At 38.5% G+C, this 60,243-nt stretch overlaps 2 protein-coding genes across 2 annotated transcripts; one reads left to right on the top strand and one right to left on the bottom strand.

The window, feature by feature from the left end:
• Window positions 1-705: 705 nt before the first annotated feature.
• Window positions 706-27,881, top strand: LOC117300936. Its single transcript, XM_033784801.1, has 23 exons — window positions 706-796; window positions 2,005-2,352; window positions 3,746-3,897; window positions 5,880-5,969; window positions 6,756-6,948; window positions 7,594-7,735; window positions 7,948-8,038; window positions 8,490-8,651; window positions 9,225-9,326; window positions 9,569-9,701; window positions 10,634-10,730; window positions 12,317-12,409; window positions 13,151-13,269; window positions 13,584-13,791; window positions 14,784-15,670; window positions 16,240-16,383; window positions 16,674-16,802; window positions 17,158-17,317; window positions 18,050-18,140; window positions 18,747-18,878; window positions 20,239-22,053; window positions 22,893-23,000; window positions 25,189-27,881. Exons 2-23 carry the CDS (start codon window positions 2,091-2,093, stop codon window positions 25,327-25,329), a joined length of 5,451 nt encoding a protein of 1,816 aa, XP_033640692.1. The 5' UTR covers window positions 706-796; window positions 2,005-2,090; the 3' UTR covers window positions 25,330-27,881.
• Window positions 27,882-29,296: 1,415 nt separating this feature from the next.
• On the bottom strand, window positions 29,297-55,042 carry LOC117300873 (protein DVR-1 homolog). Its single transcript, XM_033784726.1, has 6 exons — window positions 53,675-55,042; window positions 33,608-33,803; window positions 32,835-32,986; window positions 31,728-31,943; window positions 30,812-30,888; window positions 29,297-30,554 (listed from the first exon to the last, which is right to left on the bottom strand). Exons 1-6 carry the CDS (start codon window positions 54,096-54,098, stop codon window positions 30,294-30,296), a joined length of 1,326 nt encoding a protein of 441 aa, XP_033640617.1. The 5' UTR covers window positions 54,099-55,042; the 3' UTR covers window positions 29,297-30,293.
• Window positions 55,043-60,243: the final 5,201 nt, after the last annotated feature.

Genomic DNA, 60,243 nt, shown 5'->3' on the forward strand with positions numbered 1-60,243 from the left:
TATGGCATAATAGGTCATGTTGCCTAAAGTGGGAAAAAATAATGATAGGCCTGCTTTAAGTTTGACTGGTCCTTGAGTGTTTTAACTGGCATCTGGCCAGAATGCCAACTGTCCTGTAGGGAGAACGCTGCAGTCACATCTAACGGTAACACACAAATCACCAAACATGCTTTTCATCATTTACACATTGCAGATAAACTCTACCTGCAGTCACCCGTGATGGACATATCTACCAGTAGATAAAGAGGATTTCCACAAAACAGCAACAGATCTAAAGTGTCACCGATCCAAATTTCCTGGAAGAGAAGAAAAAGGCAACAACACGACAAGATTGTAACATTCGGACAACCACAAGATTTTAACGAGATGGAGTCCTCTTCATCAAGACCCAAGAGGAAGACAAGGGCTCCCTCTAAGTTTGACGAACAGCCTTGCAAAAAGAGCAGAGACATTTCTCCTGAAAATCACATAGACGAAACAGTGTCCGATAAGCAAAGCCCAGTTTTGTGCGGAGACCAAACTCCTTTAGACCGAGTATCCCACGAGGCAGAAAGGGACAACCCCGAAACTGATGAAGTCTTAGCGCCTGATGCCAATGACCACTTGGAAGACATTGCTGAGGATAATGAGGGAGGAGATCAAGGAAATAACGGAAGTGGTGGGAGGGGCAGGGCAAGGGGTAGGGGATTAAGAGGGGGGCAAGAAACTGAGCCAAGACGAGGGAGAAGATTGAGACAAATCTCAAGAAAGATACCCGTTGATGAAGACGCTACTCTGGAGGATGAGGAAGAACAAGGTATCGGGGTTTGCTCTTATACTTGTAAGGAACACGTTGCCTTAGATCGGTCGAGTTGGTCTATAAAAAGCATTTGTAACCGTTTGTTATAAAATGCATAAATGATTAGAAAGATATTTTAAAAGTAGAATATAATGATCCACACAAGTATCACTCGAAATTGCGTGGTTTTCCTTTCACCTCGTCGACAAATACGGTCGGCCATTTATGGGAGTCAAATTTTTGACTCCAATAAATGGCCAACCGTGTTAGTTTTAGTTCGCAAAGTAAAAGAAAGACCATGCAATGTCGAGGCAACTGTGTGTGAATCATTGTGTTCTACTTTTAAAACATCTTTTGAACCATACATGCATTTTACAACAAATGGTTACAAACACTTTTCAAAGACCAACTCGACCAATCTAAGGCAACGTGTTCCTTTAAAGCCTTTTCTGATTGACCAGCGGGACCAGGGTTCAATTGCATAAATCCTGCAACTACAAAAGCTTTCTAAGTACAGACAAATCTTGTTTAGCACATAACCAGTGGTCGATTTCATAAAGATAGTCTGAACTTTGGACATAGTCTTACAGGAGTTATTAAAAACTTCAGGCTGACGCATAGATATGACGAATGTTTGAGATATGACTAGTCTTAACTCTTTGTGAAATCCACCCAGGGCCCAATTTCATAGCCTGTAAGCACAAAAGGTTGCTAAGCATAGACAAATCTTATTAAGCAGCAGACAGTTTCATAAAAGCCTGTCGTAAGCACAAAAGCCTGCTAGGCACAGACAAATCGTGTTTAGAATAGCAATTGTCCAACGATTTGCCTCTGGCCTGGGGTGCTATTTGAGAGTGCGACATCTAGCGGTCTAGTCTATCGCCCTGGTCTAAACCCTAATGCCCTTTCATTGTGGAAACAAGGCTTATTATCTCAAAAGGGCACTTCCTTTAGACAATGTTAGAAACCCAGAATGTTTTTGATTCCAAGTTCTGAGCTGTAAAGGCAATACCAAGCCAACCGTTGGCATGTATGCTTCGATTTTGAAATGGCAAGGGCACCAAAGCATTTTTCTCCTTGGTAGAACACCCTACGAGGAAATTGGAAATGTGTTCTGTCAGAGCATTTCAAGGGCACCAAGGTAATGACCAGGGTGCATGGTGGCAATTGCCTTCATTGCCTCCATGAAGTGACCAGTTTCATATTGGACATATTGTGTTTTTCAGCCAGCAGTTATTCTGAGGATTCATCTGGAAGCGACGTGGAGTACACAGACACACAGCGAGGCAGTACAGGTCCAAGAGGAGGACAAATGAAGACTGCAGGGCGGGGCCGAGGACGTGGGAGGGGTCGAGGGCGTGGTAGGGGCCGGGGACGTGGCAGGGGTCGGGGACGTGGTAGAGGAAGAGGTCGAGGCAGAGGTCAAGCCTTAGAAAACTCAGGTGAAGATAAGACGGTGGTTCCAAGCAGACAGTCAGGAAGACGGAGGAAACAAGTAGAGGCAGAGGTGGAGGAGAAGTCAGACGAAGAGGAGACTGAGTCTCAAGTCAAGCCTCAAACAGCAAACAATTTTAGTAAGTCATTCAATTATAGCATGACTAAGAAGTTGTTTTTATATGTTTTGTTTTACAATAATGTATAGGCCAATAATGTATAGGCCAATCAATGCCTGGCGTTCAGCCAATGCCTGGCGTTCAGCCATCCACGAGGGAGTCACCACCTTGGAAGAGAGATACCTTTAAAGGCACTGTACACGTTTGGTGATTGTCAAAGACCAGCGTTCTCACTTGGTGTATCCCATCATAAGCATAAAAAACTAACCTGTGAACATTTGAGCTCAGTTGGTCATCAAAGTTGAGAGAAAATGATGAAAGAAAAACACCCTTGTTGGACGAATTTGTGTGCTTTCAGATAGGAATAATTTAAGACTTCTAGCTAGAAGTCTTTTATTATTTTAGTGAGAAATTACCTCTTTCTCAAAAACTACATTACTTCAGAGGAAGTTGTTTCCCACAATGTTTTATACTATCAACAGCTCTCCATTGCTTGTTACCAAGTCAGTTTTTATGCTAACAAATACTTTGAGTTATTACCAATAGTGTCCAGTGCCTTGAAGTGCTACCACTACCTTCCTTGTGTTATTTTTGTATTAAAGACACTGGACACTATTGGTACAATTGTCAAAGACAATGTATTTGTTTTGAGTAATTACCAAACGTGTACCTTCCCTTTAAAGTAACTGGACACCTTTGGTAACAAGTAATAGAGAGCTGTTGGTAGTATAAAACATTGTGAGAAACGACTCCCTCTGAAGTGATTTTTTTAGAAAGACGTAATTTCTCACTTAAATGATTAAATGATTAATGGAAGGTACACGTTTGGTAATTACTTAAAACAAATATTTGCTTAAAATCTGACTTGGTACTGAGCCTTGGAGAGCTGTTGATAGTATAATACATTGTGAGAAACGGCTCCCTCTGAAGTAGCATAGATTTCGAGAAACAGGTAATTACTCACCTAAATAATAAAAGACTTCTAGCACACAAATTCGTCCAACAAGGGTGTTTTTAATCTCATCATTTGCAACTTCGATGACCAATTGAGCTCAAATTTCACAGGCTTGTTATTTTATGGTTATGATGGGCTAACCAAGTGAGAAGACTGGTCTTTGACAATTACCAAACGTGTACCTTCCCTTTAAGGCCTGAAGCTATTTATTAGGCATCTGAAAGCGCACACATTTTGTGCAACACGGGTGTTTTTCCTTTCACTATTCTCTTGTAACTTCGATGACTAATTAAGTCAAAAATTTCACAGATTTGTTATTTTATGCATATGTTTGGACACACCAAGTGATAACACTGGTCTTTGACAATTACAAGAGGTTTCCAGTGCCTTTAATTGGTGACTCCATGTAATTTTCAACAAAATCGTACGTCTAGTTAATATTATTCTATTTAATAACAGGTGAAGCAGACAACAATGAGTTCAAAGTTCAGATTTCATTGTGGGAGGTTCAGTTCCGAGAAAGTGGCTTTGCCAAGTGCTCCTTGTGTTACTGCAGACGACGCTCTATGGAGTCTATGCTGGGACACTTTAAGAAATGCTCTCTCAAAACGGTCAGTCAAGTTTATCTGAATTCTGTCTTAAGCTTGGGCGATAATGATTTATTTTATTCACGATATATCGCCGACAATATATCGCGATATACGATATAATCGCGATTAATTAAAATTGACATCATCAGTCTTCAAACTCCCAGTGAAAGTTGTAGAAGAGACAGTCATAGCATAAGAGAGGTGTTCTAATGACCTGTTCTTCTGGTTTAACTCCAAACCTATGGGGTGCAAGATGTCTCAGCTAAGAAATACATCGCGATATTGCGATACTTAATCGATATCGCGATGTATCGCGATACACCGCGATATATCGCAATATATCGATATTTCGATTAAAACTAAATCGATCCGATATCGAAATCGTTTCCAAATTAGTATCGCGATATTCGATAATATCGTGATATCGCCCAAGCTTATTCTGTCTCTTTGTGCATTATTTACTTTTTGCATTTTCCGTGTGCTTTCTGCCTCTCACTCTATCTCTCTCTCTCTCTATCCACTTGACTGCTTTTGTTACACTTTTTATACCTGTTTATGTTTGTTGTGTTGTCATTTAGCCTTCGAAAAAGACTTTGCTAGGATCGCATGGTTTAGTATTGGCCATGCAATGTAGGATTTTATCGCACCTCTATTTGCTAGGGTTGATTTGTCAGGCCACTAACTGTTTTTCGAATTCAAGATACAATATAGATTATAGATACATTTATATAATATTAATGGCTTCTTACATAGCCCGCATTAACATCCGTCACTAAGTGCCGCTCCTGGTGCTGTAACATATATGTATGTTTCCTGCAAGGTAAGCTTGGGCGATATCACGATATTATCGAATATCGCGATATTAATTTGGACGGATTTGGTTTTTAAAATCGAAATATCGATATATCGCGATATATCGCGATATATCGCGATGATCGCGAGATATCGATATATCGATTAAATATTGCGATGTATTTGCTAGCTGAGACATCTTGCACCCCATAGGTTTGGAGTAAAACCAGAAGAATAGGTCATTAGAACACCTCTCTTATGCTAGGACTGTCTCTTCTACAACTTTCACTTGGAGTTTTAAGACTGATGATGTCAAATTTCATTAATCGCGATTATATCGAATATCGTGATATAGTGTCGGCGATATATCGTGAATAAAATAAATCGATATCGCCCAAGCTTACTGCAAGGTATGTGGGACTATGTTTGAATTACGAGACCTACACCGTTTACACTGCACCATGTAATGGTTAACAATGTGCTGTGGCACAATATGCTACCAATCAAACCAGATACTTGTTACAGACCCCTTGCATTGGCAGCCATTTTGATGAGACATGCAAACATTATTGGCTGAGAGTCATGTGCACCGCGTACATGCATGCACTGTTCCATTGTTTGTCATCATGTGACCTGCTTAACTTTAATTTTGTTAAACAAATTGTGTGTTTGTGTATAGATTTAACCTGTTTATTGTGAATCCTGTTTTTCTTAAAGACACTGGATACTATTGGTAATTGTCAAAGACTAGTCTTCACAGTTGGTGTATCTGAAACATATGCATAAAATAACAAACCTGATTTGAGCTCAATCGGTCGTCGAAGTTGCGAGATAATAGTGAAAGAAAAAACACCCTCTTCACACGAAGTTGTGCGCTTTCAGATGCTTGGTTTCGAGACCTCAAATTCTAAATCTGAGGTCCCGAAATCAAATTTGTGGAAAATTGCTTCTTTCTCGAAAACTACATTACTTCAGAGGGAGCCGTTTCTCACAATGTTTTATACTATCAACCTCTCCCCATTACTCGTTACCAAGAAAGGTTTTATGCTAATAATTATTTTTAGTAATTACCAATAGTGTCCACTGCCTTTAACTCTGTAAAAACTTTGTAAATTTGTTTTTTATTCACATTAGATAAACCATTAATATGTTATGTGAGTCACAGTGGACTTTCCTGACCTTTGTTCCTGGTATGTGTTTTTACGTTTCAGCCTTCCAGTTATATCTGCCGTCATTGTCAGAAAGAAGTGCAATCCTCAGCTGGCCTAAAATATCACCTGATGACCACACATCATGACGTGGTATGTACATGTATGAAAATCAGTGAGGCCTTAATCCTATGCAGTAATGCCTTTATGTCTTTTGTTTCTGCTGGCAAATTAAATTTTGAAAAGCATCGTTATCAAACAAAATGTTCTGCTCAGCAAAAACGAGCAAGAAGGATTTTGCTGCCTCTACCTACCGGGCAATCTCTGTGGTCTAGTTGATATTACACTGCTCTCGAATTACAAAGGCTTGAATCCCACCTGAGTAATATGCTTGTGATTGTTTTCCACAGAGCTGAAAAAAAGTACTGAGTATACAGTGCTAACCCACATAGGTGCAGGGTTGTAGCTAGACCAATTTTAGTGGTGGGCAATAAATAAAATGTTGTTGGAAGTCTACCGAGGGCAAGGGGATCAACAAAACAATTCATGTTTAATTATGGGCCATTATTACTGAAGTGGGGCCAGGTTCCCAAACTGTTTGTGTTATGGGGCCATGCAATAAGTTGAATGGCCTTTTGATTGTGTTCTTTCTCTGTGACATTTGATTCTCCTCATCATTAGCTGTTGTCTCAGATCAATGCAAAGTGGACAATATTTTATATCTGTGCTGGGTGGCACCTTAGAGTAGAGTAAGGACAGGTGGCATAATGTATTTTCTCAGAGTGCTGGGCAAACATTGTGAGTCCTGGGAAGGCTCGCCCAGCACCGCCCACCGTGGCTACAACATTACATAGGTGTATGGGTATAACCACAATCAAGACTCTCACCCATGTTGTATTAAAAAAAAGATTCTACGATTTCCTCCGATCTATGTCACAGCTCAGTTCAGACAACAGTGCCTCCGATTCTAAAGAGCTGAATAAAGCTGAGCTTAGGATGATACTGAAGAGGATGGGTAAGATAACATGTCTGATCCAAGGATGCTCCAAGAGCTTCACAACCTATCAAGGCTTTCTCTATCATCAGAAGACATGCGGTAAAGAAGCGGAACAATTCATCTGTGAAATATGTGGTATGTCAGTTTGCGTGCTTCATATTCCAGGGGTAGAAATTGCCACTAATCCGCTAGCCCGGGACTACCATATTTACAGCGGGGCTACTCATTATTCCAGTTTGATAGCCCGGTGGGCTAGTAAGAAACTATTGCAAAAATCAATACCACAAAACAGCAGTGAACTGTGCTCATGGTGTATTGGTGACTCAAGACGTAATGTGTTTTTCGAGCTACCAAAGTTTCATCAGGGCTGATAAAACCCCTGTAATTCATTATAATTATTCAGTGCCCAATTAAGGCACTGGACACTATTGGTAGTTACTCAAAATAATTGGTAGCATAAAAACTTACTTGGTAATGAACAATGGAGAGCTATTGATGGTATAAAACATTGTGAGAAATGATATATTTTTTTGAGAAAGAAGGTAGTTTCTCACTCAGATAACAAGCGACTTCAGCTGAAGCATTTTACTTATGCAACTAAAAGCACACGAATTTGTGCAACAAGGGTGTTTTTTCAACTTCAATGACCAATTGAGCCCAAATTGTCACAATTTTGTTATTTTATACATTGGATACACCAAGTGAGAATACTGGTCTATGACAATTACTAAAGGCGTGCCTTTAATTTTTGTATTATTGAATGTGTTTGTGTGAATACAGCCAAGGTGTACCACAGTAAAGGAGGGTTAATTTATCACATGAAAGCCAGCCATGGCCCCCCTCCTGAGGAAGTCACTCCACCCGACAAGCCAGTTGAGACTGACCTGGGCTCCGAAAGGGGCAAACGAAAAGCAGCCCAGAGGTAAATATTAATGTGTCATGGCTTATTAAGAGCAATACATTGTTATGACTGGTGCCCCACTCAATTTTTGCTTAGCAAAGAAATTTGTCAAGCAGCATCTTTTTGCTTAACAGCTTTATGAAATAAGGCCCTGATCACATGAACATACATTCACATTCACTAGTGTCAAATTGTTACTTAGTGTATTTTTGAAACATTTTATTTATGTGTAGAGCAATAAACAACCTGCAAAACATGAAGAAGGAATTGGAGGACGATGAGAGCACCAACCAGGCAGCCAGGCACCTCACCGACAAAATGAAGGTAACAGACCGATCCATTAAGCTCCCCCATTGCGTTTTGACCAATCACAACCCAGTTCGCAACAAAAAGTCTGACAAGCTAAAGTCTGACATGAGTGCGCTAATGCTTGTGCAGAATGGCATTTGAGAGGCCCACGTGTTCTTTCTCACATGTGCACCATGTGCGGAGCCTAATGGATCGGTCTATTAAAGGCACTAGACACCTGTTGGTATGAGTCAAAGACCAGTAATCTCACTTGGTGTATCGCAACATATGCATACATAAAAAATATAACATAGAAAATACAGATTTTGACTTGATTGGTCAACAACGTTGCAAGAGAAAAAAGAAAGGAAAAACCCTTAGTGCACACATTTGTGTGCTTTTAGATGCTTATTAAAAGGCTTCAGGCCAGAAGAAACACCATGCAGAGTTGGAACCTGTGACATTCTTATTCTTGGCCCTCATACAGACCCTGTACAGGACTCCATCCAAGATGCCAACGAGTAAGGAGACTGCGAAATGCAGCCTTGCCATAGAGAATGGGGAAGAGGTTGAATGCACCTGGGAAGGATGTGACCAAAAGTTCCTGAGTTGGCCTTTATTCAAGTCCCATTACACCACGTGTTGCAAGGTAATGTTAAAGGGTATTGGGAAGGGAGAATATACCGCAGAATAGATAGCAGAATATTTAGTAGAGTACACTGCAGAATAACCAGCAGAATATAAAGCAGACTCTACTGCATGTGCTGCACAGTATATTGCACGGCCCATATCAGTTAACCAAAAGTTCCTGAGTTGGTCTTTATTCAAGTCCCATTACAGCACGTGTTGCAAGGTAATGTGCAAAGGTTTGGGGAGAAGGGAGAATCTGCAGACTAAACTAAACTGCAGAGTATACTGCAGAATATATATCAGAACATTTCCAGGAAAGGAAGAAGAAAAAATACCCAGCTGGCCAGGATCATCAATTTAGTTATAAATTTATTTTTTAAAGTCATTGAGAACTACTGATGTTGGAGACCTTTGATCTTAAATGTCTGGTTCGCTTGAGTCATTACCGCGTTCGTCAGTTGAAGATTATTATTATGAATCCACCCAATATTTAAAAATCAAAATTTGGGGTAAGTGTGTGGGTCAAACCGATTACAAAAATGAAATATTGAATATTTTTTTTGAGCTTTCTTTATTTTATTCTGTGCACCAGAATCCAGACGCTGATAGTGGGCAGTTTCTATGCTTGGTGTGCGGTAAAATGTTGGCACTATGGAAGTCAATGCGAGTTCATATCATCGAAAAACACAAGGAGGTAGGTATCAAATCGGAACACAATTTTGTTTTCGTGTTGAACACTTACTGGAACCCTGTCTTCATCTGCAAGGACTTGAAGGGGACTCAATTAGGCCTGCTAACTTTCATTGAAAACTTTGTGAAACTTTACAAACACTATATTTCTAGTTGTTTTTATATTTCATATCATTTTTTCAGTCAGGCTTTCTATCGCGATATAAAAATCTGTGTGACCATAAAAGCCTCTTTTGATTTTGGCAGAAAATAAAAGAAGTAGCAAGTGACGTTGAGTTTGATGAGAGTGAGGATGATGATGATGACGATACAGATTATGAGGAAGATTCTGACGATAAGGAAGGAGACAGACGCAGGAGAACCTATGGACCTTATCTAGGTACAAAAGATAAATCACAAATTGTTATTATATATTTTTTTATATATGGCTTCTGACGGGTTTGATAATTCAGTTGGTAGAGCACTGGCAGGTTAATCTGGAGGTCATTGGTTCATGTCCCACTGCAATCAAATCAATAATTCATGGATACCGCCATCTTGAATCGTTGAATGGGATACTGCACTTACTGCCGCCACTCGTATTCTAACTCATATTTTTCCCAATGTATAGTTTTCCATGGCATGTCATGGCCGAGCGGTTAAATAAACTGGGCTCAAGCTCTGGGCCCAATTTCATAAAAATGTGCTTAGCACAACATTTTTTTGGGATAAAAACAGACTTACCAACCAAATTTCCAGGTGATTTTCAGGATAAGCAAACAACAGCTGTTTTTATGAAGGAAGAAATTTCATGCTAAGCAAATTTGTGTGCTTAGCAGCTCTGTAATTTTGGCCCTGGTGTTTCTCAATAGCAGAGTGTCCAGTTCCAGTTCTTTTTTTTTCGTGTTCTTTGGCAAGACATTATACCACTAATGCTTTGTAATTAATAATAATATAATAATAATAATAATAAGACTTATAATGCGCACATATCCACCCTGCTGGAATATGGGACAAAACCTAGTTACGCTTTATATATATATAAAGCTTTCCTGAACTTTTGAGTGCCGTTTGTTTGTTTGTTTGTTTGTTTTGAAAAACATCACCAATCCCGGTCAACTCCCGGCTCATCCTGTAGTTAAATGTATACTTCTACAGATATTATATTGATAATGGCCTTGGAAGTCTATACATCCTTTTACCTTCATTTGTACAAGAGCCAGATGTCATTCATATGCATAAAAAGCCACCAACCACTTAAATATAGTTTACAAATAAAGCAAAAATTGATAATACTTTTTTAGAACTAACTTTTTCATTTTCTTCATAAAGGAGACAGGGCATCAGGAAGAATCGAAAGGTGTCAACAGGAAATCAAACGTAACATCTCATTGCGTATCGCTCACTTCATGAAATTAGCTTACAATGAGTAAGTACAAAATAACTACCTGTTAGTTTCCCATACTACAAGACGCTAGGATTAAAGACACTGGACACTATTGGTAATTGTCAAAGACCAGACTTCTCACTTGGTATTTTATGCATATGTTGAGATACAGCATGTGAGAAGACTGGTTTTTGACATTTACCAATAGTGTCCAGTGTCTTTAACATTAATGGTGTGTTATTATTATTATCAAGTACCAAGTAGGTTTTGAAACTTTGAATGATGGAAGTATAACTAAGAGAGGTTTGCGGTAACACCAAGTGGATATCTCTTTTTTGAGTAGTTTGAAAAAAAAATTTTTTTTATGCAAGTCGCCAGACACACTAGGTCCGAAGGCCATTTCAAGGTGTGGGCTACAGTTATTTTTTTCCAGGGCCTGTTGCCACCTACTGCTAGGGCTGAAATCACAAGCCTCAAAAGAGTCGTTAACCACTGGTTCTTCTCAAAACCAACTCAAAAAGAGATATCCACATGGTGTTACCGCAAACCTCTCTCAGAGTAAGTTCTGATATTGGAATTGAGGCATGGCAGGTGAGGTAACAAGGTATATTTGGTTTGCGTTAATATCATGTGTGTATCTACTTGCTGGATAGATTACGTTCTTTTGAGAACTTATCTTGCTATCTTTCTTATCTTGCGTGTCATGACCTAGCGGTTAAGAGCACTGGACTCAAGCTCTGGTGTTTCTGATCACCAGACTGTGGGTTCAAGTCCCAATTGTGACTCCCGTGTCCTTAAGCAAGACACTTAACCATCATGCTGATTCCTTCAGATGGGACGTAAAACTGTTAGTCCTGTGTGTTGTGTAATGCATATAAAAGAACCCAGTGCACTTATTGTAAAGAGAAGGGGTTCGTCCTGGTGTTCCTGGTTTGATTGGCAACATATTGCACCACAGCACCTTGTAAACCATTACATGGTGCTATGTTAAAGGAGTAGGTCTCATACTTTAAATGTAGTGCCAGGAAAATACTGTACGTTGAAGCACCTTGAGCTTCACTGAGTGACGGATACGCGCGCTATAAGGCCACATAAAAAAAAATTTTGATCGTCCTTTTTTTTTTGCGGATGGGGGAGGGAGTTTTTTTTTTTTTTTTTTTTCATTTCATTTTTTTCTTATAAAGTTTTGTTGACATGCCAAATATGAAATCAAGAATAAAGAAATCATCACAATCACTATAAAACTCAGGGTTTGTGTGTTTTTGATGTTTTCAATAGTTTTTTCAAACAAATTTAACCCCTAAATGACATTTTCTGTAAACTTTTTCAAACAACTAAGCACAGTGTAGCCCAATTAAATATTTGAAGAATAAATTGTTCTTGCTTTGCCAACATAAATAAAAACCTTCTTTAAACATCTTTTCAAACCTGTATATTTCGAAAAAAATATCAGCTGAAAAATCTGGGCAGTAAAAGTATAAAGAGATATCCAGACATGGGGAAAAAAAAAGAAAAAAAAAAAAATGGGGTCAGGGGGTTTTGAACGGTCGTGCGGGGACGATCAACAATTTTGTTTTATGTGGCCTAATAAGAAGCCACTGTTATTATTATTCTGTTTCTCTTTATAGGAGAAGAAGAAGGTTTGGTTTGTTGGACGGTCAGACTCATGTTAGTCGAGAGATTTCCATTGATTGGTCATCCTGGAACCAGCTTACCCAAAGGTAGGATAAAACAATGTATTCTCAATTTATAATGGTTACCATGTAATAAAGCAGGGCTTATTTTAAATAGTAGTTGCAAATATGAAATACAAAACCTGTGAAAACAGTCTGTTGTGGGAGTCAGGAGAAAATACAGCGCATTTACAGGCAACTACATTGTAGCTCCAAGAAGAACAAACATTTGTATTAATGGTTTATTTTAATCTGAATAAAAAACAACCAAAAGGTTGACAACATTCAAATTTACAAAGTTTTTACAGAATTAAGAAAAATGGAGTTAATGAAATAAACATCCACATTATTATTTAAATATAATTTACTCGGGACAGAAAGATGATGTTAGAAAAATGTCTGTTGTAAAACCAAAGTGTTCCTTTTTGCATGCAATGCAGTTGGTTGCCTCCAAGTTTCTTGTAAAATTTACCAGAAACATAGCTCTGCATACCTGTAGCAAAAAAAAAAAAACGCTCCGGTTTGAAAAGTGCTATAAAAGAACTAAGTATTGTTAATATAGCATTTCTTTGTTTTCTTCGGTTGTTTGCCTGTAGTTGTGCTTGTCCCTTGTCTTTATGTTTTTGTTGTGTTAACAAGGGTCCCCATTTAGTGGGCCTGTGTGCCTGTTCAGGGTCTCCCTTTTGCACCAATGTCATTTTTTTATTTATATTTTGTGCAATGAAGGTAATATAAAAAATTTTAAAATGTAAAAATATTATTGATCATCGCTGTTTTTTTTTCTCCTAGTGAATCAAAGCAATATTTACCAGAGGTTGGAGACTCGATCAGATTCACAGTAGGCTCAGGCCGGACTAGAAGAGAACCGTCATCCTTAGCATTGTTTGAAGTACTTCCCTCTCAGCCAGGTAAACAACAAAATCATAAACATAAACAAAGAAAAAAACATAAACATAAAAATAAACATATTACATAATATAAAGTCATGAAGACGAGCAGTTTATACTGATCGAAATGTCGGGACCTCCTCAGCTCTTTTCAGAGTCGAGACTGCGACAAAAGATATTTGATACATGATTTTTTGACTAGTTATGCCTATATTGCCTTTTAAAAGCACCTTTTTATGAAAATTATTTCTCAAAGCTATAATGATGGTGTAGTCAACTACCAAACTTGTCAATTTTGTATTTGCCTAAGATGCAATATTTAATGTTTAAACCAGGGTGCAAATCCAGCCTGAATTTCTACGTCGGTGGTCCAGTATGGAGTTTAGCATGGTGCCCTCGCCCACCCAGCCAGAGCATTGTAACTGAATATGCTGCTATTGGTTGCCATAGATCATTTGATGAGTGTCATTTAATCAGTAGGCTTTATACTCAACCTGGAGCCATCCAGCTCTGGGCGTTTGAGCATCTGCAACAACTCAGCAAGTAAGTCACTATTTTTACCTCTTGTACTCTAAGGCCAAGTAAAAAAAGAAACATGTTTAGCGTCCCCGCCCGCTTCCTTTTTACAGGCCGCCTCCTTTTTTATTTTATTTTTTATTTTATTATATTATGCACACTTGAAAAACAAAACAAATTATGATTTTTTTATTTTATTTGAAGAAGGGTTATTTGAAATGATCTCAGCAAAAACAATCTGAATGTCTTGTCTGAATACCTTGACCAAAATGTTTCATAAATGTTTTGTGTGTTTCAGCAGTAGAAAAAAACAATGGATTTGACATTTTAACAAAGAATGGCGGCCATCTTGAAAAAAAAGAAAGAAAAAAAAGCCCCTTCCTTCTTCCTTTTTTTGAGAAACCCAGACGCTAAACATGTTTCTTTTTTTAACTCGGCCTTATCATAGGCCGTTTCCAAAATTGCAACTCTGGCTACAGCTCGGCTAGATCACAGTGTTGAAGAATAGGCAGACAAGCGTGATCTAGCCATAGCTGTAGCCGAAGTCACCGTTTCGGACACGGCCTTAGCTTCTGAGAAAGTCTGGTATACCCGTCTTATTAGAGTATCTACTGAGAGAATCTAAGGTGATTGCCTCCATGCCTCCAAGTCATTGCCTTGGTGCCCTTGAAATGCTCCAGTAGAAATTTACAATTTCCTCATAGGGTGCCCTTTACCAAGGAGAAATGCCTTGATGCCCTTGCTCTTTCAAACAAAAACTAAGCACACCAGCCTGCTACTCCACTGATATTCCACAGTCTACTGACATGCCCCACTACACAGGGCACTCACACACAATGGGCGACCCCTCACAACACATGTACCTCTGAGCCCTCCTTTTTTTGCAACATGTCATCACCAAATGTTGATTCATTTTATTTCCTTGTGTTGTGCTGTCTGTTGTTGAAGAATAAACTATACAGATATTATCTTAATTGGAGATTTTTTTTAATGATGGAGTATATTTCCTGTAATTGTAGGCAGGCACCTAGTTGCCGACTCGTCTGCTGTCTGGCACATGAATACGGCTGCATTTGGGATATGAAGTGGTGTCCGTCTGGTTGCTGGCAAAATGAAACATCGACAAGTTACGGCTCTGAGGACGTACACGACCTGACAGAAACCAACAGTCGGCGTCAAACAGCACCAGACAGCAGTAAAAAAGACAAGACATCGGTAGATACCACTAGCAATCAGGGAACAACAGTAGATACTGGCAATCAGCAGGAAACAGCAGTAGACTCTAGCAAGCAGCAGGAGGCAGCTGCAGATAGTAGCAAGCAGCAGGAAACAACAGTTGATGCTAGCAAGCAGCAGGAAACAGCACTGAACTCTAGCAAGCATAAAGAAATAGCAGTGGACACCAACAGCAAGCAGGGAACAGTAGTAGACACTAGCAAGCAGCAGAAAACAGTAGTAGACTCTAGCAAGCAGCAGGAAACGGTAGTGGACTCTAGCAAGCATCACAAACCAGCAGTAGACCCCAACAGCAAGCAGGGAACAGCAGCATACTGTAGCAAGCAGCAGGAAACAGCAGTAGACACTATCAAGCAGCAGGAAACAGCAGTAGATGCCAACATGAAACAACAATCAGCAGCAGATAGCAACATGCAGCAACAAACATCTCCAAACAGCAGCAGGCAGCAACAGGCCACTGGGGCTAGGAATACCCAGCATCATGCCAACACTAACAGGCAGCAGCAAGACACTTGTAGGCTGCAGCAAGACACCAACAGGCAGCAGCAAGACAGCAACAGGATAGGTGTATTAGCCTTAGCTTGTTCAGACGGCACTGTGCGTATTCTCAACATACCATCCGCTGAGCACATACAACAGCTGAGGAATGGAGCTGAATCTGTCCCTCCAAGTAAGTCAACTCAGAATTATATCAGACAGAACTATTTCTTTTGGGGGCAAATCTGCTGTGTATAAGCCCTAATGCCTGGCTTCATAATTCGTGCGAATGCAAATGCCATGCAAATTTTGACTTCACAAATTCGAAGAGTTGAGATAAGCGAAAACAGAGCTGCGGAAAAAAAAAAAATTGCGTCGCATTCGCATTTGCAGGAAATACGAACCAGGCTTATAAATCCAAGTCTTTGTTTACTAGGGTCCTCCCCAACTCACATATGGTTTATTGTCACATGAGCAAATGTTTGTTCCTGCTCTGTTTGTGCCATTTTTGTCTGGTAACCTCATTCTGGTTAGCATAATTTTGTTGTGCTTAGCTACTTTTAGCGCTTAAGCAGCTCTATGAAATTGGGCCCTGGGCGGTAGGTACTTTCACAAAGTGGATTGAGGGTACTTCTCATTATTAACTTTGCTGTCGCAGAGTGAGTTGTTAATTAGTCTTCAGAACGTTTCAACTATCTTGCTCTAGTCATCGTCATCCAATGCAGTCATTAATCTCGTTGTTTGGATTCATTCTCACTGCAGGTGTATTCAGCTTAAAGCCATCCCTGACATTATGGACTGGACTGGACCCATCTGGGAAGGTGTCTGCATCATTTGGTCAGTGTTGGTGTGTTGAATGGGTGCCAGACAATGGGCACACCAAGATAGCTGCTGGCTTCGCAAATGGTAAATGTATTTCATTTTTGTTGATTTGTTGTCAGAGGTTTGTTAGGTTCAAGATGGTTATAAATAAATGGGTACATGCAGGGGTAGAGGTTGATATTGTGTTACGGTTGCCCAGGTTGTATACTCCCCAGGGATCTGAGAAAGATTAAAGGGATGTTATTGGCCCAATGACTAGGGCACTAATGTAAAGCGCATTGATACGGTTATTGTGAAATGTGCTATGTAAGAACTAGTTATTATTACTACACTGATGAGACTGTTCATTGCTAATGTTTTGTTAAATTGAACAGGTTGTGTAGGGCTATGGGATGTGAGCTGCCGATCATCCTTACTGAGGGTTCAACCCAGTAACTTGTTACCCTTCTTAGTCGTTGATTGTCATAGTTCTAGAGTCTCAAAACTCTCATGGTGTCCATTTGGTAAGTTAAACCCTTTCTTTTCATCATAAACATCTCTAAATTACAGGCATGATATTCTTCCTACTTGAATCTGATTTCCAGAAGAAAAAAACTGGAAAATTTGATTAAAGACACTGGACACTATTGGTTACTGTCAAAGACCAGTCTTCTCACTTGGTGTATCTCAACATATGCATAAAATAACAAACCTGTGAAAATTTGAACTCAATTTTTTTTCTTCGAAGTTCCGAGATAATAATATATTAAAAAAACACCCTTGTCACACAGAGTTGTGTGCTTTCAGATGCTTGATCTCGAGACCTCTGATTAAGGTCTATAAAGAGTCACTTATAGTATTTTGTATTATTTATTTCAGATTCCAACTACCTGGTAACAGTCTCTCCAGATAGACAAGCCAAGTTCTGGGACCTACGAGACCCCAATGAACCAGTGGTCTCCTATGGGCATGGACTGTGTACAGATTGTACTTGGTTAGATTACTCATGTGGACTTGCAGTAACCACTGATGTTATGAGGTAAGATGAGTGGGTCTAGTTCACTGGACCCAAGCTCTGGTGTTGTCAGCAGCAGAGTGCGGGTGCGAATCCCGGTCATGACTATTGTGCCATTGAGCAAGGCACTGGACACGTTTGGTAATTGTCAAAGACCAGTATTCTCACTTAGTGTATCCAAACATATATGCTTAAAATAACAAATCTGTGAAAATTTTGACTCGATTGGTCCTCAAAGTTAAGAAAATACCCTTGTTGCTCTTTCTCAAAAACTACCATACTTCAGAGGTGGCCGTTTCTCACATTGTTTTATACTGTCAACAGCTCTCCGTTGCTCAGTACCAGGTAAGTTTTTATGCTAACAATTACTTTGAGTAATTACCAATAGTGTCCAGTGTCTTGAAGTGCTACCACTACCTTCCTTGTAATATATGTAGCTATCTGACCATTTTTGTATTAATGTGCGAAGGCTGTAAAACTACTGGGGCCAATTTCATGGCTCTGCTTTCGTAAGCGAAGAATCAGCGCTTATGGAAGCAGGAAATTCAGCGCTTACGTCAAGTGTATTTCAAGGGTTAGCTGGGAATTTTGGCATGTGCTTGTGCGCACTCCAAGCTACTAGGTATTCTACGCTTACACAGCTAGCGCAGAAATTCAGCGCTTGTTGCTCAAGCGGAGAATGATGATTGTAAGCGCAGTATTTGGTGGTAAGCAAGGAATTAAATTGGGCCATGTATGTATTGTTGTGTTTTACAGTCGATCACTCAACAGAGGAACTTGTTTCTGCACAAGATCAACTGCAGACAATATCAAGATCGTCTTCTCCAACTCAGTTTGCACAGATTGGGTAAGTGGAATTCTTGTACACTTTCTGGGCCAAAAAGAACAATAGGACTTAATGATAGCACTTAATCACTAACTAACAGTGGACAAAACTGCATGAGTTTTTGTAGCAACAGCTACTTCATCAGATGCAATGAAAGGACAAACTTAGACTAACACGGCTATCCTTATTATAGTGCCAATCTATTGTATATACTCAAATAGTGGCATATATTATATACATGTATCACCAATCCATAGTCTCGAGTGGGCATTATAACTCATTGAGTTTGGGGTGTACAAAGGCAATACAAAACAGCAACATATACATTTTGTTTGGTGAGAAAACCTTTTTTTTTTTTTTTTTTTTTTTTTTTTTACTCAAAATGACCCTGTTGGTTATAAACTGCTGGTTATAGACCCCATCTACTATAAGTTATCACACAAGTGCGAGTGGAATACGAAAAAATATAGCGCTTCTGCTAGAACACACAAGACGCAGGTAGTGATATTAGCCGTGCAGTATAGGTTTTTATCACCACTCCATTCTGCACATCTGAGTGGAGGATTAGCGCGTACTTGAAGATAAACTCTTTTATTATCTTAGTAATAATAATGATGTTTTTTACAGTGTGTGAATTCTTCAGATTGGTTACACTCTCTGCTGATAAGCAATGACGTTGGAAACGTCAGTCTCTGCTTACTCCCTGAATTGACAAACTTTGATGCAATGAAACGGAACGAGTTCATGGGACGGAAATGGGTGAGTGGCAAGCAGTAATAGGACGAAAAAATCACAGTATATATTTGGTCTGCAGTAACACCTGAAGATGACTTGAGCAAGTTAGTTGAAGCGTTGAGAACTATTAAAGACGAGCTCTGCAGTATGGAAGTTAAAGTCACCTGGAAATAAAAATTTTATTTGTTCAAACATAAGAGTATATGTTTAGTAACAATAAAACAATTTTTTTTTGTAATTGTTTGTCACGATTTATATGTTTCAAAAAAAGTTAAGGTTGTTTGGGGGTTGACTCCGCCTACCCCTTTTGTGACATCAATCGAGGCAGACTTTGCCTTGATGCGTAGAGTAAACACGTGCAAAGTACATGCAAGTCCAAGTCATTGAGTTTGTACGTTTCGAAAAAGTTGTTTCTCGCATTTTTCCGGCAATGCCGACCAAGTGTATTGCTGCTGAACGCAGCAAAACAACTAAAGATGGGGTCAGTCCGCATGGCTGGTCAGACTCACAAGAGCAATAGTGCCTAGTGGTACGGTCCGACGACTTTTTCAGCGCTGTGCAGCATTTTCTCTTCAAATATCGCGCCACGATTGACGTCACGAACAGCGCCCTCTCGGGTCGGGGTCTACTCTTAAATTTGTAAACAAGATAGGAACTAATTTTTAAGAACCTTAGTTAACTGTTTACTCACATTCCACTCATCAAAAAAACATTTTTTAGTGGCAAAAGCTTTATTTCGACAAAATACCACTTCCAGGTGACTTTAATAATAAGAAGTCACCTCAAACCACTAAAACTAAGAAAATAGTCCCGGCCAATTTTCTACATTATGCCCAGGTAGTGGTTAAAAAGAAGGAAAATTCTTAGAAGTCCCCAAAAAACTCTGAAAAATCTACTCCCTTGTAGTAGAATATGAAGCAAGATTCATGCTTAAAAAGAACATAGTCTACCTGGCAAGTAGATACACACATGGTGTTGCCGCAAACCAAATATATATTGATAACGTGTACCTTTAAATCCCAAAAAGTAAAATAACAGTACGCAGTTTTATCAGGGGACTCAAAGTGCTCTTTATTTTAACAACAGGTATGCAGTGCTATTGTGGAATAATGAGACCCATTTATATAGCACTTTGTATTAAAGTGTAGTCACGATTGTCATGTTCGATTCATTAAACGTGGCAATTACTGGAGAAGAGATGGCTGTGTCAAACAAATATCTTAAGTCCTTGTTCCAGACTTTCAATTCAAATATAAATCGCAAACGGCTTATTGTGTTGCACAGAAATAAGCCATTGAAAGCGCCCCCATGCATTTAAAAGTTTTTGTTAATTGAATTTAGTTTAATTTGATTTAATACTAGAAATTATTTGATTATTTTGCAGCATGTGTTCAGCAGTAACCTTCATGAAATGGAGTCTGCTGATAACATGGCGTCCAAGGAACCTAATCCAGATGCAGCAGAGACATCATCATCATGTGACACATTGACCCCACTGGTTCCCTGTCAAGCAGCAGATACACATGTTGATAGGGACAATCTCACTGGTACCCATCATGATACTGGTACGCATTATGATACACAAGCTAATGATGAAAACTTCACTGGTTTACGTAAAACCACAAATATTGACGGGAACATTCTCACCGGTGTCAATCATACAACATCAATTAATACACAGACTAATGGGGGCATTTTAACTGGTGTGCATCTCAAATCACATTCGAATGTGAACAGTTTAACTGGTGCCCCTCACAATTTGCAAAATGAAGGGAATAATCTCACTGGTACCAATCATCACACACACTCTGAAAGGGAAGACTTCACTCTAATACGTCTAGACAAACATGAAGGAGTTGTAGAATGTCCATTACCGATGCAAGAATCCTGTTGCCAAGTCCGGAGGCATAACTCGCCAAGCAATGCGACAAAGACTAACGATAATGCTGCATCGGGCCATGAAGCCCAGATTCCCGAGTTTGAAAACTTTGATCTTGAGTTGTCAGACACTTGCAAAGACGTTGAAAATATGACCCAAGAAAGTATTCTCCCACAAGAAAATCTGCAATCAGCTTCTGAGCGGGATGATCGCAATTGTGAAAGCAAAGAAGATGGTATTGTGGTATCATCTGTAAGCTGTGAGGCTAATGGTTCTGAAAAACCCAAGGAGGGTAATGTTATATCATCTGTCAGTCAGGAGGCTGATGGTTTGCAGCGTCACAGTGATGAAGGTACTTTAAGATCAGCAACGAGCCAAGAGGCTGATGGTTCTAATATACCTCAAGAGGGTATTGTTTTATCATCTTTAAATCAGGAGGCTAACGGTCCACATTGTCACCAAGATGAGGCAATGAGCTGTGAGGCTGGTAGTTTGCAACCTCAACGTGATGAGGGTACAGTAAGATCAGCAGTGGGCGGTGAGGCTAATCGTTCTGAAAAACCCCAGGAGGGTAATGCTGTATCACCTGTCAGTCAGGAGGCTGATTGTGTGCAACGTCACCATGATGAGGCAATGAGCTTTGAGACTGGTAGTTTGCAACCTCAACATGATGAGGGTACAGTGAAGTCAGCAAGGAGCTGTGAGGTGGGTGGTTCTGAAGTACCACAAGAGGGTAATTGTGTAACATCTATTAACAGTGAGGATAGAGGTCCACAAGATCACCATAACAAGGCATTGAGCTGTAAGGCTAGTAGTACGCAACCTCACCAAGATAAGGGTACATTATTAATAGCAAGGAGCAGTGAGGCGGTAGGTTCTGAAGTGCCTAAAGAGGGCAATGTGGCGTCATCTGTCAGTCAGGAGGCTAGTGGTCCACGTAGTCACCATGATGAGGCAATGAGCTGTGAGGCTGATGGTTCTAAAACACCTCAAGAGGGTAACGTGTCCTTAACTGTTAACTGTGAGACTATGGGTCCACCACGTATCCATGATGAGGCAATGAGCGGTGGGGCTAATGTTTCCAAAACACCCCAAGAGCGTAAGGAGGTATTAACTATGAGCAATAAAAGACATAGACTAGCCTCCAAGTCCACAAGAAGTAAAATACAAGACACATTAAGGACTACTAAGGACACTAAAGATGATGAATGTGAGGAAGAGGGATCATCGGAGCAGCGAGTTGAAGTGAAGTGGGGAACATCCAAGACATTTAAGGAGTACATGGAGAAGATGTATATCTCATTTAATGATTCGCTGATGGTGAGTAGAGTAGAAATTTAGCCAAACTGTCATTGCTGTATTAGGGTTTTGTGATACCTTTTGTAGATCAAGTTTTTTGGCCATGACATGAATCCCTACTCACTATAAATTAGATGTATGTAATATCATTTTCCTGTAGAAGTTTCAACTTTATTTTAATCGTCAAGAAAAAAAAGTGAAAACCACAGAGCCAATAATCCAAGTAGTCATAATTTCTGTTGTACAAGCCGAAATAATTTTCTTCTCACTGAGACAAACAATTGTTGTTAAAGAAATTGTTGTACTATACTCATTTCTCAAAACCTACAGCACCTCAGCAAGTAATATTTTAAGAGAAGCTTTCTACCACAATTCTCTTTTAATCCTGTAAGTTAACCCAAACCCTTGAAAGACATTGGACACTATTGGTAATTGTCAAAGACCAGTCTTCTCACTTGGTGTATCTCAACGTATGCATAAAATAACAAACCTGTGAAAACTTGACCTCAATTGGTCGTCGAAGTTGCGAGATAATAATGAAAGAAAAAACACGCTTGTCACACGAAGTTGTGTGCTTTTAGATAGTTGATTGTGAGACTTCAAATTCTAAATCTGAGGTCTCACAATCAAATTTGTAAAAAATTTATTATTTTTTGAAAACTATGTCATTTCAGAGGGAGCTGTTTCTCACTATGTTTTATTCCATCAACCTCTCCCCATTACTCGTCACCAAGAAAGGTTTTATGCCAATAATTATTTTGAGTATTTACTAGTAGTGTCCACTGCCTTTAAGATAAGTATCTTTCCTTTGAGCCGCTATTGGGTTTTGCCTCCCTGAAAATGAATTCACTTATTTCCAGGATGATTTTGGGAACCCTGACTGGAAGAAAGAGAGCTTTTCGAGCCAGCCTCCTCTATCATCCTTTTCTCAGAGCTCCAGGCAGCGATCAGCCGTTGCAATTCACAAGGTAAGTTTGGTTACTCATTCGAGTCAAATTTTGTGAGTTTTTTTTTTTCTTTCTAGTTTTTAGCTTCACAGGGGGTTGTCTATACCAAGGTGGCAACAGCCAATCTCTCTCATATACAAACATTTGCATATTTTGATTCTGGTCATACAAACAAAAATTGTTGTGTCGTAGTTTGGGTGTGATCCCTGGCTACACGGCAGTTAACGGTTGTATGGCTTCTGACTGGCACCCAAGAACAAAGGTATTGACAAAATAGGGACACAGCCAACATAGGACTAGATAGCTCAGTTGGTAGAGCGCCTGCACAGTAATCCGGAGGTTGCTTGTTTGAATCCCACTTTAGTCAATTTTTGTGCAACCCCCAAATTAAACAAAATGTGAATAACTTTGACCTCCAACTCCTGCAGTCTTATGGTCTTTTCCCCCATGAACAAGTTTGTCTGCGAAATCAGTATTACAGTAAATCTCCTCAGGCCTGCTAAAGGTATTAGAAAATACGGTCTCTTTCTTCAACAACAATGAAAATTCCCACTCCCATTTTGATTTTGGTCTTGCAAATGAAACTGAAAAACTTTACCCTTCTAGCCATGTAGTTCTACAGTCTTATCCCCCTTGAACATGAAAATGCAGAATCAAACACTTCTGCTTTCTCCAGAAGACGATCAGAGCACACTGATCAAGTCGTCAAGTTTTTTTTTAGAACCACCCCAACTCATTTAGAGATAGTCATTACATGGTGTTACCGCAAACCTTTCCATATGGTATTTCCAACATGCAAAGTTTTAAGTCCTACAAACACATTTGGTTCATATCTTCTGCTAGGTTTCAGGAGAAAACACCTGTTCCTGAGATTAATGAAACACATCCTTAGGAGGATCAGTTATTGCCAATGACAGGATTTCAATGAGTGGAGTCATCCTAGAGACTAATATTGTGCCATTGCCCTGCCTTTATAGTTATTTTTAGTTTACCTTATAAAACAGCTGTATGTGTTATTTTAAAGCACTGCAGGACAGTTCTTGTTTTTTGTACTCACGATATTTTACTTTTGTGAGGAGAGAATTTTAGAATGTGTGAGATCATCTCAACTCCTTTAGAATATGCAGCACCGGCAGCCAAATTGGCACACAGGTTGCTAATCATTCACATTTTACCCTGAGAAGCAGTTATAGTTAAATGCTTGCCCAAGAAAACAAGTGTCACAACCGGGATTCGAACCCACACCCTAATGATTGATTGCTAAAAACCTTCTCAACTCCTTTGGAGTATGCAGCATCGGCAGCAAAATTGGCACACAGGTTGCTAATCATTCAAATTTACTACCCTGAGAAGCAAATGTAGTTAAATGTCTTGCCCAAGAAAACAAGTGTCACAACCAGGATTTGAACCCACACTCTGATAATTGCATCCATTCTATTGCATCCAATGCATCCAATGTAGGACACTGCTCTAGCAATCTCAGTGGTCTAGTTGGTAAGACACTGCTCTAGAATTTCAAAGTTCACGGGTTCGAATCCCATCCGAGTAATATGCGTTTGATTTTTTTCCACAGAGCTCCGGAAAGAACCGAGTAAACAGTGCTAACACACATCGATATATATGGATAAAACCAAAATTAATATTATTAATCCTGATGCAATATTCCATCTAGTAAAGTCACTGGACACGCTTGGTAATTGTCAAAGACCAGACTTCTCACTTGGGGTATCTCAACATTTGCATAAAATAACCAACCTGTGAAAATTTGAGCTCAATCGGTCGTCGAAGTTGCGAGATAATAATGAAAGAAAAAAACGCCCTTGTCACACGAAGTTGTGTGCTTTCATATGCATGATCTCGAGACCTCAAATTCTAAACTTGAGGTCTCAAAATCAAATTCGTGGAAAATTACTTCTTTCTCGAAAACTACAACACTTCGGGGGGAACCGTTTCTCACAATGTTTTATACCATCAAACTCACCCCATTACTCGTTACCAAGTGAGGTTTTATGCCAATAAATATTTTGAGTAATTACCAATAGTGTCCACTGCCTTTAACTGGATCAAGTTGTTCATTTACGTTATTATATATATGCTTTCTGAACAATATTATCACACTATGTATTGATTTATGTTGACATGAAATAAATGTATCTGAAATGAAAAACTACTATCTATTAAATCCATTGTATTGTTTGTATTTTTGCAGGCTTGTTGCAACCCCAACCTAGGCACGCATACTTGGCTACTAAGCGGTGGACAGAGTGGTATAATGAGACTACATTGTATTGATGCATTGAAGAGAACAAAGACAACCAACGCTCTTGCCAGTCATGCTACACAAGAATAACATTCAACTGTGGGTAATAGTCAAAGACCAGGGCCCAATAAGCCATTTGTGAGTTAGATTTCAATAAAATGTCTGGTAAAATGACTTGCTTATTAGCAACAAATGTCTCGCAGCAGAGGGATCACCCAAGAGGATTTTTTTTTTTTTTTTTTTTAATATCAAGGAATAAACCATTTGGGAAACTGATTTTCAATGATTTTGGACGAATAAAGCAGGACTTGCACCTGCACAAATATTTCAAAATACCACCTTTATACCATCTTACCATTTAAGATATGTGCAGTTCGATTAACATATATTTTTTCAACCTTACACATGACAGATTGTTCACAGATTTATTTAATTTTTGTATCAGGGATAAAGAATAAAATTGGTTTTTACCTTTACACGATGTGTATTAAATGCTGCATAATCAGTACTGTATCGAGTTCTGTGAAAAACAAAACCCAATCCACAGATAAAATACCGAACCCACGACCTTTGCATAGCTAGAGCAGATATCTTACAACTAGACCACCACCGAGCTAGCCTTATGGCTAGAGACAGCTCCAACCCTTAGCATTGGGTAATGCAAACACTGATTTTCTTTGTTTTCATCAAGAATGAAACTTTATTTCTTTGAAGGGTGAAAATAAATGTAAAACTTGGCAGTCAAGCTGTTGATGCATTTACTCTCTAATATGAATGGTTGTGGGTTCGATTCCAATCAAAGTAGCTGTTGATTTTTGCCTGCCAGAAAGACCCTGGAACGTACAAGGTCGCTCTTTTTGTAAAGAAAGGTTACATGGTCGTAACATGGAACTTCAAATACTTTCATTGACACATAGAAATTTATCTCGTTTGGCGACTTGTTTTCAAAACTTTTGTTTAAATTAATGGACAATCATTAATGACAATTATTTGAGCAGTTAAAATAACTCCAAAGCTGTTTATAACTATAAATTGTTTTACGCCCCCCCTCCTCCCCCACACACTTCAATATCCCTTTTATCTCATTATTTGAAACTTAAACTTTGAGTTTAATAAATAAATGAGAACAGATTTTACACTGAAGTGGTACTGAGTTGTATGTTTATTTTATTTGAAGATAATTAGTTACTTTTTATCGAGCAAAATAATTTAATGTTCTTCTATGACTCATGCTCTATGTATATACCGTTGAAAACTCCTTCACCATAAAAACAATATTTGGAAAAAGACAGATTTTTTCAAAACTGTTTCTTTATTGTTTGCCCCATCATTCCCAGTCATATTATACAATTGAAGATCAGACTTGCTGTTAGATTCCAATGGGTTAATTTAAACAGTGGGCTGCTTTACCTAAGGTAGAGGCAGTGTATACACTTTTGATAATTATCCAAACAAGTATCCTCACTTAGTCCCTTACAAGAAAAACTTATAAGAATCTTATAGGATTCTTATAGGAATCAAAGATATGACAAAATTTAAAGAATTCTAAAGGAATCTTACTTAAATCCTATAGGATTCTATTGACCCCTTGCACTCACGTCACACGCGGTGACTGTGCCACGCTTGCGTGTAAATGCCGCGTCGCCTATAATGCGAACTTCACTGAATAACGCACAGTGACATTGCCCACCAGTATGGTGGTTCCAAGATTATTCGATGATGACTTCAGGTGAATTGGGTTTTTGCCTGTAGATAGGACTTGGTGTAATGAGATATGCACAAAATAACAAACCTGCAAAAGTTTTGCTCAATTGGTCATCAAAGTTGCAAGAAAATAGTGAACGCAAAAACACTATTTGTGCACTAGAATTGTTTGCTTCAGATGCATGATAAAGGCTTCATGTTAATGTATACTACTTCTGATATCTTGCCCAGACAAAATGGTTAATAAAGCCCACTTAATTGTCCAAAAGGTGTAGAAAATGAAACATTAATACAGTGCAGACGTTAAAACTTTATTTTAAAAGAAGTGTTTAAAAGATTATAAATGGCATTAAAAAGTATTCACAAAATATAAAGAGGCCTACACGGTTGAAGGTAAAGAGTAAATGCAATACTTTTAAATACTGAAGAAAATTGCATCTAAACATAAGTTAACAATGTTACACACCCACTGTGTCAAATCAGAGACTTTGGAGCACTAGGTGGCAGTAGACGAACGTAGATCTCAGTGTACGCACATTTCCGAAAACATTGGATTTTCCTAGTAAGTCTGCTACCATTTAGTGTCACCAACAAGTATCCCATTATCTACATTATAACTTATTAATTAAGGCATTTTTAAAAATACCATTTAAACATATTTTGTTTCTAACTAAAAACATATTTACATTTTTGAACAGGGAACATGTTTTCAAAATGATCAACAAACTCTTACTTAGGCCTAACATTACAACTTTAATAACTACTCAACACTATTGCTGTTAGAATTGTGTACAAGAATAATTAAAGATGGTATATCCACGGTTTCTTTTTCGGAACGCATATTCATTCTGACCCCACAAATACTTAAACGCAGTGGACACTATTGGTAATTGTCAAAAACTAGCCTTCACAGTTGGTGTATCTCAACTTATGCATAAAATAACTAACCTGTGAAAATTTGAGCTCAATCGGTTGTTGAAGTTGCCAGATTAATAATGAAAGAAAAAAAACACCCTTGTCACATGAACTTGTGTGCGTTTAGATGGTTGATTTTGAGACCTCAAGTTCTAAATCTGAGGTCTCGAAATCAAATTCATGGAAAATTACTTCTTTCTCGAAAACTACGTTACTTCAGAGGGAGCCGTTTCTCACAATGTTTTATACCATCAACCTCTCCCCATTACTCGTCACCAAGTAAGGTTTTATGCTAATAATTATTTTGAGTAATTACCAATAGTGTCCACTGCCTTTAACAGACACACCTATGTTTCGACACCCCTAATGTTCTGTTACCCACACAATATTCCTAACCCTGACCCTAACATGAAGTTCACGAGGGTTTATCAGCACATTTGGGTGTCAAACATAAAGCAGTCACTGTTCATTTATTCCAATGCCAAGAAAGGGTTTATATAAAAGAGATGGTGCACCACTGGTTTCGTAACAGTAAATTATTTCCAATCCCAGAATCTTATTCGTAAGAGATGATACACCATTGGTTTGGGGGATTGGTTTTCCAATCCTGAAAATTTAATAAGAGTTGGTTCAATTGGTCTATAACAGGCACCATTGGTTCTATTAACAGTACACTCATTCCAATACTACACAACAGCCATAAGAGATGCCTTAAAGGCAGTGGACACTATTGGTAATTGTCAAAGACTAGCCTTCACAGTTGGTGTATCTCAACATATGCATAAAATAACAAACCTGTGAAAATTTGAGCTCAATCGGTCTTCGAAGTTGCAAGATAACAATGAAAGAAAAATAACCATTGTCACACAAAGTTGTGTGCGCTTAGATGGTTGATTTTGAGACCTCAAGTTCTAAATCTGAGGTCTCGAAATCAAATTCATGGAAAATTACTTCTTTCTCGAAAACTATGGCACTTCAGAGGGTGCCGTTTCTCCCAATGTTTTATACCATCAACCTCTCCCTATTACTCATCACCAAGAAAGGTTCTATGCCAATAATTATTTTGACTATTACCAATAGTGTCCACTGCCTTTAATTATTAGTTTTTATAACAGACTGTACATTTACTCCAATCCCACATATCGTATAATGATTAAATAAAAATACTTAAAAATACAAGAAAAACCTGTCCATAAGGTATGATACATCATCATGGAGGCAACTTTGTATCTACAGTTTTGGTGGTCCTAAAGACACAGGCCCCGATAACGAGAACAAAACGAGAACGATAAAAATGCACACCCTCGATTGGTTGAATAAGCGTGGGCGTATTCTGCGTGGAGCGATTAAACCAATAGTATGCGTTCTCTTTGCGTCGTGATTCTTATCGCTGCAGTGTGACTCTGCCTTTAAGCCCAATTTCATAAAGGCACAAAAACTTGCTAAGCACAGAAAAGTATTGCTTAACAGAACTGGGTTACCAGCCAAAATTATGTTTAAGTTTACATTGCTGTGATTGTTGCCCCACTAAATTCTTATTTGCAAAGAAATTTGTCAAGCAGTATTTTCTGCCAAACAGCTTCATGAAATTACTTACCAGGGAAACAGTCTCCACAATGTAAATCACATGTAATTTGGTTAGTAAAAATTTCCGCTAAGCAGTATTTTATCACCGTTTAGCAAATTCGTGCTATACCAGCTTCACAACAGACCTCAAGCAATTAATGATTGAAATATTGAGTTTGCAGACACATATAACTGCCTCTGGCTCTCTAGTTTTTCTCCCGGGGAACATTAAAAGGTGCTACCGCAAACCTCCAATGAAAATAAAAAAATACTAGGGGAGGCAGGATATAAATGATTTAGGGTTCTGTTTTATGTTTAACAGATAGTTCCTGATATTATGACATCTTTACGGGCAACTTGGGTTTTTGTCTTAGCTGCGTCACAACAGCAGGTTTTACCACCCATGGTAAAAAAGTGATTGTTCATCACAATTAATATCAATTTTATCAAACTAGGCAAAATCACTGATGAATTTATTATTTCCAGCCAAAAGAAATCGAAAGTACTTGATATTCTCCTAGCAATGGGTGTAAATAGTTTTTTAAGGGAAATTTTTGCCAATCAAGTTATCATTTTACTGCAACTCATTGCTGCCTAAAGGCCTAATTGAACAATGGTCATTGTTTAACAAGAGACAGCGGGAGACTTGCACAATCTGTTGTAAATGTTTTTTGGGGTGTAAATGTTTTTTGAGGTAAATTTTGGCCAATCAAGTTACCAATTTTGTGCTACTCAACGCTGCCAATAGTCCCTTTTGAACAGGGTACATTATTTAAAAAAAGACAGCGCGAGACTTGCACGGTCTGTTGCCCGTAAAAAATGGCAGACCTAAAGATGCACTTTAAAGGGGACTATCTAGAGACAGAGACTCAGTGACAGCCGCAAGCACGTACCACCATATTCCTGTACTTCTTCAGTATCACATTAGAGCTGTCGTCAAAGAAGAGAACTGAGATAGCACTGAGTTTGGTTGGAGCGCAGCAGGCTTGCGGTACGGCGTCCGGACTCCGTAAATTCACCAATGTCTGTACTATGGCATGGTTGGTGGCATTCAGGTGGTCGTTGAGTGGAAATACGCACTCCCCTTCGCAGTAGTACGCAGCGTATCCGTGGGGCGCGATGATCCAGTCCTGAACATAAAATTTAACACCTGCATAATTATTTTTTATTTCAAGATCTTTTTTTTTCTCCATTCCATCCAAACAGAGAGTCAAAATAACAATATTTTAAAGCAAATGCATTTTTCTTTTCACAAATGACCGCCACTAAATAAAAAAGTTGAAAAAGAAACCACACTCTCATCCAATCAATCACAGTCTCTCAACATCCCATATGTGTGTATATTTATAAATAGACTGCAGCAGAATAACAAGATGATGTACTTTACCTGCCATTCAAGGTCACGGAAGTTGACCTGCAGTGACCTCTTCTGACATTCTCGCTGTCTGACTGACCCCGAGTTTGCTGAAGGGAGAGAGAATCAAGGATTATTTTTTTAACTGGTCTTTACAATTTTACTCCCCCCCCCCTCTAAACAAATGTCAACTCACCTAAAGATTTGGCAAGAATAACTACCAAAGCTGTGACATATGACCTTAACGAGAAAAGTTACCTTCTGGTAATTCTTTTTTGCTTGGTTGTCAAAAAAGCGTTCACCCATCAAATAGGAGTCTGCTGTTTTGCTCCAAATGATCATTGGAGGTGTTACCTCATGCTATCTCATGCTATCTTTAAAGGCACTGGACACTATTGGTAATTACTCTAAATAACTGTTGATAGTATAAAACATTGTGAAAAATGGCTCCTGAAGTCAGGGGCACCACGACAATTTAATATGCATTTCTTTTTTCATTCTTAGTTGTTTCCCCCAAATTGTGGAAAAAGCTGCAATGTGCTGTCAGGTAAGTGACCTTCAAGTGCCAACTCAAAACTCACCTACTTCCCAGCTTATGGTATTTTTGTTCTAATGTATTTTCTTCATTTCTTTTTGTTTAATTCTGTTGTTACTACTCTCATGATTTCAGTAATTACTGACAGTGGCCCTTGCTTGAGAGTTGTATTGATTAATCATTTAGTTTGTGAGAAGAAAACCAGCTATATGGTTTCAGGCCTGTATGCTTCTCTTTTGGAAGGGCAAGGCCACCAAGGCATTTTCTCTTTGGTAAAGGGCACCCTAATTAAGGAAATTGAAAATTTCTACAGGAGCATTTTAATGGCACCAAGGCAATACTAGGGGGGGGGGGGGCATGGAGGCAATCGCCTTTATTACCTCCAGAATGTTTCAGGCCCAGTGTAAGACTCACCATTCAGAGATGGCGTTCCAAGATCATTGAGTGAGTTTGTAGTTGTCTTCTCAGGTCGTTTATTCTTCCTTGGTTTTCTGGTTGTGCTTCGTCTACTTCTCACTCTGGATGTCCGCTGTTGATCTGTGCCTTGAAAGAAGGCTACCATGAATGGTTCCTTGCCTTGTTCACTGTCTACCCCTACCAAGCCGATCACACTGGGATCCACTGACTGTCCTACAAGAACATCCAACAACACAACATTAAAGGCAGTGGACACTATTGGTATAAAATACTCAAAATAATTATCAGCATAAAACCTCACTTGGTAATAAGTAATGGGGAGAGGTTGGTAGTATAAAACGATGTGAGAAACAGCTCCCTCTGAAGTGGCGTAGTTTTCGAGAAAGGGTGTTTTTTTCTTTCATAGTTATCTCGCAACTCCGACGACCAATCGAGCTCAAATTTTCACAGGTTTGTTATTTTATGCATATGTTGATATACACCAAGTGAGAAGACTGGTCTTTGACAATTACCATTAGTGTCCACTGTCTTTAAGTTTGCGATAAGTTTATGTGCAAATCTCTTTTTGATTATTGGTTCTGAAATGAACTGGTGGTTTCTAATGACTCAACGTTTTCATAAGTTTGCTCTGATCTTTTCTCCTGAAGACGATAAGAGCATACTGAGTCTTTAACCACAGATTCTTTTCAGAACCAACACCGCTCAAAGAGATTTCCACCAGGTGTCACCACAAACCTCTCTTGTAGTAACACAACGATACTTTTGGAAATCACAATCTTAAAATTAACAACAATAAAAATTTACTCGGCTAGAAGTATCTAGCAACTTTCGATAGAATAAAGTGATCAATACTTACCCATAAGAAAAAATGAGATTTATCTTATCTTAGTGCTTGTTCAAATAAAAATAGTTGCACTTTTAAACGTTGAATAAAGTTCTTTCTTATTTAGATTCTGTTCTTGCAAAATAAATTCTGGTCCGATTTGAACTTCGTCTCTGTTGTCTTTTGAAATCTTATCCCAAATTAGAGTCCTGATCCTTATATTATATAAAACACTTCAATGCACATTGCAACAAAATCAAAATGTTTAACTTGTTATATACCTTGTAATGTTTCCACAGTAACTTGCAATCCCATGTTAGCGCGTGGAGATGTACGCCAAGAAGAACTTGCCATCGAGACGTCAAATACGAGCCATCCATGCTCACCTCGACCGACCACTTGCCCATCCAAATACGCCATTGACCTGGAGGTTCTGTTATGATGCAAAAACAAAAATCACAAATTTGCAGTATTTTTAATAAAGGTACTATACAGGAATGGTAAAGCTCACAAAATAGTCACACTAGGGCCTACAGTGTTCGGAGAGGTATTGCTATGGCGTGCTGCCCATTGTCGCAAGGCTGGATTTATAGCTCCAAACTAGCTCCACACCAGAGCCCAACTTCATAGAGGCTTTAATGCAGAAGATACTGCATGACAATTTTCTGCTTTGCAAAAATGAGCTGGATAACGGTCACAAAATGTACTTGTGCATGACATGGTTGTTTGGTTTTTGGTTGGTGACATAGTTTGGCTGGTAACCTCATTCTGGTAAGCATAATTTTGTTGTGCTTAACTATTTGTTGTGCTTAAGCAGCTCTATAAATTTTTGCACAGGCCGTTATTAATTTCATAAAGCCTGCAAGCACAAAAACTTGCTTAGCACAAAAAAGTGTTGCTTAACAGAAACAGTAAACCGGCCTTCACTCAATCCATAAAGTATCAGTGTTGTGACTCATGCTTCCTCAAATTTTGTTTAAGCAAAGAAATTTGTTGAGCAGTATTTGATGCTGAACACTTTAATAAAATTGGGCCCGGATCTTTGGCTTCTTACCTTCCACTTTCTTGATCCGGAGGTAGAACCTGGTATATATTAATCCTGTAGGTTCCATTCCCAGGTGATTGGTTGGTGTTATATCGGAACACCCGGAGCTCGGCTGCTGTAACTGTCTCCTCTTCAGGTATCCGTGTCAAATCAAAGTGGTACCGATGAGGTCCGTGCTTCGCTATTGCTTTCTCTTTGTAATGTACTAAGGAAAGAAAAACACAATTTTACATTGATTATTCATCACCCATCATCGTCTTCCTATACTGTGCAGAAACATTACTTAATCATTACATTTTACTTAAAAATATTATCATTTCAAACCAACTGCTTTTTTAAGGCATAAAGCGCACATTCCGAATTCAATGTGCCCCGTTAAATGCCTGTAAATGATTGCAGTTTAATGGAAAAGTCAACAAACATAAATTTGTAGCCCTTTCAGAATGTGTGTCTTCAAAACTAGTCTAGTCATTATTTTGCGTTGCAACGTCGGAATGCACTTTTTGTCAGTTGATAAGATAAACAATAATGTGAAAACGTGCATACCAGTGGTCATAGATTCTTAAAATATAAACCAATAACTCAGAGCTGACAATGTAGATAAGTTCTGCCTCGGTCTTAAAATTAAAGAAATACCTAACATGTAAAATTGTTGCCTGAAAGGAACACGTTGCCTTGGATCGGTCGAGCTGGTCTATGAAAAGCGTTTGTAACCGTTTATTATAAAATACATATGGTTAGAAAGATGATTTAAAAGTAGAATACAATGATCCACCCAAATTTGCCTCGAAATTGCGTGTTTTTCCTTTTACTTTGCGAACTATTAACACCGACCGTGTTAGTCGACGAGGTAAAAGGATAACCGCGCAATTTCGAGTGATACTTGTGTGGATCATTATACTCTACTTTTAAAGTATCTTTCTTATCATATGCATTTTATAACAAACGGTTACAAACACTTTTCAAAGACCAACTCGACCGATCCAAGGCAACGTTTCCTTTAAGCTGGGCTTAGGTTGGTGAAGTAAGTGTGTTTGAGTGTGGGACTAAAACCTAAACTGAAACAAAGTTAGTACAAAGGGAAATTTGTCTCTCAGTTTACATTGAAATAAAAACAACATTATATTTCCAAAAAAATAAAATGAATCAACATAAAACAAAACAAAAACATTGATGAACAAAACGCCCACACTTGAGTTTGACCGTCTTCAACCTTTAACTTTTCTGAGAAATTGGGTGAAAATAACCAACATTTATCTTGAGGATCTTGGATCTGGTGATCGATCACCAATCAACAGCTGCTGATTCATCTCGGGTTCTGCAACATTTTTGTTTCTTCCGAAAAAGGAAAAAAAAATGCCACCCATAGTTTGATTTCTCAGAATGTTAAATCAGTGAAGCACTAATGCTTTTCAGTAACAGGTGGGGATGTCACTGGCTCCCTATAGACATACTAGACGCACAAACCACATTGTTTGAAAACATCTTTTACTCGCAGATCCACCCAGCGGGGAAAGTGAGGAAAATTTAGTTGGACACAATGGAACTGTAGGGCACTCTAATTAAACTGCAAAGATTTTAATATACGCTTTGATTTGTATAAAATAACTTTATCATCATTCTTGTTTATGCCCTTAAAGGCACTGGACACGTCTGGTAATTGTCAAAGACCAGTTGTATCCCAACATACATAGAATAACAAATCTGTGCACAATTGCGGGCTCAATTGGTCATCGAAAGTATGCTATCCTGTATCCTGCCTTATTTCAGATTTGTTTCATCTTTAAAGGTTCAGATTTCAAATGTTGGAGGGACTCGAGGAACGGACGTTGTGTTCTTTAGTACCACTTAACTTTCTTTCGCAAAACGTTTGCAATGCGCTTTAAATACACACACGTGTTTTTGTTTGAACTGAATTTATGGTGGGATAACGAATAAGGTAACTTTTCACTTTTTGTTTGCCCCCGTTAATTGCCCCAAACGAATTCTTCACTTTGACCATTAATAATGAGAAATTGCTAACACTAATTGTAGTAAAAATTATAGGACCTGGGGTCGATTTCACAAAGAGTTAGGACTAGTCCTAACTTAGGACTAGTCCTAGGACTAGTTAGGACGAGTAACTGGTCAGGTCCTAACTCAAGATAAGACTAGTCCTAACTCTTTGTGAAATCCACCCCAGGGGTCGATTTCAAAATGAGTTAGGACTAGTCCTAACTTAGGACTTGTCCTAAGAGATATCAAAAACGTATACAGCTAGTTCTTAGTTAGGACGAGTAACTCGTCCTAACTCAAGATAAGACTAGTCCCAACTCTTTGTGAAATCCACCCCTGGATACGTAGTACTCAAAATAATGTTCAACATAAAACTTACTTGGTAACGAGCGAGGAGAGCTGATAATAGTATAAAACACTTGTAATAATTAAAACGACTCCCTCTATTACAAAGCACCTAAAATTATACTTATTTGTGAAACAAAGGTGTTTTCCTTTCATTTTTCTCTTGCAACTTCGATGACCAATTCAATTGAGCCCAAATTTTCACAGACTTTATATTGTATATATGGTGCATGGGATACACCAAGTGAGAATACGGTCTTCAAAAATTACTTAACAAAAAGAGGCTGGTTATATCCTTCCTTTAAATATTTAAGATTTGCTCTAAAAAATCTTCAATTAAAGGTCAAAATTTCAAATGGTGGAGGGACCCTGCGGAACGGACTTGTGCTCTTTATACAGTGAGTTGAACGGTGGGTCCTTTCTCTATGGTTGAACTTGCAAGGCGCACACACCCACACGTATTTTGTCTGAACTGATTACGGTTCACTGTTTAGTTGCCCCCGTAAATTGCTCCAAACACATTCTTCACTTTTCCCCATTAATAATGAGAATCCATCTATGTTAACACGCCTGTCTAGTCAAACTTTAAAGACATGGGACATGGTGATCCAGTATGTTTCGAGGAGAAAATGTACATAAACACGTCAGATCAAGTATCCCAATCATCACCACTATTTTCGGCGGGAAAAAAAAGTTCAGTGGTCGCGATAACGACCAGAAACCGTAAACAAAAGCAAGGCGAAGTAAATTAACCATGACAGACACGATGTACTATTTGCGGAACCCTTTAAAGGGTTTTGATACCTTTTGCAGATCAAGTTTTTGGCCAAGACATGAAACCTTACTCACTCTGAAAGAAGATGTTTATGTTATGTTGTATACCTGTAGAATTTTCAGCGTCAATATTTAGTCGTCAAGTTTTTGAGAAAAAAAGGTGAAAATCACAGAGCGATGTTTCGTTACATGTCGTTACATGTGAATGCCCCTACTTGTTTGTCTCCCGAGACGAAATTTATTCTAGGGACATTGTTTTACTCATTTCTCAAAAACTATACAGCACCTCAGGAAGAAATATTTTAAGGAAAGCTTTCTAACAGCATTATCTTCAAACTGTGTGTAGCCTTGTGTTTTGTGTCGTACAAAAAGTACCAGAAGCCTTTAATCGAAAAAGTTGACCGGGCATTGATGTCAGTCATAAAACCATGATTTATGGAAATTAGGAGAATTGAGAGCAAGTTCACCACGAGATAGACTGCTAAGTGTACCGCAGAAGAGCAGCCATTTTGTTTGGTGTAGAACTCCGAAGAGGCATATACACATCCGATTGGCGTTTTCATTGCTGGGTTGGTGAAAAAGGACCGATGGAAAAAGACCAGCACCCCCCCCCCCCCAAAAAAAAAAAAAAAAAAAAAAAAAAAGGAAAAAAAAATTTGTTAAACATGAAAAAAAAACTTTATCCGCAAAAAAAAACTATTTTAACAAAAAATGAAATAGCTGTTAAAAGGTTAAGTAGGTTTTTAATCTCTCTCTCTCTCTCTCTCTCTCTCTCTCTCTCTCTCTCTCTCTCTCTCTCTCTCTAAAACCACATCAAGTGTTTAACTTAGCAACAGCTGCAGTGCTTCTTATAAATGGGGGAGTGTGTTTTTATTCCATCCATGTTCTTACCATTAGTAAATGTGTAATGGTCAGTAACTTCTGTATTTACCATGAAGCATGGTAATAATAGGAGGCCATAAGCCAAGTGTATACCATTTCCAAAATGTAGCCCAGCGTACATTTAACGGGGGTAAATCGACCGAGATAATGAATAAGCTAGAGCAACTTCACCATTGGTTTGCTATGATAAAATATTTTGTGACAACAAACGGATCCTGTGAAATTGGTTAGCTTCAGAGTTAGTGATTGAGTTGCCGCATTGAATACGCAAGGGATTGGAAAGTGCGGGTTCCGATATTGAGAGCCAAAGGAAACTATTAGTTGAGCCTGTAAAATAGACTTGGTTCCAAGTCTGTGGTCGTGGCTTTTAGTCTACCTGCCTGAAGAACGCCCTCTTGTGAATTAAAGGCACTGGACATATTTTGTATATTGTCAAAGATCAGTACTGTGATTCTACCTCCATTGTGTATTCAAACACTTTGCATAAAACCCAAAATCCGTGAAAACTTGGACTCAATTGGTAATCAAAGCTGCGTGAGAATAGTGAAAGAAAGAAAAAAACCTTATTGGCCACCGTCATAGCCTACGAGTTATAGGGTGTCTGATAACCAAGTCTTGGCATTTTGCGGAGTTGACGTAGAGAAACAACCACGATCTCCGACTTGAAATCAAGTCTAGTCTTTCAAAGGGATCGTAGTCTCGTCATCCAGAAGGAATGTCAAACAGGTGTATGTAACTTAACACGTGCCAAGTGTATTTTCAGTTCCACTCAGCGGGCTATCCGGAAACGCCCCCAAGCCTGCCAACTGCGCCATGTTTACGTAGGGTTGCCTAGGGTGAAGAAGGGCAAAATAACTATTTACGTTAACTTTGCTAGCTATGATCCACGGGGAGCAGTGGGTTATGAATGATGTCTGTAACGAAAGATAGATTGTGAAGGGCTGAGGTATAGATAGTTTATACTAGGTGTGTAGATAGACCTTCTGTAAACACAAGTAGTCCACTTTGATTTTTGGTGATTGGGTTGTTCTATATTTTGGTGAAGTGTCAGGGAAAAGGTTCAATGGCATCCCCTTATAAAGTGACGTCCATACACTATCTGAAGTGAAGCGGCAGTAGAATAAAGCAAGACAGTTCTCTAAGAACAACTCTACCTTGCAAGTAGATACACACATGGTGTTACCGCAAACCAATTTTTTTTATATATACATATCTGAAGTTTGTCAGATCATAGAGTAAGGACTTATATAGGTTACATATAGCCCTTACACAAGCCAACTTACTGTGTATACATTACACGATGAAACAATACTATAGCACACAATGTTTTCTTTGTTCTCGTTGTATGATACCCAACAGAGGATGTCTTACGAAAAAGGAACCCCATAGCTGTCATAATAAATAGGCCTGTGTAAGGGGGAGGGGGGGGGTGTTCTGACAAACTTGTATGGATTTTTGTCTGTTTGTGTTTCTTATAATATTACGATACGGAACTGTATGTTAATGTTGGCATTATTATTATACTATGAAAACACAATCTGAGAAACGTTTCTGACAGGAACGCTTCTCGATTTCTTGAAGTTTAAGGGATACATACTCGGTTTTTTTTAAATGATAATAAAAGTGCTTTCTGTCGAAGGCTGCTTTGAAATTGTAGGCATACTTCGAACCATGTTCGAACCAAATAACACATGGTGTTACCGCAAACCAAAATAATATATATGTACAAATAATACATGTGCATAGGCCTATACCTGCTAGCTCAGTAGCCTTTCAACATTACTAGAACTCTTGAGTCTAGCTGGATATTTAGGATTCCTGCTCCCAGCGAAATTAGCTTTATTAGTCGTTGAAAATATTTTCAGGACAGTCGCGTAAATCCGTTAAAATAATTTATTTGTTTGTTTTGCTAATTTACAGCACTACAGAACCTCGGCAAGTAAATTCTCAAGGGAAAATTTAAGCTTTCTACTGTCATTATCTTTAAACCTTGTACGTTTAATGTAAATCTGTAGACAATTGTGTTGTTTTGTGTCATACAAAAAGTACCCAAAACCCTAAGGGAATTTTTCGGAAAATGTGAGAACATTGCATTTTCCCCTATCCAATGACCGTGTCGGCTATCTAGACAACGTGCGCATTCCTCACGGGACTTCAAACGGGCAGACGAAGCCAAAGCTGGAGCCCGTAAACCCAACCAGTGATTTTGCAAAGAGCTTTAGTTTTATTATCCCAGAACCAGACCAAAAATCTGATAAATCACCAGCCTGGAAACAATCATCTAACATCCTAAAATAATAAAACCGTCTCTTAAATTGACCATTCATTCCACTCGGGACAAAACCTGGAACAAACAAAAAGTTGTAAGAGCTAAGCCACTAATCTGGTCCATTTATCACGGAACGGAAACAAAGTGTAGCAGTGGTAATCATCAATGCTTCATAACATGACACAATGTGACAGCTTTGCCTATTGTTTTTCCATGACATGATCGTGGAGGAATGGAGGCAGACCGTATGAGTAATCGTGTAAGGATTAGTTTGAGCTGCTTCCTCCATAAGTTTAAGCATGTTTGAGGCATTTGCATGTTGAGGTATCACTTTATTTTCGGTTTGCGGTAACACCAATGATTTGAGGCATTGCATGGTGAGCTATCTATATTTGGTTTGCGGTAACACCATGTGTATCTACTTACCGCGAAGTAGATTTATATGATTGTTCGGGAGACTTCTCAGTTCTGAAAAATTTTTCCCTGCCTTTTAACTATACTACTTTGACTATAAATAGCTGATTTAGATCCGCGGAGTGAGTTCTTAAGTAAAGTGTATTTTGATTGTACTCCTCCGCGGCAGAATAACGAAAAGTCACCTCGAACCACTATTATTTTATGTAACTCTTGGAATTATGTGGAATTAATGACACATTAATGTAGCACTTCCCGTAATGACCAGTAGTACATTGCCTACCAAAAAGGCCCTGGAATGTACACGATACATGGACTAACTCGTTACGGCTTTGGTCTTAAAATAGTGTTCCTTCACTTTGCTAAATGCCTCAGAACAGGCAACTAATAAACGATTGACACTCTATCAGATGCCCTATTGGTTGATTGATCGATCATTGAGCGATTGATTGAGCGATTGAATGACCGATTGCTTGATTGATTGCTTAAATGGTTGATTGATTGATTGATTGATTGATTGATAAACAGAACATCAATAATTATTGGCACATATACTGGTAAGCAAAATGATTGTGTGCTTAGCTTACTTTTGTGCTGGACACGTTTAGTAAGATTGTCAGACCAGTACATGCATACTCTCACTTATAGTGTATCCCAACATGCATAAAACAACACATATAAGTGAAAATTTTGACTCAACTGGTCATCGAAGTTGCAAGAAAATAATACAAGAAAAAAAACGCCCTTTTTGCACAAAATTGTTTGCTTTCAGATGCCTTATAATATGCGTCATGTCTGATGTATATTATTATTTGCGTGAGAAAGTTACTTCTTTCTCAAAACTATGTCACTTCAGAGGGAGCCGTTTCTCACAATGTTTTACACTTTCAACAGCTCTCCATTGTTCACTTTCAACAGCTCTCCATTGTTTGTTGCAAAGTAAGTTTTCATGCTAACAATAACTTTGAGTAACTACCAATAGTGTCCAGTGCCTTTAAGCAGCTCTATGAAATTGGGTCTCAATAGTTTGTTATCCCCATTCACACAAAAACCGATATCCTTTGTCCAAAATGATACAATGAAAATTGTGTTACGTCTAAAAAGTTCCAACCAAAAAACATAGCAAACTAAACATCGAATCACTTCAATAAAATAGCAAAACTTAGACACATAATGTAAACCTACTTTTATGAAAGTGGTTGAATTACTGCCATGTCACGCAATTTAAAGAATATGGAAGTATTTACACTGCGAGATGGTTACACATTTACGGCTTGGATATGAGTAACCTTTTATGTCCACAATTTATGTCTTTTCATTTCCCAAAAGAACCTGATTCATTGCATTCACGACCTTCAGAAAAAACAAAAACCTGGCAAGTAATTAACCCGGCTTGTGTTTCATTTTCCCATAATTTATAACACACGGTCCATGCAACAGACAACCTTCTGATAAATTAAAAAGGGAACACTGATATTTCTTCATTTAAGTAATGTTTCCTATCATAAAACGTCGGGATGCAACCATCTGATGATGCTGCTTGAAAAAAAAACAGTTGATAAAAAAGACACCGTAAGCTCCGAGAAATAAGGTTTGGGGTAAGATTTAAAAGAACATTACAAAATTGTTTTTTGCTAACAAAACAGTTGCGGACTGTAATCCATCATACATAAACTGATAAACCTGTATACAAGTTTGAAATCCATCGGCCATCTGGATCACAAGAAACAAGAAAATTGTGACGGACCGATTATACCTTTTGCATGACATTGATTTAAAAAAAAAAAAAAAAACGCTGACTGAGTGATAAACTCCAAACGGAAAATTAGTCTTATTTATTTCTCATCAAATATGACATTTCAGACAGAAATATTTCAAAGGATGTTTTCTACTAACATCATAATGTGTAAGTTTATATAAAATCTGTTATCATAGACGATTTTGTTCTTCTTACCAATTCCGTAATGTTCCTATATGTGGTAACATGCTATAGTTAAAGGAACACGCTGCCTTGGACCGATCGAGATGGTCTTCGAAAAGCGTTTGTAACCGTTTGTTATAAAATGCATATAGATAGAAAGATGTTGTAAAAGTAGAATACAATGATCCACACAAACATGTCTCGAAATTGCACGGTTTTCCTTTCACCTCGTCGACTAACACGGTCGGCCATTTATGGGAGTTAAATGGGAGTCAAATTGACTCCCATAAAACATCTTTCCAACCATTATGCATTTCATAACAAACGGTTACTGTATACACGTTTTTGTATAGACCAACTCGTCCGATCCAAGGCAACGTGTTCCTTAAAGTTGCCGATCTGCGCTTAATTTATTGACACATACTCCATCATTCTTATAAATTACGCAGGACATAATATTTCAAGTCATCACATAGAAAGCTGCAACATCAATGTTGCTTGCTCCCTGCATCACACTCTAAAAGCAAAGTGTTCTACAAACAGGCTAGATGCAACTCAAGTGTATGATTGAACTCTAAAAGTTATCAATTAATAAGTGTACTGATTGTGAAGGAGCATATTCGTTTAAAGTCAAAGTATAGTATACAAATAGTTGTTGTAACTATTCGATTGGAGAATTTTTGGACGCTTGGTGGCATCAGACTTACTAGGTAAAATCCATTGTTCTCGGTCATGCGTGCGCACGCTCAGAACTACTAAACAATGGAAATTAACCTGGTATAGTCTGCTGCCACCAAGCGCACCAAAGTCTCCCATTGCTTTAATTTCTATATACAAATGTAGACATATACCATACAAATTACATGTGAAGATTTCATTTAAAAGGCGGTAGCGTTTTTGAGATATCACCAAAAACCCGAAGCGGTTATGTCCACGAAGGAAGAGTAATCCAAAATAGGAAAACACAACTTAAGAAACTTTACTAATGTCAGTTACTTTCTCAGATCCAAATTTTGGAACATAAACAATGATATATATATTTTTGTTTTTACATCTTCGTTACTTCGAAGTGAAATGTTTCTCAAAAAGCTTCTTTAAGTGACATCGAAACCTCATGTTGATGCTTCCAACCAAAGGTTTGTATTGCCATTACCTTTAAGAGTTAATTAATTACCAAAATATATACCTTCCCTTTAAATCCTTCAGTCTTCAAAACAAAAAATATAGTACAACGCTGTGAAAACTTCATAATATTAGTTAATGAACCTGAGAGGTGCCACGTGATAACCACTTACGGGCCAGCACGACCCGACTTCCGGATCAACCTGACCGTGTTTTGACTCCGATCTTAAACCAAGATGACCTTAATAACAAACAGAAAAAGGTTTTACCCGATTGGGGTTTGACCCAATTGAGGATTGACCCATTGAGACACTTTCTTCGGGGTCGAGGACGTCACTGGCCCAAAACGGCCCCACTCACAGAGGTAAGTGAAGAGCTATAGAGCGATATCCTACACTTACAGGGGTCGCTTTCAAAAGGAACCTAGGACTAGTCCTTACTTAGGACTATCCCTAGGACTGATTAAAAAAATAAAGGGTAATCCTAAGTTAGGACGAGTAACTATCTAGAGATAAGACAATCTTAAATCTTTGTTAAACCATGGAGTGGTTAAACCCACCCAATATAATTATATAACCAAGCAGTTTATTGAACTGTTATGCTTCAGGTCGAGTCAAATATAAATTTCAGGAAAACTTCAATCTCACACTCTATGAAAGTGGCCCAGAAACAACCAAAATGAACACGACTATAGTTTATAATGGGTAGAGAATTAGCGCCAAAGCTTTTCAAGGTGAGTCACTGATACGGTAAGATGCCGGTCTCAATTACTGGCTATCGTCAGTGACGGGTTATTACTAATCAAGAACATCCGCCACTTTGTTGAGAAATGCCTCCCGAAATTCCCTCTGTTTTCTTTACAAATTTCCCCAGCTTTACACATTAATTTAGCAAATCCCGGAGTTGTCAGTCCTAGTATATTGAAGCTAAGTACGCGGCGATGAGTGATCCTCGCACGGTGGAAATAACTTCAGACAAATAGAGGCCATTTGCAAAACCACGGCTTCGGCTCAAGACTCAGCTCAGGCTAGCTTGCCCTGCTATTGTTTTGGCACATTGCGTATAATTTGCGTCCGCGCTCAGGGCTTCAGACGAGAGGATGGAGCCTGAAGCCGAATCCAAAGCCGAAACCGTGGTTTCGAAAAGGGCAATAGTTCAACCGAAAAATGTGTACTTGAGTAGATTCAATCGAGACGATTAGTAGAATAGTCATTGGGTTGACAGTTGTGACGGTAATTGACGAGAATTGCAAGTTTGCGTCTAGCAGTTAAGCATGGTTACCACAAGGAAGACCACTTTAGTATTTTTTTCAACAAGTGGAAACGATGGAAATGAAGTGATACATCATAAATGTGATGGGTGGCTTCCTGTTAGAATCAAGAAGTACAGTTATTAAAAATTAGAAATGTTACTGTACTTCAATAAATCAATTATAAAGGTACAATCACCCCCAATATTGTTTTTAAACTGTTACCCTTCATGTTTAGAGGAAATGAAGAATAATTGAAGCGTACTTGATTCCCAAGAGCTAAAGGTGCTGCCTGAGATCACAAAATAAGGCCGTTATCAACTAGACCCCTTGTAACGACGTCACACTCTTAAACTGCGCCCCAATGATGCATGAATGCAGGGCAAGACAACTAAACTGCTTCCCTACACAAAAGAATTTCAACCTGAAAGCTTAACTTGCTACAAAAGAAGGTTGTATCTGAACAGATGACCCCTTGCAAAAACGTCATTCTCTCAAACAGCGCCGTCACCGATGCAATTGGACGGTACTTGTTCTTCGTGCCCCCAAAACGTGCGCGTGATCTCAGAGTAACGTCGAGGGTTATGCGCGTGTAGTTAGATTGAATGACGTCACTGACCGCCATCTTTGATGAACTACAAGCATACAACTGCGGACGACTCTCACCCAATGATAGCCTTTCATGCACGCACGTTTTAATCAAAGATGGCGGCTCATGCAAGTTCTTACAAGTTCGTTCACCCATTTGCCATTCTTTGTTACTTTATTGACCATACTAAAACCAGAAACTGTGGGCGCACTTGCTATTAAATGATAATCTCATCTCGACAATTACCCGTGTCTTGTTTAAGAGGAGACGATAAACACACAGCCCGTGGGAACGAGGTCGGACAGCTGATCTTCGTCAAATCATAGAGAATGGTCAAATCATGGTCAAATGGAGGCGTTTAACAAACATCTTTATTACGCCGAAGGGAACACAACATCCTTTTCCTATAACTCCCGGACAATAAATTAAAGAACCCGCACCGAGGGAGCGCTTTAACCTTGACCACAGTTGAATAATCACCAAATAATATGATGGTCATGTGCTCAGCTCTTATGATTCACAATCTGGGTGAATTTGTTTTTGAAGAGTCCTTCTCGAAGGCTAAATAATGACAACACAGAAAAAAATAAACAGGTAAAAAAGTGTTACAAGAGCAGTTAGGTGGAAATACATTAATAGAGATATAGCACAAAAACAAGGGGTTAACAATGAATAGGGAGACAAAGGAGGGAGGGAAGGGCCAGGTGAAAGACTCTGCTATAGGGTGGAAACATTCAGACCATAATGCCCTATTTTTGCATTTCCCAACGGTTGGCAAGTTGTCAAAGAGCTAATTCTCATTGAATGTACACGTTTGGTAATTACCCAAACAAATATTAATAATAATAATAATAATAATAAGACATTTGTAAAGCGCCTAATGCAAAAGCCTCTAACTTAAAAACTGACCTGAATTGGTAAGAGCATCGGAGAGCTGTTGATAGTATATAACACTGTGGGAAACGACTCCCTCCGAAGTAACGGTAGTTTTGAGAAAGGGGTAATTTCTCACTAAAAATATTAAAAAACGAAGGCTTTTAAGTTTTATTCCTATCTGAAAGCACATAAATTCGTCCAACAAGGGTGTTCTTCTTTCACCATTTAATCACCAAACGTGCCTTTAAGGACTTGTAGAGCCGACAAAATGGTCACAGAAAGTGATTTTGTGTGTGATACATGATGAAATAACAAACCTGTTAACATTTAGGCTTAATCCGTCGTGTGAGTCGGGCGAAAAGGTAAAAAAACATGCACACTTTTCAGCATGGAAACAAATTGTCCTTATTTTTGGTTGTAACGACTGAAATCAAAAATTTAAACTAAATTGTTCACCACAATGTTGTTGTAAATCAAAATACCGTTGACAGAAGTAGGCCTATACCTTTACGACCCTACCTTCGTCGTCTCGGTAAAATTATCAAGAACCAGGCCTCGTTTGGTTTAAACCACTAGTTGAAAACCTCTTCAACACACATTGATTCCATTAATGTTGTTTGCCCTATGAGCCTTCCATAGTTAATTAATGTCAACGTTTTTGAGGATGCTGCAAAAATTAGTTTTTCGGAACGTTTTCACACGTACTTGTGTCATTCATCCATCAACCACTTGTCAACATGTCATTTGCGTCTGCTAAAAGGGCATAGTTGAATATTTCAGGGGCACCAATTTAGATTTCTGATCGATATCACACCTATTGTGCAATGTCATTTTACAGGAACAGTGCTTAAAGGGTTTGGGTACTACTTTGTGTAGGACACAGAACACAATATCCACTGATTTTCATTCCACTAAGGTTTGAAGTTAATGGTGGTAGAAAGACTTCCCTTAAAATATTACTTGCTGAGGTGCTGTAATTTTTGAGAAATGATTAAAACAAGTCACGAAATTCATTTCCTGGAAACGAAAATTATTTTAGCATGTGTACACAGACGTATTTACAAGAACTGAATACAACAATGACACCGTGTCAAAATCGCCATGTAATTTTCACTTTTTCTTCTCAAAAACTTGACGATAAATGAAGCTGAAACTTACTGCTACAGATAAATTATATTACATACAATGTACATGTACATGTTCATTCACAGTGAGTGTGGATTAAAGACATGGCCAAAAACAAAAGGTGTAAAAACTTTAAAGACACTAGACACTATTGGTAAATTGTCAAAGACCAGTCTTCTCACTTGGTGTATCCCAACATAAGTATGCATAAAATAACAAACCAGTGAAAATTTGAGCTCAATTGGTCGTCGAAGTTACGAGATAATAACGAAAGAAAATCAACCTCGTCACACGAAGTTGTATGCTTTCAGATGCTTGATTTTGAGACCTCAAAATCGTATTCCAAGGTCTCGAAACCAAATTCGTGGAAAATTACTTTTTTCTCGAAAACTACGTTAATTCAGAGGGGCCGTTTCTCAAAATGTTTAATATCAACAGTTCGCCATTACTCATCACCAAGTAAGGTTTTGTGCTTATAATTATTTTGAGTAATTACCAATAGAGTCCACTGCCTTTAAAGCCATTATACACTTTCGGTACAGATTTCTTTTTTTTTTAAGTTCACAGATTTACAAATAATTTACAGGGTTTACAGAAGGTAAAAGACTTGTCTTGAAATATTATTCCATGAAATGCTTTACTTTTTGAGAAAACCTTAAAACAATATCAATTCTCGATAGCGAGAATTATGGATTTATTTTAAACACATGTCATGAAACGGCGAAACGTGGGGAAACAAGGGTGGGTTTCCCCGTTATTTTCTCCCCCCCCCCCCCGACTCCGATGACCGATTTAGCCTAAATTTTCACAGGTTTGTGATTTTATATATAAGTTGTGATAAACGAAGTGTGGGCCTTGGACAATACTGTTTACCGAAAGTGTCCAATGGCTTTAAGGCCGAAAGTTTAAGCTTTCTACTATCATTATCTTTAAACTGTGTACGTTCAATGTAAATCTGCGGACAATTGTGTTGTTTTGTGTCATACAAAAAGTACCCAAAACCCTTAGGGATTCTTTTCGGAAAATATGAGAACTTAACATTGTCCCCTATCCAATGACCGTTTCGGATATTTAGAAAACGTGAGCTTTTTATGTTTTTGTGCTAAAAAAATGTTTTGAGTATTACCAACAGTGTTCACTCTCTTTAAACAATATTGGAAACGTGGCAAAATTAATCTTGCATGAACTACTTAAGACACCATGACCCTTGACCCCAAAGTAAGGAACGGTCCAATTATTACTGAACCCACACATTATTTTTGGCATGATTTTGAGCATGCGCAACTGACGAGTGGTCGTTTGACCAGCCGCGGACAAATGACTTCATGTGGCAACCACATTTTTTTGTAGAAAATTACGGCCTTAGGCAAATCGATCATACGTCTAGCAGAGCTAAGATTTAAAGAACTTATACTCCACCAATGAAGGCCGAACCAAGCTGGAGAATTCACAGTAAACTGATATGCAATCTTTAAAACATTACAGAATTGGTACAAAAAATCGTTAAAAGGCAGTGGACACTATTGGTAACAACTTAAAATAACTATTAGCATGAAACCTTACTTGGTAACGAGTAATGGGGAGAGGTTGATGGTACAAAACATTGTGAGAAACAGCTCCCTCTGAAGTGACGTAGTTTTTGAGAAAGAAGTAATTTTCCACTCATTTGATTTCGAGACCTCAATTGTTTAGAATTTGAGGTCTTGAAATCAAGCATCTGAAAGCACACAACTTCGTAAGACCTGGGTGTTTTTTCTTTAATTATTATCTTGCAAACGCGATGACCAATTGAGCTCAAATTTCACAGGTTTGTTATTTTATGTATATGTTGAGATACACCAAGTGAGAAGACTGGTATGTGACAATTACCAAAAGTGTCCACTGTCTTTAAGATCACAGATTTACACGCTCTTAGGATGATGGTAGAAAACCTCCCTTGAAATACTTCTGTCTGAAGTGTTGCATTTGATAAGAAATTAATAAAACTTATTCCCCGTTAGTGGAGTTAATTATCGCCCAGTGAGCGTTTCATTCATTTGTATTTGAATGGATTTCATGCAAAAATAATGTGTAATCCGTTTTCCACTATTTTCGTGTAACCAAGATGGCCGATCAATCGCATTGTCAGTGTAGGGTGGATTACAAAGTGCTTAAAATACACTGCCAGCAACTGATTTGTTAGCACAAAAAAAACCCACAATTCAGCAATGTTCCTTTACTATTATGGCAACCAAAATTTACCTGGTTAGACGAATTGGTTAGCAGCTTTGGATAGTATAGGTTTTCTCGGTCAATTTCGGCAAATCAGCAGCCAATTTAACCACCAAGCTATTCTATTTCGCGCGAAATCGAATGCAACTGAAAAGGGTAATTAGATTTCGTTTTATGATTAGTCAAATGTAATGTTGCGTCATTCGATTTTACAAAATAATCATTCAATTCACCAAAGCAGCATTCAAATTTGCAGAGAATGAAGATACGCTAAATTGAACAGAGTGCTAAAGGAATTTGACTCGACTCAAAACGAAATTAAAACCCTGCAAGCATCGAGTGGAAGCCCATACTACTGCTCCTAAATATTGTTTTAATATATTTAGAAGTAGGCCCTATACGCGGTTATACAGTCCAAGATGTGTTTATTTGGCTGATGCGTCTCCATAGCTCGAAGACAGAACGGATTAATTTGTTCAGACGGATGCTTGAACTTATTAATATTTTGACGATCTCCAAAAAACACCCACAAGAAGTGAACTGTTTAATATCACCGTAATTCATATATCTTAACCTGACAACTTCGGGATCTACTTAGCTCCCAAATAGAGAGTTGTGCTTCTGCCAACACTATCATTTTTAGTATGTTAATAGTGCTAGTGGTTTTAATTGTTGTTTTCTTTAATAATTGTCTAAGGGGTCTTTGTGCTTTTTTGGGTGGTGTTTGGGTAGGCTCTCTGCTATCATTGTGCTCGGTCCCAGTGGGTTGGCATGAATCTGTGAGGGTGCACTCTGTGCCAATTTTATTGTTTATTTTATTTTTCTGAGGGTTTTTAGTCTATGTTTTTTTGTTTTCAATTGTTGTCCCTTCCTCTTATCGCTGCGGTGTTTTGTTGTGGGTGTAGTTTTTTGTTTTCAATAGTCTGGAAATCTTTCAGTGTAATCTCCTTTTTATATTGTATAATTATATTTTTATCGTTGGCAGGGGTCTGGTTTTACACATCTTTTGATGACAGTTTTATACTTTTGTTTTAACCTTGACAGCCCCTGCACAACTTGTAACTATTGTGTATGTCTAAAGATTTAAAATTAAAAAATTAATATAAAAAATATGACATATTTGTAGAAGTACTTTTTTTCTTGTTTGGTGTTAAATTGGATGGTACCACATTGCGTTTGGGAATATTGTACAACTGTCACGCTGAAGATATATTATTCACAAAACCAACAGTTGTTTTGTGCAGTGGTAACACAGCCGCTTTAAAAGGTTGCCAACCCAGAAGTGTTCTATCAGCTTCAAATATTTCAATGAGACCTCTTTCAAAAACTATGTTACTTCAGAGGGAGCGGTATCTCACAATGTTCTATCTATCAACAGGCTAGCTCTCCATTGCTCGTTACCGAAGTAGGTTTTTATTATAATAATTATTTTGAGTAATTATCAACAGTGTCAAATTTTTAATCCAATGCCTTTAAAAGACTTACTAAACAAGACGCCTCTTAAAATATCTGAAGTGACTAAGAAATGTAATGGCCATTTAACTTTTTAGGCCACGATCAATTCCCGAACCAGTCCCACGACCCTGCGTTTTGTCATTGAGATACTGGTTCTATATTAAAACGATTTATCACCATGGAGGAAAGGGAAGCTTGGGTTCTGTAATAGCATGAGTTGATTTTTGGTGCTGGAATTTCTCAAGTTGTTGTCGACAGTTTCTCTTAAGTTTACCATTGCTTCAAATGAACCTCGCAGTTCAGACCATGTTCAGACCAACAACACAAATACATTACACGCCTTTTTCTAAACCATGGAGCAAAGAGTTGATCCATGCAAGGTGCATTGACTGCATTGGCATGGTGGAAGGAAAGCTTTGGTTTTACAAGTTGATTTGAAGTGCTGGAATTTCTCATGGTGTTGTTGTCACATAAGTTTATCTAATGACCCTACGCTTCGTTGCAAAGGCACAACAAAGGAATTATCCCCTTGGTAAAGGGCAACCTATGCGGATATTGGAACTTTCTACTGGAGCATTGCAAGGGCACCAAGGCACTGACCAAAGGAGCATGGAGGCAACCGCCTTCGCTGCCTCCGTGCAGGCATGTTGTCATTGCCTCAGAACCTCGCAAACCAGACCCCACAACACCAATATGGCGAGCCCTTCTGAGCCATGGGGCTACAATACATCCAAGTCTGAACTGACTCCTACACAATGATGTATTATGTTACAACATACAACCCACTGTGTTCCTTAGGTTTAGAGGGCCACAATGTGTGGACTGCAAAGTGACTGAGTAACTTGAGGTTTCTTGCTGGGTTACAATAAGTGGGCTAATTAGCCGTCCAGCTGGTTTATATCCATGTGACAGGTGGGGAGGTCAGTCATCAAACCCACTCTAGCCCTGCACAATGTAGGAGTAGGAGCTATGGCAGTCAACACGGGCACGGCAGGACAAAGTAGTTTTAAAGGCACTGCCTGGGATTTCACAAAGAGTTAGGACTAGTCTCATCTCGAGTTAGGACCAGTTACTCGTCCTAACTTAGGACTATCCATGCAATTTGTATATCTTCTAGGACTAGTCCTACACTAGTCCTAACTCTTTGTGAAATTGACCCCTGGAAACGTTTGGTAATATTGTCAAAGACTAGTGTTCTCACTCGGTTTGTCCATCCATAGAGCCATCCATAGAGCCATCCATGTAACCATTACTACCTCCATGGTGTAGCCCAACAATGTACGCATCAAACAAGAAATCTGTGAAAAGTTTGGCTCAATTGTTCATCGAAGTTGCACGAAGTAATGTAAGAGAAAACACCCTTGTTTGTTGCACAGATATGTGTACTTTCACATGAATGAGAGAGACTTCAGACCTGAAGTCTTTCTCGGATTCAAATATTTGAGTGATAGGGAAATTTACTTTTTTTCTCAACAACTACGTTTTTCATAGGGAGCTGTTTCTCACAACATTTTACACTATCAACAGCTCCACGATGCTCGTTACCAAGTAACCTTTTGAGCTATATTTCAGATATTACAAAACTTATTCGTGTCTTTAAATAAGCCCAAATCGGGACTCTATCACAGACATTACTAATTTTTGTTGCAACAGTCAGTCTTGAGTCTCGGCTACTTTTTAACTTTAGGGCCTCAGCAGGAAGTCTGTATCTTAATCCTTTTGCAATCAATGCGTGGTATGTTAAGATTCTTTTGTGGCTTTCTGAGAACAAACTCAAGACATGGGACATAAAATTAAACCTTTGCATGGCTTATAGGAAGGAGTGGTGCCGAATACTTCCAGTGGTTAGACATAATTCAAGTAATGGGCCACAATTTGGGCTAGATAATTTAGACCATGGAGTCTATTTCTACCTCCATGCTTTAGACTAACGTGTCTGTGCTCTAGCAATATGTCGCAAGTTCCGGAGGTCGTGGGTTCCGGCGATCGCAGGTTCCGATACCGCAGCAGGTTCCAGATTTATAACAATTCAGAACTTGTTGACATTCAGTCAGAATATTTAGATATTATCAACAATGGAATTGAATGAGAATATGTGCCGTTGTTTTTATAGATTAAAATTTTTAAGGGCTCACTCAAAACCAAAGGTACTTCTATATAAGTTAGAACTATGAGTTCGTTCCGCTATCGTACCACCAGTAGTACTACTAAGGAGTAGCTGAAATGTAAAACCCTGTTAAAATTTAATTTATTTGAATTCAAATAAAAATTGAAAACAGTTTTACACGTCCAAAAAGGGACAAAATGCTTTGAATTTCTGTTTCAAAGAGATTGTCTGCTAATAGTTGTGAAAACGTAACCCTCCTCCGCCGTAGGGAAGAGGGTTACGTTATTGCACCTAGTCTGCTAAGGGATTGGTTGCTGATGGATGGCGGGAACTGCTTCAAACCCAATGCAGAGGGTGGACGATATATATAAAGTATAACTTTGATATTATTGGTCTATAAATTACCACCAGACCTACCCTTCAAGTAAACTATATGAAAGAGTATTAAACGGTATACTATAAAATATCAGTTTCGTCATATTGTTAATATTATTATTATTTATTTACGAAAATAGTTGCGATAACGTAACCCTCCTGCTCTGCCGTCGGCAGGAGGGTAACGTTATCGCAACTTTTACGAAAATTGAAAAAAATCCATAATGAACAATCATTATGGCAAAAGGAAACACGACTGTTTGATCCCTTCCAGCCTCGCTTTTAACACTTTAATTAAGAAGTGGAAAAGTAAATATTTCTACACCAGTAGAATACAGGGCTCCAGACGCGTTTATCAACACCTTACCTGGAAGACTCATTATGGTATCAGCCTGATTTAAAGCAGACACCTCATTCATGGTGTAATTGAAGGTAGTCCCAGGCATCCATGTAACCACATCATCAGAGAGCAAATACAAATCCAAATCTTCATCTTCGAACTCCTTGGTATTCAACGAGCGGTAAAGGTCCAACATGAAGAGTGGTGCCGAGCGGTTGTGTGTCCCTTTCACGGCGTCCGGCCTCGGTCTTCGTTTCAGACCGAGCAAGTTCAAAATCTCCTCCTGGATATCTTGCGTATCGTCGGCACTGTAAGCCGCGCTTCGCATGCCACTCATTGTGGAATCTACATCCCGGGTAAAACGCCGTATTTCGTCGCTGGAGTAAAACTGCGCTGATGTAGCCTGCAGTACGAGGAGTACCATGCCGAGAACGGTGGCAAGTCGCTGCATGTTTTTTTTTTTGGGGGTACTGTGAGAGTGTTTTAGGAGACGACTGTATCAGTACATTTTGTGCAGACGAAAACAAAGGCTCTCTGCTAACTACCAATGTGAATGATGTATCAAAGAAAACGACCTGCAGTAGTGGATACTCTTTAATGATTTCAGAAGTTCTTCAAGCTAGCGTCACATAACTTGATAAGTAGATGTTCCGTTGGTAAACTGAATGTCAGCTAAGATGAGTAGGGGCACCACAGCGGTTCCGAACGACTGCACCACATACACACGCAGAGTCAATTATCCAAGATGACAAAGACCCTCCTTCCTTCACACCAATCTTTCAGAAAAGCTTATAATCTCATCTCAGATGCGAATGGTAAAGCAATCAAGCTGTTGTGTGCGTGTTCGTGTATAGTAACCGCAAACGGCGTACCGTGGGATATTTCGTGGTCTGTGGTGGGTACCCGAAGTGGCTGATGACTATCCAGAGTAGTACTGGTGCCGTGTGTTGTTGTGCCCAACAGTGGTATGTTTTGTTATGGTACATGTACAAGTACATCCATGTTGTTTATGGCTCACAGCAAACCTACTGTATTGTAAATGATACAATATTCAACGATTCGACTGTCACATGAAGCCAAATCTTACATTCTACACTCTCAAAACAATCGCGGACGGTACACGGCCTCTTGTGGTGTGTGAACACGTAGCAGTTCAGCTCTCCCCTCGAGCAAGGTAGTACGTGTGGAGTTACAACAGCTCAACAAAACTCCTCTACTTGTATTTCCCTAGCGAGTGCCACATCAATCAATGAACCGACAGAGTCACTACACTCACCAGAGCAGGGGTTCTTAAACTCCTTCATAATGAGCAATGGAAGCAGGAAAGGCAAACTACACCACATGTACAATCAATGCCACATTTGGTTTTTCTTTTCATCAAAGCTTTTCTTCACCTAGCAGGGTGGTAAATTTGACAAAACAACCGAGTAACACGGAAGTGGTGTAATTAGCTCTTCATATTACAGTTTTCTTTTACCTGCTGATGACCGTTGACAGTGGACCGTTCGCCAATTTTTACATCGCGAATTCAATAATCTGGCCATTTTAAATTAAAGCCAACTACTTGCTCTATAAAGTTCTGGTAGGTGGTTCACGCATGATTAAATTTAAATCCTTAACCAACAACTACACCCGGGCGTTGGCTTTTTCTCAATAAGACCTTCCTCTATGAAAAGACTCGCGATTCGCGAAATCATGGACTTGTTCCATTTATAGAGTTCACCTATTTGCAGCCTTTTGAATTCTGGGGGCAGGGCCGTCGCATTTTGTTTTACTATTGGCAATATGAGCGATTTTTTTCTAGAACTGCTTTCAACAACCCCGGTGTGCCCCCCCCCCCCCCATGTTCCGGCAACTATCGTTCCGATAGGCGAACCATCGCCATAAAGCTCCATATGCAACACCTGAATAATGTGCCCGCTTCTTCATTTTTTTTTTATTATTTATTGTTTCCTAATTATTTGCTAGAGTTGATATTGTTTTCAAAATCTTGAAAATCAATCCCTCCCTACAACTTGCAGTTCTAGGAACTGATAGGTTGCGTGGTTTATTCCTTCTTCCTGTACACGCTCATTTGGACATCGGTTCGATTCGCTGAACTAATTTCATGTGGCTTGGGTTTTAAGTTTCCACCTGACTGCGTGGGTTCCCGGCCTAGTGTGGTTTTCCTTTCGTTTTTAAAGGCATGTATACTCGGATGAGATTCGAACCCACGACCCTTGTAGTTCTAACCTCGGTAGTCAGTGGTAAGACACTGCTCAAACATCTGGATTAAAGTTTGTACCAAAGTTTGGAACCAGCTTTTAATTTGATCTCTCCGTGTCAGCTGGTGTTGCGCACTATTGTGTTGTTGCACGAAAACGTTCGAGCGCTCAATGTTCATTTTTACGGCACACACAATAACAAAATTGAGAACTGCGCATTAATCAGCATAATAGGGCCTACTTGAATTGTCAAACCAATAAATATACGTCGTAAGCTGAAGGTATTTCTGACCAAAGTTCTGAATTTTTTTCATCAATCAGATTATCAGATTATAAGATTGTTCGGCTTATCCAGACGTACAAAAACGATGAGGGATAAACTAATTCATTATAATTCCCGTGGTAAACTCTTCAGGTAAGCTATTCTGACATGTTGTTATAAGGTGATTGACCGCATGGAGTCCGAAGGGAATCTTCGGGCATGAAAGTGATCGATCACAAAAAAAACCTCGAATTGAATCTTTTGGCATCAATTTTATTTTGTATTTGATAGAGTTGGCAACGTCTCAACTGCGTTACGCTAAATAAAAAGAATCTTCAATCATGAGTTTGTGAGAAACCCTTGGACGTGGGGCCATAGCAACCGTGAATGGCTTTTTTTTTTATAAAAAAAATGTCCCAGAGCGGTCACAAACAGCTGGCCTACTTCCATTCGATCAAAATATAAAGGTATTAAGGTTATGTCCTGAAATCACATTATTCAATGTTTTACATTGGTAATTTGCTATCAATAACTCTAAAACAAAACCAACTTTTTGTTTGATATTGTTTAATCAGACACTTTCACAAGAAAAACCAGTTGTGCCAACAAAGTACAAAGTTAGCCATGAAAAAAATACTGATCTCTAGAGGACAATGGTTAACACAAGATATTGAGCTCATTTCTCCCTTTTTCTGTTGTTGATTTGTATAATTTTCTGTCTTTTTTAAAGCCGCCTTTGATGAGGCCGATAGTTTCCCTGACCAAATATTTTTTTGGGGGGCAGGTAGGTGGGAGTTACGATTGATTTAACAGAAAGATGAACAACACCATTAACCAATAACCTATAGCGCCCTCTGTTGGAATATATGTATCAGTTTATTGGGAGTGGGACAGAAATTGTGGGGGAAGGGGCAGAATTTCCTGACACATTGGCTTTTCAAAGCCACCACCTGTTCAAAAAGGCAACATTAGTGCAGTGTCATCTCTCTTTGATGATCATATTATAGTAGCCAGCAATCTTGATAATTGAAACGGTTTTTTTTAAAGGCAATGAACACTATTGGTAATAATTGTCAAAGACCAGCCTTCTCACGTATATCTCAACATATGCACAAAATAACAAACCTGTGAAAATTTGAGCTTGATTGGTCGTCGAAGTTGCGAGATAACTATGAAAGAAAAAACACCCTTGTCACACGAACACCCTTCTGTGCTTTCTTATGCTTGATTTCGAGACCTCAAATTCTAAACTTGAGGTCTCGAAATCAAATTCGTGGAAAATTACTTCTTTCTCTTAAACTACGTCACTTCAGAGGGGGCCGTTTCTCACAATGTTTTATACTACCAACCTCTCCCCATTACTCGTTACCAAGTGAGTTTTTTTTGCTGATAATTATTTTGAGTAATTACCCATAGTGTCCACTGCCTTTAAAATACAAATTGCTAATAAAACAAAACTGCACATGAGTCAATTTGTGGGGGCCTCTTGTTTGAAGAATACTTAACGTTGTACATGAATTGCATTGCCATAGTGAGCATGTTTTCTGTAAAGAGTTTTGTACTATTTGGGTACTAATTACTTTATAACTGACTTATACAAGTCTCGGAATAAAAGTAATTATATTAACAATATTGTTTTGATTCAGAAACTATATAGACGACAATTCCTTTTTCTAGTCATTGTGAACTCACCGGTTATTTTAAGTCCTGCATCCAGTCTGTACGCATTGCCATTTTAGTTCAGACTAGCTACGTTTCAAGTCAATTATTACTTCCATTAAAATAATAACAATTTACAAGCATTTATAAAGCACAGTTCCAGTTGTTGAAATGCGTTTAATTTGGCCAATTAATGCAATAATGTTTGTGTTTTTTAGATACATCTCATAATATGACTAGTTTGTACCAAGTCAAAATTATAATTATATTTTTTAATGTCTCCGTCTCAAAGCTGCAGTGACAATGCGATTAACATCTGAACAAACATTACTGAAATGTTATACCTAGCCTATCCACTATGCTTGCTACCAATTATGCCAGGGACCAATTTTATAGAGCTGCTTAAAGTAACAAAGCTTAAGCTAAAACAAAGTAAAATTAGAATACCGGCCAAGACTTTATTCAATTGTTATGCTAAGTTAACAGCATATATTAGTTAACAATGTATATGGCATGGAATTTTTGCCAGTAACATGTGTAAAAATAACACGGAAGTAATTTTCGTGCTGAAGCACATTTTGTGCTTAGAACAGCTCTATGAAATTGGGCCCCTTTTATCCGGACATGATCTCTTTTTACACGTGGCAGATAATCAAAAACTACAATTTCTGGAATAGCACTATTATTGTATTTGACTACCAAATGATGAGAAATTTTGCATACTGCATTCTAACTAGATATAAAATCAATACGAGCTGTTGCCAATAATCGCAATAATGAACAATAACCACATCGTGGAAGCCAATTTGGCCTTCACATAGTATCTGTTCCGAATGCATGATGTAATTTGTACATCAACTGCATTTATAAGATATTAAGTACAATTTAAAGGGAAGGTACAGGTTTGGTAATTGTCAAAGACCAGTCTTCTCACTTGGTGTATCCCATCATAACCATAAAATAACAAGCCTGTGGAAATTTGGGCTCAATTGGTCATCGAAGTTGTGAGAAAATGATGAAGGAAAAAACACTTCTAGCTAGAAGTCTTTTAGTTTTAGTATTATTATTTTAGTGAGAAATTAGCTCCTTCTCAAAAACTACGTTACTTCTGAAGGAGTCGTTCCCCCTTTAAAGGCAATGGACACTGTTGGTAGTTGCTCAAAAATAGTTACCATCATAAAACCTTACTTGGTAACGAGCAATGGAGCTGTTGATTGTATACAATATTGTGAGAAACGGCTCCCTCTGAAGTAACGTAGTTTTTGAGAAAGAAGTAATTTCTCTTTAAAATATTTGAATTTGATTTCGAGACCTCAGAATCTGATTTTGAGCTCTCGAAATCAAGCACACAACTTGTTCAACAAGGGCGTTTTCTTTAATTATTCTCTCGCAACTTCGACGACCAATACAGCTCAAATTTTCACAGGTTTTTTATTTTATGCACATGTTGAGAAACACCAAGTGAGAAGTCTTTGTCTTTGACAATTACCAATAGTGTCCCGTGTCTTTAACCCTCGTTGTTTAAAGGTAATGATTGCCTTTAGTATGCCTTCCAGAGAGAGACGTTTCCCACAATGTTTTATACTATCATTGCTCGTTACTTAGTAAGTTTTTAGGCTAACAATTATTTTGAGAATTACCAACAGTGTCCATGCCTTTAATGCACCGGTGAATGATGAGAAAAACATATACATGTCTGAACATGATACAATACTGCTTAAGTTTTTTGCGTTTATAAGCTCTTATTAAAGGCACTGGACACAAAAACATCAACAAGTCTAAACCACACAGCAACAGTAAAAGTAAATGTATGGTTTAAAAAAATCAGGAAAACAATAAGAGACATGTCAAAAAACAAAAGGCTAACAGAAGCCTAGGAATTGCCCAATGGCGAACCAAATCACTAACCAAAAGAGGCATTCCCTTAGGTGTATAAATAAGAAATAAAACAAGCAATCAACAAGGGGAAAATTATATAAATAAAATCATTTGAAGTCAATTGTTTCTCAATATGTTATACATGATCATCAGCTGCAGTACATCTTACCAAAGTCCCCTCGATTGACTCGGCGAAAGTCCAAGCCTATTACCTCCATCCTCAAGTGTGGGCAGGACAGTTCTTGCAGAGATAAAGTCTATGAAATTCCAAAGGAGGACCTATAATTCCCAAAGAATACAAACACACTCTCTAAATGTAAAAGAGTGAAAAACACCACTCTTTACACTTCGAGCTGTCCCTCATATGGCTCTTCAAACAGGGTGGTGGTTATTTCACTCTTTTAGAGAGGTTTCACTTCAGGAGTGAGTGAAAAATCACTCAAAAAGATGCAAACTTCAATTTAAAAGAGTGGAAGACCACTCGAAAAAGAGTTGTCCCTCATATGGCTCTTCAAAAAGAGTGGTGGTTATTTCACTCTTTTAGAGAGGTTTCACTTCAGGAGTGAGTGAAAAATCACTCAAAAAGATGCAAA

This window comes from Asterias rubens, chromosome 16 (assembly GCF_902459465.1).
Source record: "Asterias rubens chromosome 16, eAstRub1.3, whole genome shotgun sequence".
In the NCBI taxonomy this organism is placed as follows: domain Eukaryota; kingdom Metazoa; phylum Echinodermata; class Asteroidea; order Forcipulatida; family Asteriidae; genus Asterias; species Asterias rubens.

Excerpts from the sequence above, each read along its gene's own strand:
- LOC117300936 (XM_033784801.1), top strand. The coding sequence starts at position 2,091 with ATGAAGACTGCAGGGCGGGGCCGAGGACGTGGGAGGGGTCGAGGGCGT. Across the intron at positions 13,792-14,783 it reads CATCTGCAACAACTCAGCAA|GCAGGCACCTAGTTGCCGAC; the intron begins GTAAGTCACTAT and ends CTGTAATTGTAG. Across the intron at positions 23,001-25,188 it reads CAGCCGTTGCAATTCACAAG|GCTTGTTGCAACCCCAACCT; the intron begins GTAAGTTTGGTT and ends GTATTTTTGCAG.
- LOC117300873 (XM_033784726.1), bottom strand. The coding sequence starts at position 54,098 with ATGCAGCGACTTGCCACCGTTCTCGGCATGGTACTCCTCGTACTGCAG. Across the intron at positions 32,987-33,607 it reads CCGGATCAAGAAAGTGGAAG|AACCTCCAGGTCAATGGCGT; the intron begins GTAAGAAGCCAA and ends GCATCATAACAG. Across the intron at positions 31,944-32,834 it reads TACTGTGGAAACATTACAAG|GACAGTCAGTGGATCCCAGT; the intron begins GTATATAACAAG and ends ATGTTCTTGTAG.